The 70,639-nt window shown below is 42.2% G+C and overlaps 6 protein-coding genes across 9 annotated transcripts in view; 4 read left to right on the top strand and 2 right to left on the bottom strand.

Annotated features, from left to right (window-relative positions):
* mapk6 (mitogen-activated protein kinase 6) overlaps nt 1-4,075 on the top strand; it is a 15,079-nt gene extending 11,004 nt beyond the window's left edge. For all 3 annotated transcript variants that reach the window (XM_084930079.1, XM_084930130.1, XM_084930031.1), the window contains exons 4-8: nt 1-94; nt 476-640; nt 777-972; nt 1,150-1,267; nt 1,637-4,075. The exon at nt 1-94 is cut by the window's left edge and continues 51 nt beyond it. In XM_084930079.1, coding sequence (XP_084786205.1) covers nt 1-94; nt 476-640; nt 777-972; nt 1,150-1,267; nt 1,637-2,734 — 1,671 coding nt within the window. In that variant the 3' untranslated portion in view covers nt 2,735-4,075. The remainder of the gene's footprint in view (nt 95-475; nt 641-776; nt 973-1,149; nt 1,268-1,636) is intronic.
* Nucleotides 4,076-15,320: 11,245 nt separating this feature from the next.
* LOC146393979 (uncharacterized) lies at nt 15,321-23,164 on the top strand. The gene is made up of 7 exons (XM_084929950.1): nt 15,321-17,054; nt 17,488-17,703; nt 19,500-19,695; nt 19,808-20,023; nt 20,128-20,270; nt 21,133-21,268; nt 22,327-23,164. The coding sequence occupies exons 1-7, from the start codon at nt 15,841-15,843 to the stop codon at nt 22,513-22,515; spliced, it is 2,310 nt and encodes a 769-aa protein (XP_084786076.1). The 5' UTR covers nt 15,321-15,840; the 3' UTR covers nt 22,516-23,164.
* usp8 (ubiquitin specific peptidase 8) lies at nt 22,789-34,702 on the bottom strand. 2 transcript variants are annotated; one of them, XM_084929806.1, is made up of 19 exons: nt 34,591-34,702; nt 33,755-33,931; nt 33,456-33,600; nt 33,263-33,348; nt 33,007-33,148; nt 32,106-32,148; nt 31,844-32,015; nt 31,499-31,661; nt 31,255-31,396; nt 30,787-31,073; nt 30,214-30,693; nt 29,487-29,561; nt 29,049-29,347; nt 28,248-28,469; nt 27,940-28,153; nt 26,252-26,488; nt 25,899-26,041; nt 25,643-25,775; nt 22,789-24,348 (listed from the first exon to the last, which is right to left on the bottom strand). In XM_084929806.1, exons 2-19 carry the CDS (start codon nt 33,856-33,858, stop codon nt 24,190-24,192), a joined length of 3,246 nt encoding a protein of 1,081 aa, XP_084785932.1. In that variant the 5' UTR covers nt 33,859-33,931; nt 34,591-34,702; the 3' UTR covers nt 22,789-24,189. The 2 variants fall into 2 exon arrangements, with proteins under 2 accessions (XP_084785932.1, XP_084786009.1); XM_084929883.1 differs by having other exon boundaries at nt 27,943-28,153.
* A 2,706-nt stretch (nt 34,703-37,408) lies between these two features.
* Nucleotides 37,409-39,293, top strand: LOC146393977 (uncharacterized). The gene is made up of 3 exons (XM_084929750.1): nt 37,409-37,609; nt 37,771-37,850; nt 38,309-39,293. The coding sequence occupies exons 1-3, from the start codon at nt 37,537-37,539 to the stop codon at nt 38,603-38,605; spliced, it is 450 nt and encodes a 149-aa protein (XP_084785876.1). The 5' UTR covers nt 37,409-37,536; the 3' UTR covers nt 38,606-39,293.
* A 4,165-nt stretch (nt 39,294-43,458) lies between these two features.
* Nucleotides 43,459-48,941, top strand: hdc (histidine decarboxylase). Its single transcript, XM_084929691.1, is given in 13 exon segments — nt 43,459-45,258; nt 45,368-45,540; nt 45,651-45,764; nt 45,842-45,964; nt 46,060-46,197; nt 46,270-46,413; nt 46,935-47,001; nt 47,107-47,269; nt 47,399-47,489; nt 47,573-47,671; nt 47,779-47,879; nt 48,151-48,866; nt 48,869-48,941. Coding segments are annotated over 13 exon segments (2,013 nt in total). The 5' UTR covers nt 43,459-45,230; the 3' UTR covers nt 48,925-48,941.
* Nucleotides 48,942-49,211: 270 nt separating this feature from the next.
* Nucleotides 49,212-57,513, bottom strand: LOC146393975 (long-chain fatty acid transport protein 2-like). Its single transcript, XM_084929577.1, has 10 exons — nt 56,985-57,513; nt 56,471-56,680; nt 52,897-53,055; nt 52,560-52,684; nt 52,205-52,399; nt 51,054-51,144; nt 50,780-50,978; nt 49,859-49,956; nt 49,496-49,626; nt 49,212-49,406 (listed from the first exon to the last, which is right to left on the bottom strand). Exons 1-10 carry the CDS (start codon nt 57,448-57,450, stop codon nt 49,233-49,235), a joined length of 1,848 nt encoding a protein of 615 aa, XP_084785703.1. The 5' UTR covers nt 57,451-57,513; the 3' UTR covers nt 49,212-49,232.
* Nucleotides 57,514-70,639: the final 13,126 nt, after the last annotated feature.

Raw genomic sequence — 70,639 nt, 5'->3', positions numbered from 1 at the left:
CTGCTCTCTCCTAACAACTACACCAAAGCCATCGACATGTGGGCTGCTGGCTGCATCTTTGCTGAGATGCTCACAGGGAAAACCCTGTTTGCAGGTAAATGTTGACTCAGTTTGTTATGTCAGACTCACTCATCACACCTTATGTAAAATCAGCCTTTAAGGTGGCTCAAGTGACAGAGGTAAATGTCAAGTATAGGTGTGATGACACATGCTAATTTTGTTTGTTAAGTCTGTTAAACACATGGTAAACCAGACAGTCTGGTTTGACTTTGCGTATTCGGCCAGTGCAGGGAGAGACTGTTCTTGTTAAAACAGCCTTGAGCTGACCACAAGGCAAATGAAATCTCAATTCCCATGATCTGCTTCAGATCATGGGAATCGAGACTGCCTCACTCAAACTCCCTCAGTCATGCAGAAGTTGAGTCATGGGTTCTCTTCTAAAAAAACTCCATAATATTTCTGTTTGCTGTTTCAGGAGCTCATGAACTGGAACAGATGCAGCTGATCCTGGAGTCAATCCCTGTACTACGAGACGAAGACCGCCAGGAGCTCCATAGCGTAATTCCCGTCTTTATCCGCAATGACATGACCAAGCCTCACACACCATTGGCCAAACTGCTGCCTGATGTCAGTCCGCAGGGTAAGTACCACTTTAATTAATCAGAAGTACTTGGAGCCTTATGAAGTGCTTGTGAACCCAGGGTCATGGTCGTGTACTTCATAGATCACATCTCGTATTTCCAGCTTGATAATCTCATTGTCCTTCTCCTTTACAGCCCTTGATTTCCTGGAGAAGATCCTGACCTTTAACCCCATGGATCGTCTGACTGCGGAAGAGGCCCTGGCACACCCCTATATGGCTGACTACTCCTTCCCCCTGGATGAGCCTGTGTCTCTGCACCCCTTTCACATTGAGGATGAGGTAGATGATATCCTGCTCATGGACCAGAGCCACAGCCACACTTGTGACAGGTGTGCCTTCTCACTTATTTCCCTCTCACATATTCTCTTGGGATTAACTTCAGCGGAATTTGTTTTGCTGTGCTTGCTGCAAGTGAGCAGCTCTCACTGTTTGACTAGAGTTTATTTGCAAACTTAGTCTGTATATGACTGTTGCTAATGAAGTCTTTCTATTTCTTACTCCATTAGGTATCATGAGAGCCAGTTCTCAGAAGCTGACTGGCACTTGCACAGCACCCATGACCCAGACGAAGTTCAGGTTGACCCAAGGGCACTCTCCGATGTAACGGATGAAGAGGTCGTCCAGGTGAGTTACTTTTGACAAACGCTTCAATACTACTATCAAAACTATTTTCACTGCTTTTTCAGAACCTCAATGGTGATTAATTCTGGGCAAGGAAGCAAGTATTGGATTGATCTTAAAGCGGTATACATCAATAAAAGCCTTAAGGCCGGGTTCCCATTCATGGATTGAGCTTTATTGCTAACATAAATAAACATTATTTCAGAGGCGGCCTTCCTTGAATTTTACATGTATTTTTGTTTGGATAGGCTTAATCCATGTCTGAAAAAAGCTAGGTGCAAGAGTGCTCATTCCTTACTAATATAAATTGGATTTAAATCAGCACTGACTTAAATTATCAGATTCTGAAAGGTGGCTGTTGTCTCTTTCTAGGTGGATCCTCGTAAATATGCTGATGGAGATCGAGAGAAGTTCCTGGACGAGCCGTCCTTCGACTACTCAACCCCATTCCCACTAGAGAGATCTTGGCAGGATGACCACCACGAGAACAAATACTGTGACTTGCAGTGTAGCCACACCTGTAACTACAAGGCTGTGTCGCCCTCCTACTTGGACAACCTCATCTGGAGAGACAGTGAAGTCAACCACTACTACGAACCCAAGCTTATCATCGACCTCTCCAACTGGAAGGAGCAGCAGAGCAAGGAGAAGGCAGACCGCAAGTCCAAGAGCAAATGCGAGAAGAACGGGCTGGTAAAGGCTCAGATCGCATTAAAGGAGGCAGAGAAGAGCCCTGTAGAGAAGGACAAAGTGCAAGAGAAACACCAGACGGAAAAGCCTCAGAGCCAGCAGAACCAAGGCTTTGACTTTGACTCTTTCATTGCCAGCACCATCAAGCTGAGCCTGCAGCCGGAGCCCTGTCAGGAGGTGACCCTGCTCAACGATGTGGGGCTCCTGAATGAGGTGGGCCTCCTGAACGAGCTCAACTTTTCTGTCTCCCAGCTCGAGGCTCCTCGCTCAACCTCTATGTCCAAGTCCATAAGTCAGGAGAAGGAGGAGAAGTGCCTGGTAAATCTCGCCCAGCTAGGTGGCGGAGGGCTGGGAGTGGTCGGTGGGGACTGCGTCTGGCCTGCTCGCCCCTGGGAGACCTCTGGGGACACGGTCGGAGAGAACGGCATTTTGATAGACGAAGCGTGCTGGGACATTGGCAAAGAGGACCACCTCCAGAAGGAAAGCCCTTACACCAGCTACCTGGACCACCTGTTCAGCAGGAGGGAAGAAGCCGTCTCCGAGACTGCCAGCCCGCAGATTGGGTCCCCGGTGGTGAGAGAGCTAGACGAGAGCTTCCTTGACAGAAGCACGGAGATTGTGCTCAATATGCAGCTGGACTCTCTGGCCCTTCCTGGCTTTGACAGCACTGATGACTTGCCTCTAAAATCCATCCAGGCGTCCCTCACCCCCTGCGCTGTCAAATGCTCCCCACAAATTGCCCACAAAACGTACAGCAGCATCTTCAAACATCTTAATTAAGGAAATGTATATCTTCCTCACAGTGCAAAATCTAGGCAGTTTTGTTTTTATGTTGCTTTTTTTAAATAATATGGTATACTGTACTTGAATCATTTCATACCTTTTTTGTTATTATTATGGTTGTTTTGTTTTTTTAAAGAGTCGAAAAGGGTGATTTTATTTAAAGAGTTTTGATCATCACTCTGAGCCTTGATCACCAGGCCTTCATGGGTTAATGTCTACACCCTCATTGCTATACTGGCATGTCAGTCGCACATTTAAGTACTGTAGATGAAAGGGGAGCGGGAAAGAAGTATCTAGAGGAGGGAGGATGAGGTAGAGAGGATTTAAGAGATGAAGTTTGGCTGTTTTGGGTGTGACATAAAGAAGGAAGGTAGACGCTAACATTGCTGTGGGGTTTTAAAGTGCTCTCAAACAGCCTTTCCTGGGATGGGGTGTGTTGTTCGTCATGTTTTTTTGTTTTTCCTTCTTTTTAAAATATTCTTTGACCTTCTGACATTTTTTTTTCCCTGAAGAAAGCTTCCTTGAAAACCCTTTCATACTGTAAATCTGACACATGATGCCAGCAGCAACCATTATCGTAGGCGTTAATGTAAATGTGTTATCTACCTCAAGGTAACAGCCGCGAGAGACACTCGAAGCCGCACTAGTGCTTTACACACATGACCATCCTCATACCATGAAATGAAGTGGTCGTGTAGATGAAATCTGTCTCACTTTAGCAATTAACATAGTGAGGTGTTTCAGTAATCATTTATTTATTTCTAGCAAAATGTGCGCTATTTATTTTATCAAAATGTGTTATTTCAATGTGATTATTGAAGATTTGAGGAGTTGGGTAGACTTCCATTTTCATTTTTGGCACTATACGGGCGTGCAAGTGTTCTTTTGTTTTAAGGTAGGATGCATATTCATGTGTTATGTTGAAGTCGAGGCTTTCCATTTTCCATCAATACTGTTCTAATGGATATCTTTTTTTTTCTTTTTTTAAAAAATGGGTGCGTTCTGTCTTTAGTGGGAAAAAAAATATTTTATGGTTTAAAGAAGCGCCTAAAAGTCTTAATTTTTTTTTTATCCAAATGTAAAAAAAATAAAATTAAAGTTGCGTGCATGGAGGCAGGAGAAAGGTACATTTAAAAGTACAGTTAATGGTGAGTATAATGTACGTCAGTTTTAATTGTACTTTTTTTGTTTTTTGTTTGTTAAATTTCTATGTACTTTTTCCAGGCAAGCATGATGAAATTAGGTTAAGGTGTAGCATGTAGAACACTTACGGACTTTTTTTGTAATCATTGGTTCCCCTGTTCTACAAAATATCTCAATAAAAATTATTGGCAGAGAGTTTGGCCTCCTTCTCTTCCTTGTTCTTGATCGGGGATTGGCCCCGTCAAAAACCTGGTCCTTGGAGAAGACGTGCCGCCAAATCTACGTGCCACTTTTAAAGTCCAAGTAAGCAGACTGGATTTCACTGGAAGTGCTGGGGACACGGGATTTGAATCACCAGCTAAATGTAGCTCTGGTTGAGACCACCATATTTCAAAGCTGCCAACTTGGTTTCCACCTGCTTCTCATATAAAATGCTACAGAGAAGCGAGCGGGATTACACGACAAGTACTTTTCCATTCTACAGTCCTGTTCTCTAACACTGACGCAGCATAACTACATTTCCAAACTTCCTGTTAGGGAACAACTTCACGAGATGAAATCGGACTGTGGAGAAATAATAGGTTTTTGTAGGGTGTGGTGACATTGTCAAAGTCACTCTGACAGTTAATTTTCACATCAATCGTGCAGGATAGTAGGGTTGTTTGGATTTTGGGGGGGTGGGTGTACTAAAATGTGCAAAAACAAGCTTGTCTGGCTCACATTAAAGGCAGTGATTCTAAGTGAGGTAGAGCCAGTTTTAATCAACCAGTGGGCTGATTGGGATGCTTTGGTTCATATTCTTGGATGGCATGATTTTGTCTTAAAGCCAAATCTTTCTAAACAAGTTGGTACTTGTGCACGAGAATGGGCATTTCTCTTTTAGCATTGGAAAATGTTTTAGTCGCTAAACACGGTTGTCTACAGTTTGTAGTCATCCATTTTCTTAACTGCTTATGATGTCCAGGATCACAGTGGAGCTGAGGCCTATCCCAGCTACATAGCGCAAAAGGCAGGGTACTTCCAGTTTATCGAAGAGCTGAAAACGGAGACAATTCACATCTTAATTAAACTACCTGGAGAGATTCTGTGTAGGCATGGGGACTGGGAGAAACTCCGGACCCCGCCTGGAGATCCTCTTGCTGTGACAGCGCCTCCCGGTTTTTATTCATTTATTCTCTGGCAGTAGAAACGCTTTGTTCTCCAAAACATGGCAGCATTAATCCACTGTGTATGTCATCACATGCAGAACAGTTTATCTAGTTGTCAAAATCTGCCGATGCCACTCCGTGCCAAGTCATGAACGTGAACATTGTAAAAAACATTTATAGAACTTGAGCGCAACAGTTGGATGAACATATCACAGGGAAACAGCCTGTCTGTGGAAGAGGACGAGGAGTGTGGTGGTGTAGCGAAGGACAGATAACCGACGAGAGGGATGCTGTGTAAACGGCGGTTCTTCCTCCATTACACTGCAGAGGGACAGCACTGGGTGTGAGGCTGATTGAGTGACAGGCTGTCCCGTGATACCCGGCACTGTTACGTTACTGTAATACACTATTGCACACACATAATCCCTGTGGTTTGTTCTCAAAGTGTGTGTTTTTGGTGTTCATGGTCTATATAAGTTGTTCTGTGCAGTGCTTGTGTTGCTAGTTTACAGTACTGAGTCACCCTTAGAGGGTAAAAGAGCCCCTCCCAGGTCACAATACACACCAATGCTCTTTCTCTTTATAAAACTTGAAATCCCCATTTGAACATTTTTAAATGTGATCCACAAAGTGAAGTGAAGCATATAAAGTCTGATCACGCAGAAGCTGTTTTACCCAGTTAAGCACGTCTCTAACCCAGAGCTCATGAGCCTCTGCTGAGGCTAGAATGCGTTTGTTTTGAGTGGCAAGGCTTCTCTTAATATGTTACTGTTTGCCCATTGAGGGCAAACTGCTTTAATACTGCCTTACAGTGTGCACAGTCCTCTGAGCAGACAAGAGTCTGTATTTTAAAGTAATCCAACTATTAGAGAGTGAGGGGGGAATCGTGGTGCAAAGGTTGGAACCGGTTGTCCCTCAGTAATCAGCTACAGCTGGGCTTGGATTTTTCACCGCAGCTACTTCGTGCTGCGAAAAAATTAGGCCAGCTCTGTCTTGTTTTTCTGCCTTCCTAGTAACGACACAAGACGCAGCCACTGTGATTAAACCCTGCTTGAATACTGAGATGAAAACCAACACCTGATTTGCATCAAGTGCAAGAGTAAGAGGCGTGCCCAACAATCAAATGTAGGCCAGACACTCTGAAGAAAGCACTCTTTCCACCACAACAGCACTTATTGCACATCTTCCCTCTGCAGTATTTTTTTCTTTTTACTGCAGCTTCATATTTGCCTAGATTTATGTGTTGATCCTCTCTGTTGTCATTCCCCACCCGAGGTCTTCCTCATGCCCTGGGCCTGTCAGGTGCCACCAGGTTAAAAATAAAATCCAGCAGCACCAGGATAAGCAGCTCAACTCACCACCCATCAGCTGACAGTAGCTTACCACATCGCCTCCTAATTCAAGGTTATGAATGCTATTCTCTTTCCCGGGAAGCCAATTAAAACTCCTAGATGAGGAACTGCTTAAGCTTCCACAGAATTTCCTTCAACGGCGAGCCCTAAAATACCTCGTGTAAAAGCGGTGACCTGCTTGGCACTGGCTGCAGGTTTTGCACTCGGGCTGAACAAACGTGGGGACAAAGCTTCCGGCAGTTATCTGCCACAAATCGAGACTGCTCATTATGGCTGCACGGTGTCAGGATGTGTGTCCATATTCAGACCAGAGCTGTGCTGAGCACCGGTCACTAAAGTTAGAACACAAAGTGCCTTTATAAATATAGACGTCGCCACTTTGAAAGCTTCGACTCTGGCCAAAATTACAGCCTGTCCCGACCACTGATATCAATGTGTCGTTTCTAAGCTTTGACATCACAGTTACAGATTCTCCTCAAACTGGGAGACACTGTATAGTGTAGGGGAACGAATATTTGCAGTACTTCTGACTTGAATCATGCACTTTATATTAATACAATCCAGCTTGGCTGCTTCTCCAGTAATGGAAATTAAAGCAGTCATTGTGTGGCTGGGAGGGCGGAGGGGGAGACACGAACCCTTTTCTGGCCTCCTAAAGGAGAAACGTGCTGGAGAGACTGCTGGATGCACAGCAGCCAGTCTTTCAGTGTTGTTTAAAACTAGAAATCCAAACTGTAGAAAAAGTCACAGTACGCAAAATAAAAGTCGTTTTCATACTCGTCGTTTTAAGAAGAGCACAAAAACGCGCCGGCACTCACTTTAGGACTCGAAGCACTTTTGGGGCCGCTGTGATAAACAACAGCAGCTAACATCATAATAATGTGCCCTCAATCAGAGAAAAACATCCTAAAAACCCGTTGATATTCACAGAGTCCTCATCACAAAATGTTCCCTGTGCCTGCAGAGTAGCAACAGCTGTTCCCAGTGAAGCCCATTTATTACACAGAGACAACCAATTTAGCTGGAGAGGGTCCATAATGAAACAATTTTCTTTTGTGTGCATGTGTGTGTGCATATGCAACGGAAAGGACAAAAATATGACATTTTGTCATCTTATACAATCAACATGTTCCATTTTACTAAATTAGATTGCAGTAATAAAGTGATTTATTAGGACCAAAGTGCTTCTTGAAACTAGTCTGCCACTACTGAAATGCTTCCCAACACTTACTTGGGCAGTTATGCTGAAGCTTGATGTAAATGAACTTTAATTTCAAGCATGTATTCTGAGTAGAAACAGCTTAAACAGGTTTGCAGACTTTGGCCCACAAATAAGGTTTTAAATATATTCGTGTTCTTTTTGGACACCATCTTTGCTGTTGCACAGTTCTCCCATAAATCCCAGTGTTGGATTCTTTAGGTGCCATCATGCTCTCTCCCTCCCTCTCTTTGTTATAATATCTCTGACATGCATTCTGGGGAGAGTTTCCTCACTTCCCTCTCAGCGTGTCTGCAAGGAAAACAAAAAGAGTCCCTGAGAAGGAATCACTGTGTGCAGGACTAAAGGTTCAGGTCTTAGAAAGTCTACAGATTCTCACCGTGTCGACTGTTCGTTCATAATCAATTACAGTCTGAAAAAAAGACGACGGCGATGCTTTAGATGAGGTACGCTGAGTCATAGATGCAAAGTTTGTGTTATATGCACACCCTCTTCTGGCTGGTGCTACTTTAAGGTACCTATGAAATTTAGACCACTGTTATGGAGCAGTGTTAGCACAGCGCTCTTGGTATGTTTTTTCTTTCTTAGAATTGTGTAAAAAATAAACAATTCTGATTAATTACACAGTCACTAATTATAAACTGTTTATGATATTTAATGAAATATTGCACTCCTGTGTTTCAATGGCACATTGTGTTATGCAAGTATATAATGTTAGATGGCTAGTTGATCATTAAACCATTGGGCTGAATGGTTTATGATTACAGTCTCCGAATAGCCGCAAAACTACCTCCTTCTGTTCACACTGCAGGTCTTAATGCTCAATTCCGATTTTCTGATCAAATCCGATTTTTTTGTCTGCTTGTTCACACTACAAATAAAATGTGACAGCAAATGCGCTCTAGTGTGAACGCTCAAAGCGGCCTGCATGCGGAAAAGAAGACGTCACACACAACGCGCTCTGTTTAGACCCAGACCAAACACTATTGTTTGACTGATGGCCCTTAATATGAAACACTTGTTTCAGACTTTACGTTTTCCAATTTTGCTTTAAGTTATAAAGTTATGTTGTTATTTACATTTGGCCTAATAATTATCCTTATTGCTGTTTTAGAGGAGCGGTGCTTCAAAGGATAGTTACAGATTTCTGTCAGAATCTGCAGATTATACAGTACAAATAAAATGTTCACGTTTCCACAACGCTGTCTTTCCAACAGTTTCACTAACATCTACACTGGATGGCCAGGAAGCGTTCGCGATGTCTTCTCAGGCGCTTCTCCGGCGCTGATAATTGGCGTCTGTCTTGTGTCAGTGACGTAAAAGACGGATTTAATGCGACATGACCGTTCAAACAGCAGTCGCTTTCTAAAACATCAGATATGTATCAGATTCAGTACCACATACGAAAGTGACCCAGATCGGATTTGAAAATATCGGATTTGTGCTGTTCACACTGTCACACCATGATCGGATATGGGTCGCATAGGGTCAAAAAAGTCAGATTTGATGCGCTTTTGCCTGCAGTATGAACATAGCCTTAGAGTGTTAAGAACTTTTCCTTTTATTTGTCAGCCTCAGACGTGGCACTGGTTTTTGCAGCTCTGTCTCTGCTGACTCTCTGACTGCCGTTTTGTTGAAAACATAAATATTGTGCAGGCCTCCCTCGTGCTCTCACCCATGTACACATGACCCGTTGGGTTGTTCTGTGGTGTCCAGCTTTGGGGCGTTGTGGTCTGGGGACTCCATGGATTGGGTTTGTTCCAGAGCATCCCACTGATGCTTTGCATTGACATCTGAGATGTTTGGAAGCTGGGTCAACGCTGTCCAGCTGGGCAAGGCCGCTGCCATCGGGGAGCATGATTACCAAAACACTGCGCACTCAGTCAAAGAGACAGGGCCCAAATTTCCCCAGAAGAACATTGCACTGTAAGAGGATAATGACTGTTATTCAAGTCATCTGTCAATGGTTTTAATGTTGTGACTCCATTAGGAATTCATTGTTATTTACACAATTTCTAATCAATATATTGTTCCATTAGACAATAATAAATGTGCTTTTCTATCAAAAAAGGATCTTTTGGAGTGATCCCAAGCCTTTGACCAGTAATGACAGATCTGTATTTATGTGGCTGAGCATGACTGAGAAAAAAAATGAAAGTGAAAGAGTGAGTCAGAGAAAGAGGGAGATAGAGAGTCTTATCAGTCCTCATTTTCCACACAGTGGCCAGTTTTCCAAGCAGGGCTAAAGAAAAAAAAAACCCAAAAACCTGCACACATTCCTGCCACAATAACGAGTCCTTATTTTTTCCAAAACAATGTTGACCTTGTCCAGGAAGTGGACTTTTTTCCACTGCGGTGTCATTACAGACACACAGAGAGCTCAGTTTACAACAGAGGTACACAGCTGATGCGTATCTCGGCAGCAGACTGCCACGCACATTACACTGTATTATCTGACTGAAGCTCAGCATAATGCATTTTCCACCACAGAAGGTACAAAAGAGTACTACTTAAACATGCATACACGCTTACGCGTCCGTGTGTGTGTGTGTCTGTGTGTGTGTGCATGTTATAAAACCTACCAGGGTACACCTGCACTGTACAGAAAAACGTAGCGATGCAGTGTTCTCTGCTGATTCGTCCAGAAAAAAATAAAAAAATGAGGAAGCATCACAAATGATGTTTCACCTCCAGTGTTTACGTAATTTTGCTTCTGGTAAATATTTCCATCCAATCGTGACCTGAGTCGTTCTCACGCCAGTTTTCTTAAATTAGATCGAGGATCATCATCATCAGTTTTACTGCCTTCTTATTGACTGAGGCATAAACCCATCTTCTTTCATAACAATGTCAAAGGACTGTGCCTAACTATTTCTGTAATTATTATTATAATTATTAATAAATCTTTCATTTAAACAGGTATTCTCAATGAAATCAAGATGTCTTTTTTTCCAAAGAGAGCTGTTTACAAAAAACTGAGAAAGTGAGACAAACACATGTTAAAATGACACAACAGCAATTAAGAAAAACACGGGCGAGAGTAGCCACAGATAAATACATGTAATCTTTTAGATTATCTTTAGTCAGTTTGTTACCAACAGCTTGTTGCCAAAACCCCCTCAAAATAACACATATTTTGCTCTCATTCTTCTATTTTAGTCCATGAGGAATGTCAAAGATAACACAGTCTGGCAGACATGAAATTTGCCGAAAACTTGGCAAGTGTTAGCATGGCATCCTAAAAAACATCTGAGGAAGTACTGAGAACTATCTACAGCAGAAGAACTGAAAATCATGTCCTTAATAAATAGAGAAAATGTGGGAAACACCAGATATCTCACCAGGATGTGAGAGATGCATCTGGCTCTTCAGTTGATCCGTCTACTGTTCACTGAAGCCTCGCCAGAAATGGCCTCAGTGGAAGGGTGGCTGTCATTCTTAAAGAAGGGAAACAGGAAGAAAAGTTGGAGTTATGGCAAATTACACATGAACTGACTGAAAATTTGGTGGCAACAGGTCTTATTGGGGGATGTCTGGAGGAGGTCAGGAGAGAGGTATGACAGAAAACTGATGGAATTATGATCACAGAAAACTGCTGTCAGATGATCCCAGGGCCACCATGCAGTAGAAAAACCACACAGTAAACACTATCAGTCGTGGACTGGCCTCCCCAGAACCTGGACCTCAACATTACTGAAGCAGTGTGTGATCATGTTGAGAGAAAGTAGAACAAAAGGCAGTTAAAATCCAAAAAAGATGGAGCCCTACCAAGTATTGACTTTCAAGATTGTACAAACTCTGTTTTTGCAACTTATTTTCCATTTTCCTAGAAAAACACTTAAAAAAAAAATAAAGAATACATTTTCTCTTTTTCTAGTCTAATCTAAAATGAGTCAGGTGCTAGCAGGGATTTGATTCCTACAAATATTTAACTGATGTAACTAGAAATTAAAAGATCTCATCTTAATGAATCTACAGTATAAGTGATGTTGGACATGGGCATGTGTGAAAGAGAACTAGCCTGTCATTTTCAAATGAAGAAACAACTCTGGATCATATTTACTTGGTTTAAAATCTGTGTTCATGTATTTTTGCAGACAACAGAAGAGTTTCCAGAAACACGATGTGCAGGGTAGCCGGTTTTCTGACCTGTCTTCAATCACAAACAGAACAAAGGAGAAGCAGAATGGGGGCAGGAATAATGTCTTCAGAAGATAATTTAAGGATTTGAGTGGTATTACGACGCAAACTATTGCCTATCTTCAAACTCCTACATGAAATAAAATCATCACCTTTTGGGGGAGTATTTTCTACTCGGTGTGTGGGAGAGGACACTTCAGACTGAAACACATTTTGTAAACAGTGGTTATTTGATTATGTTTCTTTGGGTCTAAATGAATAGGTTCTTAAATTAGAAATTAGACAAAGCTCAAAGAGTGTGCTGAAGGAGAGACGATGCCCTTTGATATTAATGGATTAACATATTTTAAGCGTAAAGTGGATGTGATTTATGCAAGAGAGCTTCCCGAGCCCTCGAGGTAATTGTGCGATTCTTCCACCCCCGGTGACAGAAGGCAGGGTATTATCACGACACTCGGCATATACTTTAGATCCGCTGTGGAAAAACACCTTTTAAATTCATCTCATGAGTTAGAATTATGCAGTTTTCCTACAAAAAAAAAAGAAATGTGCCACTTTCTCAGAAAGAATGACGTCATTATAATTTTACAGAGGCTACAGGTAAAAAAATCAGGCGAGCTTTAATCAGAAAGCAGGATTGCCGTGAAATGAATGCGGCCATTCGTGAGGCTCGTTTTTGCAATTTAGATAGAGATGCGACACCCTCTTTGTTTTCGTCCTCTCTGCCAAATTTATCTGCATTTCACAGCCAGATCGCTTGTGATATTATCTGTGATTAGGGTTTCGAGCAGATTATCTGTTCACATATGGCGAATGTTGGATCAGCTCTAACGAAGGCAAATACGTGTTTTGTCAAAACACAAAATGTTGGCTGAGTAATTTGGCTGGAAGTGAGCAGACTTAATTTCTTGAACTGATCTGGTGCTTTTGCGAGTAGCTCTGTGAAACAACAGCACCAGTGTCACTGAGGATGGCGAACTCAAATCCATGACACTGGAACTCACAGGTTCACACCGGTTCACGTCTGCACCTCTGGATCCAACCTCGCACCACCTACTGATAAGAAAAGCAGCAGTAGAGACAGTTTACACAAATGCACAGATGGGTGACAAATTAAAGGAAAAACCTGAACCATTAAATCACTATGGAAAAGGGATCTGGTGGCAAAAAAAAAGAGCAAATCATCTTCATCCTGTGATAAAACCCTTCTATCCTAATGGGAGCTGTTTCTTCTAGGATGGAAATGCCCCCATCTGAGGTGCAGAATCGTCAAAATAAATAATAAGGGAACATCATTTGTAAAAAGGTGTTCCATTCATCAAATACGTTACTAGAAACTCAGTCACAGCATCGTGCCAAGGTGCAGTAAAGTTGTCCTAGTGGCACATTGGAGCACTTCCCAAGAAACTTCACATTGTTCTTTGTTTTGTTTTTCCTTTAATTCACCACCCATGTGGAACTTGTTACATTTTAGATAATTCACCAGGGCAATCACTGCCACTTGTGATGCAGTTAATCTTTTTCTAGTTGCTCTTGAGGGACTTATATGTTAAATATTAAATCTTTGTTTGATCGGGGACATATTCAACAGAAATGCACCTGCCTGCATGTCTGCCGTCCTGGAGACAGTTAGATACACGAGGTCTCCCGCTTGATAGTTTGCTTTTTGGATAATAAAATGAGCAGTCCATTTAATGTTTTACCAAAACTCAATCCTGAAAAACCTTTAAGCTTTTTCAATGACTTACCCAGAATTGGTAACTGTAGACTTTATGGCTGCTTACTATGTGTAGAAAAAAAAAACTATTTGGAGTAACATTTTTCTCTCCCACAAGGGAGGGAGTATACGATCGGTTGTGGTTTCTTTATCTGTTTGTTAGGAGTCTAGCAGCCACAGACTTCAAGATGTCATTTTAAAATTTTGTGGGATGGTAGACACCAGTAACACCTCAAGCTGACTTAATTTGGGTGAAAACTGGGTCAAGGTCACACCCTTTTGTGTGTGTGTGTGTGTGTGCTCCCTCAACAAATGTCACAGTTGAGGGAGCTATATTTGATTTCTTTGCCCGTAAGAAATGCCATCCATCTAATTTAGGGTCACAGAGCGTGGAGTCGATCCTGTCTGTCTTAGGACAAGAGGTGGATACGCACTGGACAGGTCACCGGTCTCTTACAGGGCTAACACAGAGAGATGACCATTCACACTCACGTTCACACCTATGGGCAATTTAGAATCACCAGTTAACCCACTAACTGCATGTCTTTGGACTGTGTGAGGAAACCGAAGCACCCGGAGAGAACCCACACAGGCACAGGGAAAACATGAAAACTCCACACAGGAAGGCACTAACTACATGGTGGATTTGAACCCAAGACCTTCTTGCTCTGAAGCAGCAGTGCTAACCCCCACACTTTTCCTCAATTCCTTCTAATCCAAAGTGGTGTCACCTTTACCCAACTTTCCCAATTCCTGCTGTTATTGATGCAAGTTGTGACCCTTGAGCAAGGCACATGAACTTGAGCTGTTCTGCTTGTTGGGAAACAGATCAAGCTATTTGCAGCTTTCAGGTCTGTTTCTCCAGGCTGCTGTGGGGATAAGAAAAACAAAAACTGAAATCATACGACTAGCTTTCACAGCCATTCACTTTAAATATGTATTTTTTTTCCTATTGCTTGGAGCCACAAAATAACTAATAAAAAAGGTAACCAAACAGAGCTCTGCTACCATTTGTTCTTTTAAGAGCCCAGTAACTGAGTTTTAATCACAGGTAAATTAACACATATTTACACTCATAGTTTGTCTCAGGTTTAAAAAAGCATTTTGGTTGACCACCCCACCCATATGATCCATCAAAACCACAAAGCTTTATCTGCTTCCATCACTGGCCCTTTCACTGTTTTGCAACAGTAATCCAGACCTAAGATCATACCTTTGCAACTCCAACCGCAAAACAAAGCAACAATTACCAGCACACAAAATGAATGGGCCAACTCAATACTTAAAATGGATTCAACTGCACCTTTACTGCAGAGATCTGGGTACAATCCTGGATGCTGATCCATTTGCCTTTGTGCATACAGGTTGACAGTCTTTACTTTTAATATGCTACATGGCTTTGTTCAAAACAGATCTTCAACATTTTTACCTGAAGGAGGGACTCCTGCTCTTTTCTTGCACCTTCTGGGGTCTCTTCCAGACCCCTGCCCCATTATAGACGTTTTACCGGCAGTGTAGGGGTTGTTTCAGGAGGTTATGATATAGGGTGGAGTTAGGGACGTGTTGGATGCCATCACCAGTACGCAGTACCAGTGAGGACACTTCAGCGGAAGAGAAACTGCCACACCTGGTCAGGTGTTTTAAAAAAAATTTATTATTAAAAACAGATTAGAGCAGGGGTGTCAAACACAATGCCCGTGGTCCAGAATCGGCCCATCAAAGACCCCAATCTGGCCCACAGGGCAGCTTTGGAAAATGTAACAGAGGGCATTGAATTTGGACTTTGAACTGTATTTTCAAAGGTCTTACAACATTTCCTACTGATAAAGACCTCAATCACTGCCATTCAAACTACACCAAAGTAATTAAGTAATAGATAAACAATAACAATTACAGAAAAGTTCCTGTTTTGTTTTGAAAACACACAGTTTAACGTCCCTGGTAGGTTCCCAAAAGCCGCACTGGTTCGCCACAGAGCACCATCTAGTGGAGACTCTGAAGAACTGCATGTAGCTCAAACGATACCCGACAGATACACAGTAAACACATTCTCCGTGAGTTAGTTCTTCTTAGTGTTTTGCTAAATGACAAGTTAAATCCTGGAGTCACGCGCACCAGAAGCCAGAAGCGCGTCACGAGCGCTGTGTTTACGTTGCCAGGACACAGTTGTCTGGCTACTGCGAATCCCAGGTGATTTACCTAAAAGTGGATTCTCCTGAGCGCTGGATTCACCTGAGGATCAGATGAACATGAACAGCACACACAGTTTTCCGGATAGCACACAGGATATTAAAAACACCGCCGTCTGAGGCTATCTCCTCCTTTTGCTCCCAAACAAATACATATTTTGAGATGGCTTTTTCTTAGCGCGCACAGGTTGAACGATGAAGGCCAAAGCTCTATCAGTGAAGGAGTGCGCCTGGATGTCCGAGGACTGCCACCTGGTGGACATACCGCGTGAAGCTACCCAGAGGGACACCCTTTGCTTACCGAATATCTTCCAAAAGTCCAAAAAGGTGAAGCCTCTGACAAAGACTCGGACCAGCCCCAATTGCCAGGTTTACTACACAGCCAGGGAGCTTCTGCTGGAGGTGCTGGACAGAGAAGCGATCCGGGAGCTGATCAGGAGAGCTGCCGGTGTTAAGGCAGGACCAAATCGGCAGTCACACTGCCAGAGCAGGGAGCAGAGCACAGATGTGTCTGAGGAGGGGTATGCTGATGCAGTGACGTGGTTTTCTGTGGTCCTGCAGAGCGGCCTGTCTTTGGGGGAGAACTGCAACTTTGGGCATGATTTAAATGTGAAACTAGACGGATGGCAGGGCGTGCTAAAGAGAAACAGCATCCAGGCCGACCTGCTGTCTCTGACCAGACTGGAGGATGGAGAAAAGCTGGAAGTCCTCTCTTCTTTCTGTGGCCACATAACCCAGCGCTACAAGGCCCTCCATACGCCGGGGCCAAACCTGGCTGTAAAGAAATACAGTCTGTCCTCTCAGCAGGAGCGCTACTCTCTTTATCTCGCTCTCCTCTGTGACCCAAGCTCGGGGTTCATCTGTAACATGTATCTGTACTGTCCAGAGCAGCTCCAGAGGCAGAGTAAGAAATCTGTTGTCGAGCAGGTGGTCAGACACCTGCTGAGACCTTTCTGCAGCCACAGGTGTGTGGTTCAGCTGGATAGCTCCGCCTGGATGGAGGAAAGGCTCACACACATCTTGTCTAGATTAGGGTTCACCATTCATTTTGTTCCCGCTGTTAAGAGGCCACCATCTTCAGCACCTGAGGGCTCCATGATGTCTGAACTCATTGCCCACCTGCAGGGTTGGACAGGACCTGCCCTCGTTCCCCTGTCTGATCCAAAAGGAACAGGGGTGGATGTATTCCTCCCAGGCCTTTGGGTGACGCTGCATGTGATCTGCATCAACACATTTGTGCTCCACACTCTGCAGAGCCAGAGCTCAGGAAAGAAGGTCAACCTGACACAGTTCACCAGGACTTTGGCCTCTCAGCTGGCCATGAACAGCAGCACCGCCGTGCCCGTTCTGCCACGACTGAACAGCAGCTCATACCAAGAGAAAAATGTCTCAAATATTTGTAAGCAAAGGTTAGTCCCGCTTTTTGTCACAGATCTTCTGCAACGTCTTATGGCTGTTGCAATGTTTGATGAATGAAATAAGCCAAACAGAAAAAAATGAAATTCTGAAAACTTTATATTTAGCTTAGTATTTAATTTATAAGTGTGTGTTTTAGATCTTTGATCCCCACACTTATCACTGAGCCTTGAGCACCCATAACCCCGATTCTGACTTTCAGTCTTCCTTCCTTGCTCATCACCCCACATAACCTGCCATAGAGCCTTACTGCTACTTGCAGCTGATTTTTAATTTCCTGTGTTATCTATCCCACCACTTGACACACCACATTCTAATGTGATAACCAGGGTTTTTAATATTGTGACCTTTTAATGTGAAGATTTGAACAAATAAATCCTGTCATTGATATATTTGATATTTTTGCTTGACTAAATTCTCCTGCAGGACAAACACCAACATCTGTGGTCAGGTGACGGTGAAAGGAAAACACAGGTGCAGCTCTGCAGTGAGGCTGCAGAACAACTGGAACAGACCAGGAGTGTGTGGGTTAGACAATTCTGGCAACTCTTGCTACTTAAATGCGGTGTTACAGTGCCTGTGCTCCACCGTGCCCCTCGTAGAGCACCTCCTGGATCAGGAAACACGCAGAGAACTGGAAAAGTAAGACTGAGCATGTCTAAGGAGCTTGGAAAGAAAAGCATCTGGACTTCTTTAAGTTGCTTGAAGACGTTTCACCTCTCATCCAAGAAGCTTCTTCAATTCTAAGGTCAAATGGTGGAGAGTCCCAGATTTAAACCCAGTGGGAGTTTCCCCCCAAAGAGGGACAAAGGATCCCCTGATGATCCTCTACCTAATCACATGAGCCAAGGTGTGAAAACGGGTGTGGGTCACAATCAGCCAGGGTTTCGGGTGAGCTCATTGTGAAATCTGGCCCCACCCTATCATGCGATTTCCTGAGGTCAGATGGCCCAGGATGTGAGTGGGCGTTAAGGCATCTGGGAAGGGAACTCAAAACTGGATTATAGATGGCAGAGAGTTGGTGTCGTAAACCACCACCTCTGTTCAAAGATGGTCGCTCACAGTGGACATAAATGGCTTCTTTCACTCCTCTTTCAAACCATCTGTCCTCTCTGTCCAAAATGTGAACATTGGCATCCTCAAAAGAGTGACCTTTGTCCTTTAGATGCAGATGGACTGCTGAGTCTTGTCCCGTGGAGGTGGCTCTTCTATGTTGTGCCATGCGCTTGTGAAGTGGCTGTTTGGTCTCTCCAATGTAGAGGTCTGGGCATTCCTCGCTACGCTGTACAGCATACACCACATTGTTAAGTTTGTGTTTTGGAGTTTTGTCTTTCGGGTGAACCAGTTTTTGTCTGAGTGTGTTGCTGGGTCTGAAGTACACTGGGATGTCGTGCTTGGAGAAAACTCTCCTGAGTTTTTCTGATACACCGGCTACATAAGGGACATACATGTAAAGGAAGCACTCATAACATGCGGTTATCCTATTTGGGCGTTTATAAAGTCAGCAAAGAGACACAGAAAAGAAGATCAGACACCAGCGAGGGAGGATAAGAAAGACAGACGCAACAACATTGTCATCCCTTATGTAGCCGGTGTATCAGAGAAACTCAGGAGAGTTTTCTCCAAGCACGACATCCCGGTGCATTTCAGACCCAGCAACACATTCAGACAAAAACTGGTTCACCCGAAAGACAAAACGCCAAAACACAGACTTAACAATGTGGTGTATGCTGTACAGTGCAGCGAGGAATGCCCAGACCTCTACATTGGAGAGACCAAACAGCCCCTTCACAAGCGCATGGCACAACATAGAAGAGCCACCTCCACGGGACAAGACTCAGCAGTCCATCTGCATCTAAAGGACAAAGGTCACTCTTTTGAGGATGCCAATGTTCACATTTTAGACAGAGAGGACAGATGGTTTGAAAGAGGAGTGAAAGAAGCCATTTATGTCCACTGTGAGCGACCATCTTTGAACAGAGGCGGTGGTTTATGACACCAACTGTCTGCCTTCCCAGATGCCTTAACGCACACTCAGGAAATCGCATGATAGGGTTGGGCCAGATTTCACAATGAGCTCACCCGAAACCCTGGCTGATTGTGACCCACACCCGTTTTCACACCTTGGCTCATGTGATTAGGTAGAGGATCATCAGGGGATCCTTTGTCCCTCTTTGGGGGGAAACTCCCACTGGGTTTAAATCTGGGACTCTCCACCATTTGACCTTAGAATTGAAGAAGCTTCTCAGATGAGAGGTGAAACGTCTGCAACTTAAAGAAGTCCACACGCTTTTCTTTCCAAGCTCCTTAGACTACCATGACCTGGATGACTGAGAACCTTCACAGACTAAGACTGAGCATCTTCGTTTTATTCTCGGACTCACCTGAGGGTTGGCAGTCATGTTTTTTTTCCAGTAGTTTAACCTCTTTTCATGCAGGTCCAAGTGCCTTGTCGCTGAGGTGTTTGTCCGCCTGCTAGAGGAGATGTGGCTGGGGACGAACTCCAGCTGTGCCCCCGTAGAGGCCAGGTCGGTGCTGTGCTCCATCCTTCCCCAGTTCAACAACTACTCCCAGCAGGACGCCCAGGAACTGCTCCTCCTTCTCCTTAACACGCTACACGACGACCTGAAAAAGGTGCAGAGACACCTGCGCATCTGCACCATCACATAGCCTGTTCCTCTCAGTAATATAAACCTACGGAAACCATAACTGAGTGTGTTTTTGTGCGTATGTGATTGTTTACAAGGTTGCAAAGGACCAGATGCACTGTTCAATACGACAGCAAAGGCAAGAACACAATAGGTACTGCACCACTGAAAGCACCATTGTGTCACAGCTGTTTGAGGGCCAGCTGAGCTACATAACCCTCTGCATGCACTGTGATCAGCAGGCGTACAGCACACAAGCTTTTACTGTGCTGTCACTGCCGATTCCTGCCGGCATCCTTAAGTGCTCCATTCAGGCAGGTTTTTTTAAACACCATTCAGACTGTTTGCATTTGATACACTGATGGTCTCATCCCTGCAGTTCTGTGCTTGTCTTTTATTCTCGTTTCATGTTGTGCAGGACTGTCTGTCGCTGTTCTTCGAGCAGACTGTCCTAACTGGGGGAGAGCAGCTGCTGTGTTCAGTGTGCAGGATGAGGAGAGAAACGGCGGTCATCACTAGTTTGGACAAACCTCCAGAGATCCTCATGTTACACCTAAAACGGTGAGAAGGAATGGATCGTCATCTCTTAAGATACTTTATTTACAGAGTATATGTTCAGTCGATAAAATCTTTAAATTTTATGAATGGACGTGTAACATTTAGCAGAGCATAATCTCACTTTAAGGTCCACTCAGGAGTGTAGCTGCTCTGAGGCTTTGATCTTTAGAAGGAGATGAACTTCAGCAGGGTGCTGTTTGAAAGCAATTAAAGGACTTAGTCGATGTTGTCTAGATTCAGTGTTGATCGTGAAAACGGCAGTGCACAAAACTTTCACATTCACGTCACATGATACAATTAATATCATCATGACCAAAATTGAGCAAAACCAAGAAGGCTTTGTAGGCTTGAGGGGGGAAAAAACAGATGCTTAAATAAATCGTTTCTTCCCCATGTACAATTTTCTAGATCCGCCACTGCTCTGGAGACATTCATTTTTTTAGTGACCAATTTCAGTCTGTTTTTGGTCTATTTGAATTACAGCAACAAAGGTCATGACAGTAACAGAGAAGCAACAATATGCATTTGAATAATTCAAGGACTGAGTTTGTTAAATTATTAGACAATAAAGACTCAAAAAATTAATTAACTGATTTCCAATAATGGTCTTTTTCTTGTAAGTACAAAAAAACGAATAGCGCCATTTATCAGTATTGAGTAACCGACCTTTGCTACAAATAACATGTATTCATGCGTGCATTAATTCAGCAGGCATCATGAATACTTAATACTCTTTATGCATTCTATTATGAAGTGTTTCTGCTTCCAAATACCCCGGAGATACAGGAAGGCTAAGATAAATCAATAACCCCCACTGTTTTTTAAGACTCAGTGTTTCAAACTAAACTTATTTCCTCCGCCGCAGGTTTGGCTGCAAGGGGAAGAAGCAGGTGAAACTGAGGACTAATGTCGCGTTCCCCATGAAGCTCGACTTGACCCCATTTCTGTCGAGCTCAGTGCATAATGTCTCAGATTCTTCATACCATCTTTATGCTGTTGTGGTGAGTGAACATGAAGAAAATCTTAATATGAATTTGTGAGGTCATGTTTGTGTTTTGCCGAAAGATATTTGAGGGCACCGCAAACATCCACACTCGTAGATTCAAAGACTTGGGGATGCATGACTGCCGAGACCGCGAAGGCTCAGGGCTGTAAATGAAATGCATGACGCCACTTTGGCAGTCAGGGGTATGTCCAGAAGGGGGGCATGGGGTGGCAACAGCCCCTTCTGAAAGATGACTGCCCTCAGCCCTTGAGGACAGTCATCTTTGGCAGGTTGGACTAGAGTACTGTTAATCTTACAGTCCCCAACACTGTTATATAAGAGCATGAATACTACCAGTAGGAATGTAACTGAGTACATTTACTCCAGTGATTTACTGAGACTTATTTGGACGTGTTGTTGCTTTCTTCTGTTACTCCACTATATTTTGGATGCAATTACTGTATTTATACTATTTATTTTGCAGCTTTTTAAATCTTTAGTTATTAATTTCCTGATAAATTACATTATTATATAATTAAAATAATCAACAGCTGCAATATTAAAGAGACCATTTTAAAATTCCTAGGAACACCCCTGGTGCCAGACTTTTTCTTAGGCAGGGGCACAAAACTCATTTTTCATCCTGGGCCAATTTGATCTTATGTGGGCTGGAGCAGTGAACCAATCCCCCTTCTAACAGTGTAAAGTAGTTTAATAATTTAATGTGAGATAACTCCGTATGAGAAAATGAAGTGCAGCTTCAATAAACTGTCTCAGTTTTAATACGTGATAAAGAAATGCTGCTGCAGTTAATGAAACAAACCCAACTTTTTTTGGGCTTAAATAGTAAAACACAAATCTGTAACATTACAGAAAAACTTTTGGCATTGCCACAAAGTGCTTTACACCATTTTAAGATCACCCAGGCAACACACAGGGTTTAATGTTTAGGACTTGGCACCTGTTATGTAATTGAAACTGTAATATTTACATGAAATGACAAACTGTGTGGAAAACCGTGGAGTTTTCGCCTCATCTGCTTTTTTAATGTATTAATTTCATATTTTTTAATAGAACCACACAGGTCATCTGAACATGGGTCACTATACGGCTCTGTGCCACAACGCCTCAGCCCAGACCTGGCACTTGTTTGACGACTCGCTTGTCAGAGAGGTACAGGACACCCTGGTGCAATCTCCCAACGCCTACATGCTGCTCTACAGCCGCAAGCCTTTCCAGAAGCCAAAGATCCAGGGACTGTGAGCTTTGCAAATAGAAGACCAAAATCAGTTTCCCTCTTGAAAATGTTTCTTATCATCTGCATTTGGTTCAACATCTCTGCTGCTCTTTGTACTGTTAGCATCTCCATAACAATTAGAAATAAATTGTGAGTTCAGTGCTAATGTATAATGTTTAACTATCACACTATCTCCAAACCACAGGAAGACAGGGACATCATGTTGATAAGGGCTTTATGACAGTACTTAATACATGCTGAAAATATCTTGGAACATTTGTTCACAAACACACAGAAACTAATTTGAAGCAGTTTTAATAAATAGACATGAGTTGTTTGAGATTAATATAATCGTTATATCTGAAACACTTTCAGAACATTGAGGGGGGAAAAAGTACAAGTGAAAAGAAAATAGCACATGATCTCATGCCAGGCAATAAAAACAGTCAGGAAGTTCAGAGTCTAATCCTACCCCTTAAGAGCTCTGGTCCATTCTAAAAAAATAATAATCAGCTTACTTTGTGCTTGCCCTTGTCAGTCGGCTGGTTAGTCAGGCAGAGTGTGTTGACCCTATCACACTCGTGTAAGTGGCTAAGGTCAATTTCTCACGTCTTCACATTCTCCAGCTCAATACTAAACATTAAAGTAATTCCTGAAAAAAGAAAAAAAAAAAAATCAATCTAACCAAGCCTCAAACAAATAAAGACCAAAAATCACTAGTATGAACCAAACAGGATGTCAATCTATCCTGATACATTTGCCTCTAAATAGTGTTTGAGTATAATCATGTAAAGAGTAAGTATGTTTAACTGACAATAACCTTTACAGAAGACTGTAGGGTTTCCTTTCATTAGCTGAACCGAGCAAGACAGAGAAGATATCAGCATCAGTTTAAAGCATTCTGAGTAGAGCGCTGAAATCGGCTGTTAAACAAATATGTTCTACATAAACAACTTAATGTGATTGCATAAGTGGATAAGTGCAAGAATGTGGCTAATATGAACAAGCAAAACTCCCTCCTTTACCTCAGGAAGAATGCTAAAAACCAGTCAGTCTCTTCAACACCCCCTCGTTAATAAACAAGAGAAGGCTCTACAGGTAAACCCCTAAAACATATGGTTTGCCTTTATGAATATGGAGATAATATAATGGCTGCTACTTTCACGAAAAAAAATAATAATAATTTGGTCACTTAACAGATAAATATTTTGCCCTAAAGTATTTACATTTTTAATGTGCAACATCAGCGTAGGTAGGTATGTACATGCCACCTAACTGTTAATCCTGTGTATGCACAGTACAAGAAAGCTGAAAATCAGTTCTGCGATAGTGCTGTCCACACCGAGTGTGAAAGAAATGCGAGTGAAGAGCATCTGGACCAGCGGTCAGCCCTACAGCACAACTATGGTAGAGAAGTCAGATTTAAAGGACGATCCATTTAGTCTCTAGATGATCAGTAACGTGAACAGATGGCATATTTTAAACAGCTATGGCTCCTCTAGTAGCTGAAGCGTTGCACAGTGTGCCTGCATCGTTCTCCTTTCTGGGACAGACGAGATCTCATGGCCACTCGCTCGAGTAATTCCCCGACAAGTTAACCGCAGCTTTGTGCACCAGGTCCTCAGAGCTGTGATTCTAAAAAGAAAAAAGCATTGCTGCTCTGGTGTATTAGTGTGCCTCCTTTATGTCCCACAGCACCATCACAGGGTGGAGTAAAACAGGATATAGGCTGCAGAGGACTTGACGGAGGAGGTGGAAATGTCAGACACCTCATGGTCGTCGAACTTGTACCAGCGCTGTTTGGCGGCATTCTTACAGTAGGCTGTGTAATGGCCGCCATCTAAACCCCCATAGTGGTTCTGGTAGTGGAAAAGCAGACGACAATCAACTGTTACTTAAGCATTACAGGCTGCTGTTTTCAATGTTTTAAACCAGGTTTTTTCTTTCCAATCTTGCCTGTATAAATATTTTACTATCCTGTCTTGCTGTTTAGGGACCAAACACATTTATGTACCAAAGCTACTGAACCAGTACAGCTCTTGTGTTGCCTATTTGCCAAAAGACTGGCTGTAGTCCCCAAGTAGATCCAACTCATTTTTTATCATTCAGACAATTGTTGATGTTACTTTAATAAACTGTACATCCACCTTGCTCCCTACATTTGTTATATTTGGGAAACCAAACAACCCATTAAAAAAAAGTGTTCTTAAAAAGCCCAGGTTTTCACAGATTGATCATACAAAACTAAATGGACCATGCTAAATCTATCGATTTAACGTTTACTGAAGCCTGAGTGGGACCAAAGATATTGCACCATGTCAAAATAATTAAAAAAATTCACCAGTTTTGTTCAGTAAACTTTGCATGTAGCAGTTTGTAATCATTGCTCATCTGCTGATCTTACCACAGATGATACCATATACAACTTGAGATTTTGACTATGAAGATATCAGAATTGGCATATATAAATAATTTGGTCATTCAGCCAGACCTTTAACGAATCCTGTGTCTGTCAGTAGAAGCAGCTATACCAAGACCAAACTACATACGAACACTTCTTTCTCACCAAAATAGAGAAATGGTATCATGGTGGTACCTGCTGAATTTACTGCCCAGGACACAGGACCCGCTGGCATTATGCCTCAACTTAATACAGTTCAGGAAATCATATTTATACAGATCGGCTCAGAGGGTTCCTGAGCAGAGTGTTATTTCAGAATAAAATGTTTATGTTAAAATTTTGTTTAGTGCATAAATTTAAAAATATTGGCAAAGGCCAGTGATTTGACCTTGAGGTCAAGGTCACTGAGATTGAAAGTGATCAAAGATTTTTAGTAGACACCCCAATGGTATCAGTTTGAAAACCCTAGGTGACTTACTTCTCAAGTTATTGCAGGTGCAAAGATGTTCAGAATATGTGACCTCTGACATTTAGTTTGAGGTCACTGAGATTAGAAGAGATTTTTTTGTACATGTTCCCATGTTATCAATTTGAAGCTACTGCTCACTATTCACAGCTACATTCTCGAGTTACTGCATTCACAAATTTAGGTGTCCATGAAGCCCGCCCGCCTGGCGGGGTGACAACAATACTTCATCAATCTTTTACACCAGAGCGGTAAAAACAGCAGCAGTCATTTCAGTTTCACTTACAGACACTCCGTAAAGGTTGTATCTCTTCAGGCTCTGTTTGGGTCCAATGACGTACTGGGCCAGGTCCAGACTATCTAAAGGGAAGTCTACAGATGTCTGCAGTTTCTGCTTCCATCTACCCTCATAGGAGAACCTGCAGGAAGAACCCCCACAACAGAAAATAATGTTAATGTCAAAAATAGCACTCCTGTAAAGCTTATAAAGTGAGGAGTGAAAATAGACAGATAAAAACTGTTTTACTGCATTGATTACAGACCGTTTCAAGTGCACCAGGAGGATGGGTGGGACCTTCCAGATCTCCAGTTTCTTGGTGGAGTCTCTGTGGGCTTTGCAGTGTCTGCAGAACACCTTGTTGTTGTCAGTCAGCTTCTCTTCCTTGGAGAATAGCCTCAGACAATCCTACCCGGAAGTAGAAAAATCACTAATTATTAACCATAGTTATATCTGCATTTAATCAAGAGTAATATGATCTACACAACCACAATACATTCAATTGGCTAGTTTGTCAGAATTAATTCAGAGAAACAAATGCTGTTATGATGTGAATATGTTAGATAACAATATGTGTGCTTGACACGAGAGCAAAAACATGCTTTGATATGCTCTGACCTGTAGGGAGCACTTGCTGGTGGAGGCCAGTGGCAGCGACAGGTACATGAAGGTCTCAAATGTCCGTGACTTGCGATGGCAAGTCAGACATTGCACAGTGGACTTGAACTGCCCCTGGAACAGTGCTACGATGATGGACTCATTCAGAAGCTTGTGTTTGCTCCAGGCCAGGTCAGCACCCGTTTGATCATCCAGATGGTCATTTTCTTCTTCCTTGTACCGCTTCCTGTTGTCCGCCTGACCAGAGGTGAAAGAAAATAATTTAAAATGACACAAGCCCAAATTAATGGCTAGAGACACCTGCCTTTATGATTCAATTAAAAATCAATGAATAATGGCAGATGTTCACTATACCACCTATCGATATCACGTTGCAGGGAGAAGTGAAAACTCACTAAAAACGACATGAAGAATTTTCAAGCCATAATCTCTGTATTCATCTCTCGAGTATTGTTCAGCTTATTAGCATGCAGTTCAGCCAGTTCACTCTCAGTATGACAGGCAGGAAGATATGGCAGGTTAACACTTGCTAATTAATACCTTATTAATTAGTATGATTTAAAAAAAAAAAAAAAAAAATCAATTATCCCAGAGAGACAGAGTGGACTGGGACTGGGCCAGCGTGATGGCACACAGGTCAGAAGATCACACAAAAGGGACGTGATGAGATGGCGTGCGTGATGACAAATGCACATCACCAGCTGCTACAATCGAATCGGCATCCTATGCTCAAAAAGAAAATGGGTTGATGTACTTCTGCAACTTAACCCCAGGTGGAGACATTTGTCACTGTATCACTCAGCTGATATTCTAACAGCATAAATAAAAGACCTTCAATAGGAAAAATAACTCAGAAACCCCACTACCTTTGTGGTTATAGTAAGTTTAAAAATATAAAATACTGGTGACCCCTCAGCCTCCTAGTAGACACACCTAGGGTATCAATTTCAAAAAGTCATTGCAGTCACAAGATTTTCAGAAATACAGTTATCAGAAGTACTCTAACCTTGAGGTCAAGGTCATTGAGATTCAAATGTATCCAAGATTATTAGTACATACGTACATACACATACAGTATCATTTTTAAGGTCTTACATCACCTCGTTCTCGATCTATTGCATTCACAAATGTAGGTGACCACAATATCAGCCTCTTACAGCTGAGTTGTAAAAAACATACAATCACACAATTCCTCCCCCCCCCCATCTTAATGCACATGAAGCCAGTAAAAACAAAATAAACGAAAGGAAAGACATCTGTTGATACAGGCAATGAGCATGTCTTGGGTCAACATGCACAGAGGTTCTGACAGAGCATCAGACCAGACAGATGCAGACACGTCACACGCACACTGCTGCAGGAGGACCAAAGACACACAGCTATTTACTTACTCTCTAATTTGCCATCAAAATGAAACCCAGTGAAAAAAAACAGAAAGAAGGAAAATGATAAAAAAGACTAGGACTTCATTGTTAACAGGCATGTGTGTAACAACATACAGGGATACTAAAAGGAAACCTGAGAAAGCTGTGGTTCAACAGAATAAAGGATGCACTGTTAATTTAGTCAATATTTAAATAAGAGTGAGAATATTTAGATGTTAATGGTTCTCTTTTCATGAAACCATTGTAAGACTTTGTTTATGCCTCACTGGTGGCTGTGGAATACCCCTTATTAAGTTTTCACACTACCTTGTTGAGGTCCTCATGAAGCCCATCCATGAGGAACAGCAGCAGCTCCTGGGAGTCTTGCTGGTCATAACCAGAAAACTGCTCATTGATCTTGCCAATGGTGATCTTGAAGTCACGTGGACTGATGCACTTGTACAGACCAGCCCACAAGGCCTTCATGATTACACCAAACTCCTCGGCCACCTCCCCTTTGTGGCCAAGAATATTGTGCCTGGCAGAGAAAGAGAACAGAGGCCCCGGTGTTATACATTCCCCTGCATACAGACCTCATTATGACCAGCAATTCAACTTATCTCGGATCTAACCTGTTTATATCCTCTAGGTAGCAATTGTTGTTGAAGTATTCAGCCAAGGCAGGAGTGTTGCAAAGAGACTGTAAGATTGAGTTCATATAACATGTGTTGCCCAGGTTACGAAGGCCAGTCAGTGATGCGCCCAAACCCCCAAATGTGGGATTGAGGTTGCGAATTTTGGCTGCTGAAGGACGCGCAATCTCCACCTTAGAATAGACTTTGGCAGGTGCAGGTCTGAAAGAGAAAAGAGTAAAATAAGAGAGAGCCAGACTAGTTACTACAGATGAATCATCAAAGGAAGTACCACAGTGTAATATATACAAAGAATACAGGTCATACATACCACTGTTGCTTTAACAGCACAAAAAGCATAATATTTCATTGTAAAACAGGTTCAAACTAAACATGAACAGTCACTGAAATTACTACCTTACCATCCAGGCATCTTTTCACCCTACAGTCTCGAACCTCAAACTGTTTAGAACACGTGAAACAAATCTATATACACGCAGTGACCAGAAGAAAAAGTAACAAGAAAATTGTAACACCCTACAACAAAAACCCTGTAACCACTGTGACCTTTGATTTTAAATCAGCACACATTTTCTGCTCATTTAACTAAACAGCCTGAGGAAATACTGTCAAAAACTACTCTTCTATGCACACAAACACAATCTGAATCATCTTTATGACACTCCAACACATCATCTTCATACCAGAAGAAGTATTTTGCAGGCTTCTATTTGTCCTTTATAATATGCAGCTATTATTTGTTCACTTAAAACATATTTATAGGTGCACAGCGTGTCTTACTTGGTTTCTCTGTTGATTGTGGGTATGACAGCAGTAGCGGTCGGGGCAGTGGCCTTCTTCTGTGCCTCCTCTCTCAGGTCCTGACTGATGTCAGGGGAAGAGTAGGAGCGTTTCAGTTTAGACTGCTCCTGCTCTTGTTCACGGTTTGTGTCTGGCTCAGCTGGTCGTGGTGTTTTCTGTTTGACTGTTGGTGGTGTCGATGGTGGGGTCTGGGGAACAGTGACTTCAGGAGGGTACAGGTGGACACGATTGGTTGGCGAATGGTAGTATCGGTAGGTCCCCGTCACTGTGTCAAGGAACTAGCCAAGAAAATTAAGCAGAGGAAAAGAGAAGCATTTGGTAAAAGTTAACCATAAACCTTTAAACTTTTTTTCCTTTGAACTTTCACACTCAGTTATTTCAAATGAATCACTTATTTCAGGTTTGGTTATCTGGTACCTTCATCCAACCATCAGGAAGGCCCGGTACACTCCTACCCATCTCTTCACTTCTTGCTCGGGTCAGAGGCTCCCTCTGTGAAGACACACACACAAACACACTTTATTTAATAAGGTCATACAAAAAAATTATTGTAAAGGCTTTCACAGTCACAGCAGGGCTGTGAGAGTCAGTCTCTCACAGCCCTGCGGAAATCTAACAAACGCATTAAGTTTGACAGACAACACTAACCCCAAGTGTCCAGGAATTCAAATTTAATAAAGGACAAACTACAATTGTTTAGCAGTGGCTTCACTTCTCTATCAAACTGTTCCTCCATTTTGACAGTGACAGGTTAAACTGAAGGAAGCAATCAGCCTAAACAGGACTAGTTAGTAAAAATGGGGGGTTAGAATCTAAAGTTTCAACCTACACATGCCACCTTTATATGAGGAGCATTACACTATTTGAAGTTTTATCTTTACAAATAATTGTTATTTGGGCTCTAATTGTTATACTTTAGCTCTAGGAGCCAAACCAGGTTCTAATCCTTTAACTCATTAAAACAGTTTAGTGGATTGTGTGTTTAAAAAAAAAAAAAGTACATTGTTTAGGATGTGCAATTATGACGAAGAATTTTTAACATCTTCTTTTAACCAATGATTTAAGACACTAGGACCTTGTGGGATGACCTTAAACTTTCATTTGTTTGTGACAGTAATTATCTCTGACAGAGAAGAGGACTCACCTTAATCTCACTAACAATATGGTTGGGAGCCGGAGAATCCAGAGACATACTCTTAGAGGGTGTGTCAGAGTTCTGCTCTTTTCCTCTCCTGTCTTTTTCATCCCATGCTTTGTTTATTTTATTTTCCTCATCTTCTGCTTTTTGCCTTTCCAGTTTCTTCTTCTCCTGATGTCTTCTCTCCTCCTCTTCCTTCTTTCTCTTCTCACTTTCTTCCTTTTCTAGCCTTTCTTTCGACTCCTTCTCCCGTTTCTCCTCCTCTAAACGACGCTGCTGCATGCGTTTCTCCTGCTCCTGCTTTGCTTTCTCCATCAATGCCACTGCTTCGGAGTGTATCTGACTTTGTTCTTCTTTAGAAAGAGAAGCATTAGGAGCAAAGGGTGGTTTAACTGTACGGTCTGGGACAACTGGGCCATTCTGGGTGGAATCCTTTGCTGACCCGTTTTGGTTGGGCTTAGGTTCAGGTTTCTTGGTACGGTCAAACTGGGACAGGAGAAGAGTCATGTTTAGACACATTTGGAGTCCTTAATGCTTTGCATTCTCTAAAGGTTTAACAGTTATCAGGGTAAACAATACCTGAGGGAATGCTTTGGGTGTTGCAGGTGACTGGCTGGATGTGCTTGCAGCAGGGGCCTTTTTACCCAAGTCCTGACCTGAATTTGTGGAGCCGGTGACAGAGAAATCAACACTGTCGGGCAACCTATCAGCGACTATGGAAGTTTTAGATGTTGGAGGTTCCGCTGGTGTGATCCCATTCACCAGCACAGGAGCTGATGGTTCCTGAGGCTCAAGTGAAACTTCAGGCTCGGGTGGAGGTGGGGTTGGAGGTTTTGGTTCCTCAAGGGATGGGTAGCTAAAGTTCACTGTTGAAAACATCAAAGAAAATGTCTACATGTAAGACAAGAGTCCAGTCACAATTAGGAAGTAAGTGAGTAATACAAAATTATATAAAGTATATTGGGGTTTTTATTTTCTATCTCATAAAATGAGAAAACATGGCATTAAAGGGCCACTTTTTTAATAAACTGTACTACTCATACTCACACTGAGGGAGGGTGTTGGTAATGGTCTGTCGAGGTGGTCGAATTTTAGCATTGGTCGTATACATGGGGTAAAACAACAGCCAGTTCTCATAGCCACCCTCCAGCACCAGCGGCTCACTACGCAGGATGGTGATGCTGTCCCACTGTGCAGTTGTCAAACACAACATTGTAATTTTACATGAAAACACAGGTATTGATATTTACAAGCTACTGCATAAAGTCAACCACCCTCCAGACACAGTTACCTTAAAAAGAGCATCTTTGAGGCTCTGCAAGGTGGTCCCCAGTTTAAGGTCAGTGACAGAACTGAACCAATCCAAGAGGATGACATAATCTACAAATCCCCGCCGTTTCCAGTGCTCTTTGGACTCTTCTGGCAGCTTTGCCTCAATCTGATTCACAGTGATTCTGAAAAGTCAAAACATTTCATTTTCCACAGGCTGACCAAACCCCCCCCCCAAAAAAACACAGACACAAAAACAAACAAACTAAAGGTAGAAAGATCAGTCCATTCATATTATTATTTGATAATGAATCACACATGGTGTGTTAGAACAAACTTCAATCAAGTTTGAAGCTTTGCTTCTCACCCTGGGCTAATGGCCTCCTCAGGCACGCTGATGCAGGTTTGAGCCGGGACCTGAATGTGAGACTCCTCAAAATCTCGATGGCTGCGTGCATCCATAACAATTATTGCGATAGTCTGGTCCTTCATCATGTTGAAAAGTTTCTCAGCCGTGATCCCACCAGCAGGCAGCGCAGCTGTCAGACAAAATTCATAACTCAGCACTAATAAATCAACTAAATTCAAAGATAAAAACAAAGTGACTGCTTTGAGGTTTTCCACTTTACCTTTTGAGGTTGCATTCTTCAGTTCATTCTGTTCAGCTTTCACCTGCGACACACATCCACAAAGACTCATCTCATTAGCATGTTGACATAAACTGGATTTTTCCCCTTATACTAAAGGTACAAAAAAGAATCATTACGATTTCAATACAGGCATTCAAATATTAATTAAGCTACGGGTGTTTGCATTATTATTATTAAAATCCACTGTAATGCCCAGTTGGGCAAAGAAAATAAAACATTTGAAGTCTTATATCTCACTTTATTTTTCAAAGGCACAGAAATGCTGTGTGCAGTAAATATCTCAATACCTGTAACCACCTGCAAAATTCAACTCTTATACTGTGCTTTAGTTTAGATCCTTTTGGGAGGGTTATTGATCGATGCAGTTTTTATGTAAGCGTAAATTTGGTAAACTATCGGAAAGTTACATATAAGACAGTAAAATACTCTTTTTGATTTGCAACATATTTCTAAAAAAAAGTTGGGATAGTGGCAGATTCACCACTTTGTTGCATCACATTTCATGTTTAAAAAACTAATAAGAACTGAGGAGATCAGCTACTGTGGGAAAGTGCTTTCCAGTCACTATCTGAGTTCAGCTTCATACAGTTCAGAGTCTCCTTTGGCCTGTTTAGTTGTCCAAGTGTTTTCAATGGGGGACAGGTCTTGAATGCAAGCAGACCAGTTTGACAAACTCTATTATCTGAGTATTCCTTTTGTGATGTGTGCAGAATGTGCAGAAGGTGACACATCTATGTCATCTGGATGGAAGAATATTCCATTGCAAAGCCTATATATCTTACGTAAATGGAGCCCTCAAAAATAATTCCAAAACCAGCAATATACTTTGCAAAGAGTATACACACTGGCAGCAGTGTGTATACTCATTTCAAACCTTCACCTTTTTGCTGTCCTTCCTGTTTGTGAATGACGTTTTTGGAGAGCCCCGATCGCCATCTTTTTCTGTCATTTCCTCCCTCCTCTTCTTCTCCTCTTGTCTCTCCTTTTCCTCTAGTTTTTTTCTCACCTCTACCTCTTCGTACCTGTTCAAAATAGGTACGAAATAAAGATCAGTTAAGTGAAACAAAATCAATATCCTATTTTACAGTGTCTGAATTAAGAAAGTGAGCATAATCATGACAGCTGAAACCTCTAACCTGAGTTTAAGACTTTCAGACAGCTTTTCAGCTTCTTCAATGGCTTTCTTAAAGCTGTTTGTCCCAAGCATAGTCACGTAATACTCCTGTGCACATCAGAGAACACTTCAAGTAAATAATCTGCCTTCATGTGAAAAAAACATTAGGTTAGCAATACAAAAAGAATGAACAAACTTATAAATATTAGGTATACCGGTTGCTGCTTGAACTCTGGTCTCTTCTTGATGATGTCATATACTGTCAAATACTTCATGTACAGTACATAAGCTTTCTCCTCATCTCTGTCCAGACGGCACTCCTCTGCCGCCTTGAATATTTTGCAGGCACTCTGGACATAACTACAAACACGAAAAAAGTATATGTAAGTTAAAGATTTTCATCTCCACATGACTGCAATGTGCTTCAGTCACAGAAGCCAGAAAATTGAGATCAGTGACAAATGTCTTTTTATTAGGTAATAATTTCTGCCCAAAAAAAATATAGTAACATTACTTTCTAGTGCTTGTCTTGTCTGGCTTAATTTCAGCTTTTTTATTGAGGTCCCCCAGAGAGGTGGACAAATACAGCTCTTTGACCCCGGTGGAAACTGCAGGCATCTTGGCGAATGTGTTGAGTCAGAGGTCACTGGCAGGCAACAGGGTCAGTGGTGTAGACAAGCTCCGAACATCTCTAGATAAATGTTTGTGAAAGAGAAAAACACAAACACACGCCGTTTATACTAGAACAGCTGTTGCTGTTCTAGTTTCATAGAACAGTTCAATCTGCAAAAGAACATTTAAGCCACGGTTAGCAAAAACGTCTCAAAAAGTTTTCCCGTGCCGTCGGCGGTTGTGTAGTATTTAGAAATGTCTAGAATTAGGACAGACTAAGCCGAAACGATGACACTTCGAAGATAAATCACTTATTAGCTATGACACGGCGCTTGGCTGTAGTCAACAGACCCAGGGCATGTCAACACTGACGACAACAACATAGTTTTCTCGCTAATGTTAGCCGCTAACCACTACTCGGCTGGATGCTTTTACGAAGCAGCTAAAGGTCAACTAAACTGACAGCATTCGGTTTAAACCTTAAACCTACTACTTGGCTAATAAAAAACCTATTTAGCCCCTTAAATGTGCACTTGACGTTGTTACCTTCCTCGTTAGCCTGCTAGCTACGTCAGTTAGCAAGCTGCGCTTGGAGCTCACGTAGTTAGGCGTTAAGGTTAGCTTATGAGAGCTATTTCCCTACAACAGAGACAGTCGAGTACATAACACCCCCCATATCACTGAGGTCCATATTACTGTCTGACAGTTTGACAATATACATTTAGTTTTAAAAAATACCTCTTTATGATCCGTTGCTTACACTTTAGCCACTTTTTGACAGCTGATTTCTGATTTCTTGTTCCGCTTCCTCCTTTTTTTCCCCAACCTGTTCTCTTCTTCTTCTTCAGCTAATTCTTAGACGTTGGCATCCTTACTATCACACTACCGCCACCTTCTGGAGTCATTTTTTTTTCTTTCCCGATACCCGTTTCCCACATCTTTGCTGCCAAACCACATATTTTGTGATGACTCCTGTATTTTATCTGTATTGCTCTGTGACTTTTAAGTGCACGCACTTACATTGTTCACTACTATAGTTTATAGCGCTACTCTTCAACTGCTGTAGATATATTCATAGCACTCTGTAGATCTGTTTACCACACATTGGTACATATGTACATATGTAGCACATCTGTATATTAGTTCATATTACATCTGTATATCTGCCCGTCTGTATAGCAATATAGAATATCTGTATTCTATACACCTCATCTGTATATCTGTACATATGTATACATCAGTACATCTATACATTTGTCCGCAGTACATCTGTATATTTGCTCTCTGTATAGTTATATAAACATCTGTATACTTAATTTATTTGTACATAATCTGTACATAACTATTCCCACCTTTCATACTACCCTTATCTGTATATAATCTGCTCTTAATGCACTTAATGCACCTTGCACTTCTGATTAGATGCAAACTGTATTTTGTTACCCTGTATTTATACATGTTTGATGACAATAAAGTTGAATCCTATCCTATCCTACTGCCATAACTCTGTATAGTTAAAACAGTTTTATACTGCCCAGTGATTAATATGTTTATATATAGAGCCGTGTGAAAAAGTGCACTTCAGACCCAGCCACGCCGTCAGACAAAAACTGGTTTGTCCCAATGACAAAACTCCCAAACAGAAACGAAACCACGTAGTATTTGTTTGCAATGCAGCAGGAGTACTCAGACCTCTACATTCTAGAAACTACAGCTACTCCACCTCAGCAGGATGAGACTCAGCTCACTCTTTTGAGGATGCCAGTGTTCACATTTTGGACAGACAGGACAGATGGTTTGAAAGAGGAGTGAAAGAGGCCGTCTATGTCTACTGTGAACCACCATCTTTGACTGGAGGGGGTGGTTTATGATACCAACTGTATGTAACCTACAGTGCAGATTTGAGAACCCTTCCCAGGCACCTTAACACCCACTCAAGCCTTGTGTCAGTTAATCTCAATGAGTCACACTCTCAGAAATAGAGGTACGAGAGAAGAACATTTTTGTACCTATAGGTACATTTTTTTAGATGTTCCCTTAAAAGTACAATACTGGTCTTTAAAAGTCCAGAAATGCCCCTTTAAAGGTTCAATTTGAAATAAAGTACAAATCTGTACCATTTTGACCTGTACTGCAGTGACAGTGGCAGAATGTGGTAATGGGTCAGCATGGGAAAATCTGGATGGGCCTGGTTAATTGTAAAATTCATATGAGATGTGAGTGTGCTCATAAAAGCTACATGTTATAATCAAATCTGTTGGTCCTCTCCTCTGTACGTAAATTATCCTATGATGCAAAGAATATCTGTAACCTACCTTTGTGTAAGTTATGTTAAATTATATTAAAAAAAAAACACACACACACAATGACATGCAGGCACAACCAAATGATGTTAAAAAAACTGGTCCATTTCCATTTTATTAAGTTCCAGTTATAATTTTTAATGTTTTAAATCTTGGTTGTAGCCTTCAAAAACGTGAAATCATTTTACTGTTATGTTTGGCCATTTACTTTTTCGCTTTTACTACATCCTAGAATTGTTCATTAATTGTGAGGTTTTTATGGAATTTGCAACATCAAGTTAAACCGAGGTTCTTTGGAAGTTAAAATGTCAAGCAGATTTTTATGTTACGGTGACTACATTTTGTAAGTTACAAATATAGTTCGTCAAGACAGCATAACGGTTTCTAAACAACTGCGCATTAATACCACAATGTTGTATTTTCATGTGTCAAGTTCGCAACGCGCATTAATCCCAAAGGCTGAAAAGCCAGCGTGCCAGAGTGCTCCGCCTCCGCGCTGACTAGCGTTAACGCAGAAAATGACTCTCAGGGGGTTATCGACAGAGGAGCTCCTTAAAAAGTTGATGGAAGAAGGCATTGATGTGTCAGACGACGAGGCGCAAAGGTTTAGAGGTAAGTCGGGTGTGATTTTGTGTTTTTATAAAAATTACAACGTGTAATTTTACAGTAGAGTTAGCAAAAGTCCGAAGAGCTAGATTTAACATGGGTGAAAGCTAGCAGTTAGCTAAGTTTTAAACAAAGAAAGGTACAAATGTGGACTATTTAGACTGTTGGTGGAATGTTCAACTTCTGTCTGCCCGCCGTATTCGAGTGTTTTATCAATAAATAGTGACTAACCGTGTACAACAATGTAAAAAAATCAATAATTTCTCAAAACATGCTAGTATGTAAATATAGCTATTAAAAAATCGTTTTCTAAGCAAAATTTATTGCATCTAACTTGTTTCCCGCTCAAAGGGATTTTAAACAATGGAAGGTACACATTTGTACCATTCCACCTACTTAGTGGGATTTTCGAATATGAGAGCTGTAAGCTCTGCGCAGGGACACTGTCTGCAACACAAGAATTGTTAAGATGATTGGGGAAACAGCTAATGATTTTGTCTCTAAATCTGATTATTATTTTCTGTACTAACTGATTAATCAGTCTGTTTATTATCTTTAGAATTTTTGTTCAAGGGTTAAAGCACTTTACATTTATCTCCAGTCTGTGTCTTTAAACATGTCAAAAGTTTAAATCCTCAATGTAAAATGTCATTCTTTTGTCTAGTCTGCTCTTTTCATTTCCAGTTGTGTGATGAGGTTGATTTAATGCATCCCTCGCAACATCTGTTGCCGCTTTAGCGAAAACTTCACTGCTGTTCTTCAAAATGTTCTTCAAATGACCAAGGATTTGCCACTGAAGAAGGTCTACATGGAGGCAAGAGAGAATGCACTGGCTGAAGACATTACAGGTGCTAATTTGACCTCATACAAATAGTATATTTTGTGACAATTCATTTGCTCTCTCTTCCAAAGATAATTGATGTACCATAGTGCCATGTCAAGAGCATGTTAATGGGAATTTGCATGATATCAAAATCTAATGAAGTGCATTTGCATCTGTATGACCTAGGAATTGACTTCAAGGGGGCACTTCTCCTCTTGCCATCCATCTTCAAGGAGAAGATAGAAGATTTCATCATCCTTGGAGAGGTAAATGCATGATGCAATGCATAGCCTTTGGCCACAAGTTTCATTCTCGGTGTTTTGTTGGCATGGAGCTGAATTCAGCTGCAGTTCAGCATCACAGCTAAGCTAATGTAGGGGAAACGCTGCTGTGCTCTTGGGTTTTGTCTGGTGTTTATATAGATAGATAGACCTGTATTGTCCCCTTAGGGAAATTCTTCTTCACAGGTACTGTCACTGTCAGGGGTGATTGCTTTTGCCCTTGAATATTATGTCAGACTTTAGCAGCTTATCAAACACTACCACAACAGTCATTGGTCAAGAAGCTTTTTGTTTGGAGTAGGGGCCATGTTTACAGGTTATCAGAATAGACAGTTTTGTTTTGCAGCAAAAAAAGAAGGTAATTTGAGGAATCTATTGAAAATCCACTTGGCACATATTGCTTAAACATACTGTATACTAATGTTTTTCTTCCTCTTCTGCAGAATACTCCCACGAGTCCATACCCAACCATTCGAATGAAGGATAAGAGTTGGACAACTGCCCTCTCAAGACAGTGTCGCTGTGTTGTGACAGTTGAAGGAGTGGATGTTTGCTCGTGCCGCTCGCTGGATGAGGCCTACATCTCAGCATTCTCCACCTTCTTCGTGTTCAACATGACCTACCCTGCATACTTCAAGAAAACACTTGTCTTTCTTCAGAACTGCATTGTCAACATAGGAGACCAGGGAGACAAACCCCTGCCAGTAAGTGTCACCAGGGTACTTAACCAACTCTATTAAATATGCCCCCACCCAAGTGTCACTACCTTATTCACTACCCAAGGCTGATTTTGATGTATGGTCCTCTTCGCCCTTTGTGGTGTATGAGATATGAAAGCAAGCATCAATATTTCAAAAATATAGCGAGTAAATGCAAAAACTTTGTAAACATCACTGCAACTCTTAGCAATCGTCATCAAATGAAACAGTGCTGGAAGTTTTCTTCAGGTAGGTTGCTTGTTGACTTTGAACATTCACTCAGCACAAGTGTCAGTGTGCCATTTTCATCTCTGCCAGGTGACTTACAGAATACTATGGAAATGAACAAAAGTTTTACAGATGTGCATTTTCAGGATAAAGTGCTTCAGCGTGTGTCTGCTATATCTGTCAGCAGTGTCAAATATGAACTTGAGGATGTTTTTGTAGTTGGCCATGTACACACTGAAGCCATACCTATATTCTTTAAAATCAAGTATATTTTGAATGTTGATACTTGTTGGGTATTGTGTGGGAAACTGTTACTTCCTTGCACTTATGAATGTCATTTCCATGCTTACCAAGTGGCAGTTGACAATGACTGGATCCTGTTCAATCCAGGAAATGAATTAGACTTTCAAGCTCTAGACACCTATTTAGTTGATGATAGGCTGTTTGTGTCCTTGAGGTATTCTGTGTGACGTGATTGCAAGCACATTTTCCACTTTGTCTATGTATGTGTGTATATATATATATATATATATATATATATATATATATATATATATATATATATATATATATATATATATATATATATATATATATATATATATATATATATATATATATATATATATATATATGTGTGTGTGTGTATGTGTGTGTATATATATATATATATATATATATGTGTGTGTGTGTGTGTGTGTGTATACGTGTGTATATATGTATATACGTGTATATATATATGTGTATGTGTATGTATATGTTCTGGCTTGTTGAAGTAGAGCAAAACATTTGTGTGGACAGTTTTTTAAATACATGCCATCTCTGATCTGTCAAAACATTGTGTTCAGGTGTTTAATGTCTTTATGTGATTGTTTACTTTTTTAAATGAATGTATTTTTCTTGACATGTCCTATGGCAATATACGAATGTAATCAAGGATGTATTCCTGTGGTTGTTTAAATGCTTTGATGTGATTCTATTATCGAAAATAAATGGTTAAATAACCAAATATTTTGGACTATTGGGGGTACATTTTTGTCTCTTTAGGTACGAAATAGGTTGTCGCTGGGGGGGTACCCTCATAGGTACCCTATTGTACCCTTTTCAAGGGAACATTTCTGTACTATAGTTTGAAGGTACATTTATGTCTTAGGAAAGTACATGATTGTACTTCAGATGGTACAACTTCATAAGGTACAAAAATGTACCAAGCCTAAAGGGTACAGAAATGTCCCTCAAAAAGGAACACCCCCAGCGGCAAGCATTTGTACCCTTTTTGGTACACTTTGGTACCCCTATTTCTGAGAGTGCATGATGGTTTCACCCAAAACCTCTGCTGATAATGATCCACACTCCTTTTCACACTTTGGTTTGTGCGATGAGGCACGTGATCACTAGTGGGTCAACAGCCCTCTTAAGGGACAACTCCCACTAAGGTTTAAATACCTGGGACTCTCCACAGTTTTAGAACTGAAAAAGCTTCTCAGTTGAAAGGCGAAAGGTCTCGAAGAGACTTAATAAAGTCCAGTCTCTTTTCTTTCTAAGATCCTTAGATTACCATTACCTGGATGACTGAGAAGCTACACTGACATATTCTGAGGAGTGCCATCCCAGTAAATTCACTCAAGGTCAGATCATGCAATGCACAGACAAACCAAGGGCTACATGTCAGGCTCCATTGGCTTGTTAAATGTTGAAAGCTGCTTCTCTCTAAAAAAGGACACAGCAGCAAGGATTAGGTTCACAAAGTTGCATCAGGACAAACCACAAGACTTTGGACAGACAAAAACAAAGTTGAGATGTTTGCCCATAATGTACAACACCACAAGCACCTCATACCAACTGTCAGTGTAGCGGTAGAAAGGTGATTATTTGGACTTACTTTCAGCCACAGAACATGGGCACGTTGCATTCACTGATCAATCATGAACTCCTCCGCATGCATATACAAAGTGTTGTGGAGTTAATAATGAGATTATGATGAGTTAACAATCTTTCTAAACAGCTCAAGCTTGGCTGAAACTGGTTCACGGATTAGAAGAATTGCTGGTGTTACAGGGGCTCAGTCAAAGTCCAGACCTCAACTTGATTGAAATACTCTGGAGGAACTTTAAGAGCCCGAAAATAAATATTTGTCCGCAAACATAAATGACCTGAAGCAATGCTGTAAAGAAAAATGGGTCAAAATTCCTGAGAGACCAATAAAGTCATACAGAAAATAGTTATTCCTGCTAAAGGGGGCTCTGCAAGCTGCTGAATCATGGGGTCTAATGAGTTTTCACAAGGCTGCATAGAGACTCTACCTGTTCTTCAAATGGACAGCTGAGATTGATATAGAAGGAAAATGATGAGTTGTTGAAGTCAACACAAAGAAAGCTTGTTTCTAAGTTGGCTCTGACCTTCAGCTTCTTTTCTTTCTTCTACTGTGATGGGCTTCCCATACATACAAAGGAATATATTCACATCTATATACAGTATGTAATTCCCTTTTACATCAAGGACATTGTATATCATGTATTGTACTGTACTGTAGTAATGGTCAGTTTTGAAACTGAAAATGAATCTTTCTTTTTGAAAGCAGAGCGTACTTGTATTTTCTTAGGACTGCCCTATTAACAGTAGCTTACAGCCATGCCAGGCTGGTCTGCAGTTAAACCAGTCTGATCTGTTGTACACACAATGGTTCAAATGGAACGGATAAGTGCTGCTTTTGTCACATTCATACCATGATTTAATAAATCACCTGTTAAGCTGTGAGTTTTACATTAAAGTGATTTTTAAAAAGTGAAACAAAACAATAAAAAAGCAAAGCTGTTATTAGATAAGTGACTTTCTGCATTACATTTTTTATTTGGTTCATTATTTTCTACCTCCAACATTCCTGCTATGCAAGGGGAACACGTTTAAACTGACACTTAGTTGCTTTTCCAATTTTTTTTTAACCTTCATTCACAGCCAGTCTCATCATTAGTCATTAGTTTTTCCTCTCTGCTCTTCATGCTGTTGTTTTGCTTTTTTTGGTTTGCATTATCAAGCTCAAAGTTTTCTTTGTGACGGGCTTATGTTGCACAGCTATTTTCAGCTTATTTGAATAAAAGCAGCAGAATCAGACCAAATAAGAAGCACTCTCACTTTGATGTCACAAGGCAGCTATCAGGCTTCATTGCACAATAATGCTTAAACCCGCTTTCATCAGGCTCAGCCTCTCAAATTTAAAAGCACACAAGGAGCACAATAGTCACAGTGTGCTATGCTCCATATCACATAACACTTATTTCTGTGTATAGTAACACACCCACTCCTGCCATTAGTCATTGCATGCTACCAGTTTTCCTACATAAAATCAAAACTCTTTGTTCTTGATCAAATTTAAATAACCAGTTTGGCTAGTTTAGAGGAATCGTTAACCTATGTGACAGTTTGGAGACCAGATGTCAGATGTAAATATATCTACATAAACTCTTTAACCATTTTAACAGTAATAAACGATACTTACGAAATTGTTAATAAATGGCTTATAAACTGTCCATGAACATTTCTTCGCAACTGAGGTTAAGAAACACTGTAATTCATCTAGTAACACTATATGGATCGTTTTTAAAAATGTATGTTTTAATAAACAGTTACTTAAAGATTAGGCAGATAGTGTTGCAGTGACGTAGATCACAAGGCAGCCAGTCCAGAGACCATGTTTCATGTCCTGTGTCACTCTCAGATTGGTTAGGCTCAGGAAAAGATTTTGGTAAACTAGACCCATTCTCAAAATTAACCCTGCAGACTGGAAAAGGTACGTACCTACAGTGTTGGGGAGTAACGGAATACATGTACCGCCATTACGTATTTAAAATACAAAATATGAGTAACTGTATTCCGTTACATGTAAATATAATAATAACCACTGCAGCCAAAAAAGAGTGCCTGACGAGCCCAGCTCTAAGTAAGCTATTAAGACTCGAGTGTACACTGTGTTCCTGTTTTCCTCCGAAACAATAAGTTCCGCTGGAGCAGCCTTTCAACGCCTCTCTGTCTCTCGCAAGCAAAGCTGAGCCAGATAACAAAGTAAAGCTAGTTTTCGGCTACGAGCCCAACACGGAAACCGACGTGTTAGCCAGAGGTCCCTTTATTACGGTTCGGAGCCGCGGACCTGTTTTATATACACGCGGAATAGTTTTCTATACGAGATCGCTAAAAAGTGCAGCCTTACCTAATGTCCACCCTACTGTTACTCATTTTATATCAAGATTTAAAAATCTAGTTGCTATTGAGTAGCCTGCGAGTAGCCTTCAGTAATAGTAATGAATCACACAGGAACAGGACATTCATTAGTTGTAAAAAAGCATGATAATATATTAAGTAATCCAAAGTATTCAGAATACGTTACTCTCATTGAGTAACGTAACGGAATACGTTACAAAATACATTTTGGGGCATGTATTCTGTAATCTGTAGTGGAATACATTTCAAAAGTAACCTTCCCAACACTGCGTACCTCCTAGTACCTACTTAAATGTGACCCCAAAGGCTCCGTGTTGTGCACAAGGAGCCATGATTTCATGTTGTTTACACCCAGTTCTGACTCTACCATCTGAATGTGGCAGGAGAAATCTACTCATCAGACCAGGCAACACTTTTCATATTTTCTGCTGTCTAGTTTTGGTGATCTGGTACAAACTGTAGCCTCAATTTCCTGTTCTTAGCTGACAGGAGTGGGTATCAGTGTGGTCTTCTGCTGCTGTAGTCCATCTGCTTCAAGTGTTTGATGTGAAGAAATTTTTCCCAGAGAAGTGCTGCTCACTGGATATTTTCCTCTTTCATACCATTTCTCTGTCAACCCTCACACAGTCATTTAAATCACTTTCCTTTCCCATTAGATGCTGTCATGCTCATGTCAAATGAAGTTGTTGCTGTGTGACTGGCTCATTAGATACTTGCATTCACAAGCAGACAGTTGTATGTAAGAATTAGGAAGATCCACCTCACCTTTGCCACTAAAAGTGTGTCACAGTACCTGCAGCAAAGAACAGCCTGTGTGTATCTCTGGAACCACGCTGGGAATGTGGAGAAGTTCAGTGATGAAGCCTTTTCTTGCTCTCAAACCAGGCACATTTGATTAGAAGCTTCAATGCGAAGTTGCTTGTTCGCAGCTTTAATGAAGGAAATGATAGAATAAACACTCATGCAAGTGCATTTATGGATTTCTTTAACTTTGTGTGGTTCTTTTCATCTTATGTGACAAAACTAATGACATTTTAAGTGAAAGAATTATACTATTATTAGAGAGCAGTAAATGGTTAATGGTAAAGTTTAATCAAGTACAAGTGTGCACAGTGTGTTACAAAAAATAACTACAAATGAATTAAAATAAATGAAAGAGTAAAAAAAATAAATCTTCCGTTGTTGCTTGCCAGTTATTCATTTTTGATTCATGAATTCATTGATTGATTAGATATGTTTACATATGTTTACATATGTCTTAGATAAACATGTTCCGTTGCTTTATTAATTTCAGTGAGCTTGCTCTCTCTCGGTGACTTACCAATAATGCGTGCTTTGTAGGTTTGAATTGTGGCTCGATTGTCATCCAGCGACTGGTTTCCCCAGAGCACCACATGAGAGCTATCACATGCTGAGCACAATGCATAGTAAACAGTGCAGTGTGCGAACAGTCCAGGTGCTGCTCAGGCTTTTGTCAGGGTTTAAAAGGCTGCAATAAGCTAATGACATAAATGGTTTTCCCTCATCATCCCAGTACCTTTTACTGTGTTTACGTTTATTGTTTGTTTATTTTTTTTACCTATTACTTTGTGAAGAGTCATCATACATTGAAAATATCGCTCATCATGATCCATCATCATTCATAACCTGTTGGAGTGAGAAGAGGGGAGGAAATGAGACTGAAGGTTAATTGTATCAAACTGTGTTTCCCTAAAGATTAAGGGTCAGAGAGATGTCACCAAATATATAATTTACACACACACACACGCACAACAAAAAAGGCAGAAACCTTGTGAGGGGGCCTGAACACCAGTTTGAAAATATAACGATCTCTGTATAATCTGATTTGACACATAAATTATTTTTTCTGCATTACAGAGGGATTCAGGTGTAATGGTGAAAAAGAATGCTTCATAACTTTTATATAACCTATTACACTATTGATTATATTGTTCTAATCCTGTATCATGTCACGTGGATATGAAAAAAATTCAATCCCCGGCTGCAAGAGGAAAGTAAATATTTAGTGCAAATGTGAAGCCAGTGATGGAAAAAATACATGAAAGACATTTGCCTTGTGGTTCAAATGCGTCACCAATTTGGGGCGTGTTCTTCACAACAGGATCTATATAGTGGTGTAATCTCTGCTCCCAAATACACAAAGCCTCACTGCAGTCACCTGTTACACACGACAAAGTAACTCGAAGAGGTCTCATCTCCGAAAATGCAAGCTGAGGAATACAATCGCAGAGGTAATCATGGACTCATTTTGGATGATGTTGATATTTAACTTCAAATGCCAACAAGCACATAATAAAGAAAATGAATATGAATAACTTGCCGTGATCTCTTACTGATCAGGTAAGGAGATGGTGGACTACATCACAAAGTACCTGGGCTCCATCAGGGAGAGGAGGGTCATTCCTGATGTGAAACCTGGCTACATGAGGCAGCTTCTTCCTGAGGCTGCACCTACGGAGCCGGAGGACTGGGAGAATATCTTCAATGACATTGAGAAGGTCATCATGCCAGGGGTAAGTGTCACAGCAAAACCCAATTTGAATTCACCTTGCTTGCTCAGTTCACTGAAATGATCATGAAATACATTTATGGCAAGCGAGTGTTTTCCTATCTCTCTGCCCAGGTGGTTCACTGGCAGAGCCCTCACATGCACGCTTACTATCCCAGTCTGACTTCATGGCCCTCTATGCTCGGGGATATGCTGGCAGATGCAATCAACTGTGTTGGGTTCACTTGGGTACGCAATGACCAAAAAGATAATCAATCACATGCTACCATCTGCTTCAGTGATGTCTTATTTGCTTGTTTTTTCAGGCCTCAAGCCCAGCATGCACAGAGCTGGAAATGAATGTGATGGACTGGCTGTGTAAAGCACTAGAGCTCCCCTCTTTCTTTCTTCACTACCATCCTGACAGCAGAGGTGGAGGCATCCTGCAGGTGTGCAACATCCTAATCTGTTTGCTCTAAAGCCACGAAGTTTACAGTCTTTCGGGGCCTCATTGTGTTTCTGACCTACTTGGCTCTCTCGTCAGAGTACAGTCAGTGAGAGCACACTGGTTGCTCTGCTGGCAGCCAGGAAAGACAAAATCCTGCAGCTGCGGGCCGAGCTTGACCAGGACGTGGACAACTCGGTCATAAACTCAAGACTAGTGGCCTACGCTTCAGATCAGGTAAGCTGCACAGGAGCTTCCTATCAGCCTGATAAACTGAACCGTAAAGCTGATCAGATGTTGCTTTTATAGGCTCATTCGTCAGTTGAAAAGGCAGGACTGATCTCACTGGTGAAGATCAGGTTTCTGCCCACCGATGACGAGTTGTCTCTGAGAGGAGACACTTTGAAACAAGCCATACAAGAAGACAGGGCAAGAGGACTTGTCCCCTTCCTGGTATGTGTGTTTGAAACCTCAATGGGACATTTCTGCAGAGAATTTAAGAATCCCCATATTGTTTTGAATCTAGTAGCTTACACCGAATACCTAACATGTGCTACAATACCCATCACATTTTTAAAAGTATATACTAACGCTGCAGTATATAAAAGTCAGAATCGGCAGACTGTAGCATCAGCCAATCAGTGCCTTTATTTGATTTTCTGCTGCATGGCAAACACAGATGCATGCAGAAACTGTTTTACGATCTATTTTTTTGATGGTGCATTTAAAGAAAATCAAATGTCTGGAAGTTGAAGTTCAGCTTCATTTCTTTTAAAACTGAAAAATTGTCCAAATAATTTATTTTTAAACTTGGAAAAAAATATGAAAATAAGTAGCAAAACGTTGTACATCATTAATCGAGACACTTGTATATCATCTCATATCATGAGGAAACTGTGATTTTTAGCTTCAAAAGTACACAACAAACGCGTGTTGCATGTTGGATCTCATCTGACCCATTCTGTCATTTTCAGCTGTGTTCAACTCTGGGAACTACTGGAGCGTGTGCCTTCGATAAGCTATCGGAACTGGGACCAGTCTGTGTGTCTTTTAATTTTACTTCCAAATCATACTGCAGAGGCAGACTTTTTTTTTTCTTTGCATACATAAGATGAAGTTAGAAGTGAAATTGAAATCTTTTTGCAGGTGAGGAAGAGGGACTCTGGCTCCATGTTGATGCCGCGTATGCTGGCTCTGCCTACTTTTGTCCGGAGCTCCGCTGGTCAATGAAGGGCATTGAATTTGCGCACTCTTTTGTTTTCAACCCTTCTAAGTGGATGATGGTCCATTTTGACTGCACAGCATTCTGGTGAGTAGAGACATTTAAGCCATACCTCAACTCTGTCTCTATAATATCTGCAAAATTACATCTGACAAAGTGCAAATGTAAACAGAAGAATGCTTTTAAGCTGGTGATTTAATTAACTGTTGATCTCAGGGTAAAAGATAAATACAAGCTCCAGCAGACCTTCAGTGTTGATCCTGTTTACCTCAGACATGAAAACTCACAGGCAGCCACCGACTTTATGGTTCGTCATCATCACTTATTCACCAGTTCAAAATGTTACAGTCTCATCTGAAGCGATTACACTACTTTTTTTCTTTGGTTCAGCACTGGCAAATACCTCTCAGTCGACGCTTCCGTGCTCTGAAGCTCTGGTTTGTTCTGCGCTCCTTTGGATTGAAAAACCTCCAGGCTCATATCAGACATGTAAGTGGCATTCTTCTAAAATAGATATCAATATTAGACTTCCATTATAGAAAGTGTATTTAATGTGAAGTTTTTTTTGTTTGTTTGCTTTGGGTTTTTTTTTTTAGGGGATTGAGATGGCAAAACTCTTGGATTCTCATATTAGGAGCAACACAGATTTTGAGGTTCCTGCCAAGAGGCACCTCGGCCTGGTGGTCTTCTGCCTGAAAGTATGCAACTTGTCCTTGTACCTGAATTGTGCAGTAAACTATAAATATGTTGACCTTATAGTTTTTACCAGAAAATCATTACTGACATGTGCTAAGAAGTCTCTATTACGCCTTGTTCAATGGTGGTTTGTTATATACCTGAATGTGGTCAGCTAGTTCCCAGGTGAAATGGCAAAAATATTAGGAAAAGGGTAAACACAGATGTGTTAGTAAGGGTTTTGTGGCTTTACACAAAGACTTATGAACATTTTATTGTATCTTCTTTTTGTTGGGAGGGAACGCTTTGACCCAGGAGCTGCTGAGGAGACTGACCCGGTCAGGCACCATGTACCTCATTCCTGCGGATATTTATACCAAACGCATCATCCGGTTTACGGTGACCTCACAGTACACTACTGCCGATGACATCCTCAGGGACTGGGGCATTATCTGTAAAACAGCTTCCACTCTCCTGGCTGAGACACAGGCTTTGAATTATGCAGACCAGTCACAATCAGGGGAAGATGATGTAATAGGTGATGAAGAATACCAAGACCCGGTCTTAGACACCGGGTCTGATGAGAAAGAGGATGCTGTTGCCAGGCTGGAAAAAGCTCAAGTGGAGTTGTGGATTGACAAAGCTTGGAATCGGTCTAGAAGACCAATGCGATCTCTTAGCTGCAACAGCGAGCCCCTGCCTTACACTTATATCAGGCCCCTGTGTGGCTATGATTTTGAAACGAGGCCTATAGTCGAAGATGCTGCTGGTGGCCTTCCTGTGCCTTCAACAACAGGATCTGGTACGACAATAAATATTGAGGAGATGCCTTCAAATGATCTGGGAAAACAGGTCCTGAAAAAGCTGACAAAGTTCTACAGCGTTCCCAGCTTCTGTAACCAGTGGGTGCAGTGTGGTCAGCACCAGCTCTGCTGCCCTCTGAAGGTTTCTCCAGCAGCTCAAAAGCACTTATCCTCCACCTGCAGAAGAGTGAACTGTATGTCTTCCTCTGCTGTAACAAACACAGCCCCCCCTCCTACACCACTGGAAACTTCCACTGCTCCTAAACTCCTCTGATGAGCCAAAAACCAGCACAAAGTGTACCTCACATCCACACAATAATTCACCTATTGATTGATAAGCAGTTTGCTTCAGCACACAGTCAACCAACACAGTCACCAAATAACAGTGTCAGCGATATGGGATTTATTCATATAAAAATCATTAAAAAACAAAGTATTTCAGACTAAAATGAGTTGAAATATAAAAAAAATTAAATGCATGCCATTGTATGTTTGCATATCCACAATGTAAAGATTAATGTAAACACTAATCTTTTTGAGACTGACAATAAAAAAATCAGCGCTGAACTCGTTTAAAGCCTGAGTCTTCCTTCTGCAATGCAGTTGAATAACTCCTGAGTCATGGGTATGTAGCCCTTATTGTCTTCCAGGTAAAACAGAGGATCCTTGATGAGAGCAGGGTTAAAACCTTCCTCTGCCAGCTTCACCTTCATCTGCTTAAAAGTGCTCGTCACTACCAATGCATCCTGCCAGAGAAAAATAAAATGGTTACTGGATTATTGCTAAAATATATGCAGATATATCTTAATGTGATCATTCTTTGAACTTTATTTACCTGTATGCGAACGAAGCGTGGTCTTGCGTAGCTGGGCAAGTAGTTTTTGACATGCTGATATAAAGCTTTGCCATCAAAGTCCATATTTTCTTTCAGTTTCAGTGCTGCCATTCCAATTCTTCCCTCATGTCCTATTCAGTGAAGGTCAAAGTAAAAAGAAGAAAAAATACCCTCAGAATCCTGACATTAATCCAAACATTCAGAGTTTTTCCTCAGTATGTCAGAAATATGCGATTAATCTCAGAATTCCAAGAAAAAACTTCTGAATTCTGAGTTTTTTTTTCTTAGAATTCTGGAAAAAAGATGTTTGTAATATTTATGAGACATACATCACAATAATCTTGCTTTTAGTGTCATTATTACCTGGCACCTTCACACCATAGACATTAGCCTCTTCAACAAAGTCAACTGCGAGCAGGTGGTCAGCCACCTCCGTGGTTGCCACATTTTCTCCTTTCCACCTGTAACAGATATAATACAGAGTATTTGCAGAACTCAGCTGCAGTGTATCTTTTTTCAGCAGGGACACACAAAAGTAACAAACTTCCCTAAAACACTGAGATAATAGTTCATCAAAGATGTTTAGGTTTAACTATAAAGAATAAAATACTGAAAGCAATTAGATTAGACTCACCACAGTGTCCGTAATTCTGAAATTATATATGATATATCCTAAACTTGAGGGTTTTACTGTTTTTTCCATAGCTTAAATTCTATTTCAAGTGAAGAAGTAAACTTTCTGGCCTTATTTTACAACTATAACCCCAGCCTGGGTTAAAGGGTTTGTAAGCAATCTGTTAAACATTCATCCAGCTGTTCCAGGACAGAAGGACCGTAGTGATCCCGTATGTGTCAGGAGTATTGGATCAGTAGAGACGCATTTTTTCTAAACACTGAGTCTCTGTGGCTTTTAAACCCCAAAACACTTTGCACCAAAAATTGGTCCACCCCAAGGATCGGGTTCCCCAACACAAACAGAGTAATATAGTGTATGCTGTAAAGTGCCAGGAGGATTGCCAGGATTTATTCATTTACAGGGCAGTGGACACTCTTTCAATGATGACGATGTACACATCCTGGACGGGGAGGAACGCTGGTTTGAGTGCAGTCACTTGGATGAGTGACATAACGTTTCTCCCACTGAAAACGCTACGTCCAGATTAACAGAATCAACTTTTTGGGGGTCACACTAAGTTGTGCTTTTAAGACAAAAAACACTCTCTGGTACTCCTTGTCCTGACCTTTCACCCAGATTGTCAAATTCATTTATTATGTTTCACAGACCTGAAAGTGTCTCCAATGCGGTCTTGGAAGAAGATGAATCCCTCGTCGTCAATCTTTAGAAGGTCGCCACTGTTAAAGTACATGTCGCCCTTCTCGAACACATCTCTTAGCTTCTTTTTGTCTGTCTGCTGCTTGTCCTTGGCATAGCCACTGAAGGGTGTTCTTTTTCCAATCTTTGCCACAAGCAGACCAGTTTCTCCTGCAAGTAAAAGTAACAGCATACGTTTAAATAGCAGCTTAAAAGGCAAGACGGCACTTTAGGAAACAGGCTCACCTCTTGGGACTTCAACACAAAATCCTCTGGAGTCTCTGACTGGCTCCTCTTTTTCTGTGTCAAACCTTATGAGGGCATATTTGCATGCCATCTGAAACAGTTTACAGATACATTGAAGAGAATAAGCAGTTAGTCATATAAATCATGCCACATCTCCATATACAGAGGTCCAGTTAACCTCTGAAAAAAGGCTCACTGACCTCACAGTCAATTGTCCACCAGTGGCACTAGTTTCAGCCATTATGCAAATGTACTCTTTATAAGGTTGTTGCATTCAGCTGAGACTGAAGTTACTTGAGTGACAAAACGTTTCTCTAAAAAAGCTATGACTTAAGCCATGGTTCTTCTAAGCATGGCTTAGGTTTGCAAAATTCATCTGAACAAACCACAAGACCTTTGGGAAAATGGACTGTACACAGTGGCATATTTTGTGAAAAGCAAGCACAGCATAAAAACTGTGAAGCAGGATGGTGAAGAGGAGATGGTCTGGACTAGTTTTGCAGCCAAAGGACCTGATCATCTTGCAGTCATTAAGTTGACCATGACCTCTGTATACCAAAGTATTCTAGAGTCAAATGTGAGACCATCTGTCTGACAACTGAAGCAACCTGAAGTGACATTATAAAGAAAGGTGGACTAATGTTATAGTTTTATAATTATGTAACTTTAGAATTGAAAGAGGGTGTGCTTTTCTTTTTCACATGGCTGTATCTACCCAGCTTCACAACCTTGCTCCTCCACATTTATCCGATCTTTCCATACATACTCATCCCCTCGTACACTCCGCTCTTCTTCAGCTTCCCTTCGGTCTCTTCCACCTGCTCGCCTGACTACCATGGGACTCAGAGTCTTTAGTTATTCTGCCCCGAGACTTTGGAATGCACTTCTGGACTACAAACGCTCTCATTAATTAGAAATCACTTCTCAAAACCCATCTATTCAGAATTGCATACCCTTGATTCCGTCTTAGTCTATTTTTACCTTGCTTACCTTTCATACTTTCATACTTGCATGTTTTTCCTCATTTACCTTATGTTTAAAGTTTATTTTGCAATATTTTATTATATTGTATTGTTGCTACTTTTTTGTGACCTTGAGGGTCTTAAAGGTGCCTATAAATATAATGTATTATTATTATTATTACATCTTACTTTGTAGAGAAAATGTTCTCTGCCAACAGCTCCAACTTTCCCACCATAGTTGATAAAGCCAACATTCCCTTCAGTTGCTCCGTAGCATTCACGGATACAAATGTTCCCAAATCGCTCCAGGAACTCAACCCAGGTGTCTTCCCTTATTCCGTTCCCTACGGCCAGTCGGACCTTATGATCCTTGTCATTGTCTCTCTAAAAGAAGGCCAAAGGAGAGGTGCGAACATAAACAATGACCATAAGAAACAATGCTCCTGACTGAAGCAGGTTGGTAGAAATCATTAAAACAGTTTGAGCTTCTAATGCATATCCCAATATTGTCATTAGTAAATTATGACCTTAAACTTGTGTTTACCTTCGGTGTGTTGCAGAGGTAGCGCATAACCTCGCCTATGTACTGGATGACAGTCACATTGTACTTTCTACAGTCATTCCAAAAGTTGGAGGCAGAGAACTTGCTTCTCAAAACAACAGTGGTGCCTAAAAATGGAAAGATACAGAGTTCAGCAAATATGCCGCTTCATGCTAAGAGTTCAGTGTTGTAAACTCTGCAAGGTGAACTTTAGGACTTCAAAGTACAAACTATAGAAACGGGTGTAGTTGGGGTCATGTATATGTTGGTTTAACCTGCAATAAATCCAGGTGAAATCTTGATTTGTGGTTTTATTTTTAGGTAATGTTTCATGTATTACCTCTTTCTATAGCTCCACAAAGTCCCATAAGAAAAGCAGCACTGTGATACAGAGGGAGATTTATGTAGATGACATCATCTGAGCGCACACCAACAAAAGTCAGGAGAAAACTTCCCTTCCAAACCCTCTCGTGTTTAAGCACAGCTGCTTTTGGAAGCCCTGTAAAAACAGATGTAGCAGTTAGTCCTCATTCTCAGGTGTCCCACCAATTTAATACTGTGAACTGTGAAAACTCCTAAACTATAACACTGTGCAGACATGGGTCAATATTCTGCTTAGATAAATAGATTTTTTATTTTTAATATTTTTCATTATAGGATTATTTCATTAATTTATTTTTATTTAGTTTGGGTTTTTGTTTTTTTACACTAACTGGTACCTTACACCAGCGGTCCCCAACCTTTTTTGTGCCACGGACGGGTTTATGCCCGACAATATTTTCACGGACCGGCCTTTAAGTTGTCGCGGATAAATACAACAAAATAAAACTAGTACCGGTACTGAAAAAAAGAAGATTTATTCATAACACACGTGAAAAGACCCAGGAAAACCGAGTTAACGATAAAAACGATAACAAAATAACGCTGAAAACCGATAAAAACCCTGAGAACCATACATTTCACACCTGAGCCTCAACTCTCGCGGCCGGTACCAAACGACTCACGGACCGGTACCGGTCCGAGGCCCGGGGGTTGGGGACCGCTGCCTTACACCCAATACAAATAAAATATATGTTACCTTTTTGGATATACATGAATTTCACTTCTTATCTATACCGTATACACAGTGTTGGGGAGTAACGGAATACATGTACCGCTGTTACGTATTTAAAATACAAAATATGAGTAACTGTATTCCGTTACAGTTACCGTTTAAAAGGGTGGTATTTAGAATACAGTTACTTTGTTGAAATAAAGGGATTACGCGGAGGTCTTTTCCTGTTTCATATGTTTCTCTATTTTTTGTAATTCCACACTGGTAAAAACCAAACAAAACACGCATTAAGAGGCTCAAATGCCCGTGTCTCAATCTCGAGTCTCATAATGACGTGAAGAAATATTTTTTTAAAATGATTTAATATGAAGGCAATAGCAGAGTGTTATAGGCATAGCCCTAAAGAATGTAGCCTCATGGGCAGTGTAGTCCGTGCTGCAGGGAGAATGGACTGCCATACACATTATGTATCTATGAGCGAGGGAGGGAGAAAAAGGCCAGTGGAAAAGTACGAGTTGTCATCGAGCAGAAACGGCAGCTGGAAGCATGTAAATATAATAATAACCACTGCAGCCAAAAAAGAGTGTCTGACGAGCCCAGTTGTAAACAAGCTATTAAGACTGGAGTGTACACTGTGTTCCTGTTTTCCTCCGAAACAATAAGTTCCGCTGGAGCAGCCTTTCAACGCCTCTCTGTCTCTCGCCAGCAAAGCTGACCAAGACAACAAAGTAAAGCTAGTTTTCGGCTACGAGCCCGACTCGGAAACCGACGTGTTAGCCAGAGGTCCCTTTACTATGGTTCGGAGCCGCGGACCTATTTTATATACGCGCGGAATAGTTTTCTATACGAGATCGCTGCAAAAAGTGCAGCCTTACCTAATGTCCACCCTACTGTTACTCATTTTATATCAAGATTTAAAAATCTAGTTGCTATTGAGTAGCCTGCGAGTAGCCTTCAGTAATAGTAATGAATCACACAGGAACAGGACATTCATTAGTTGTAAAAAAGTGTGATAATATATTAAGTAATCCAAAGTATTCAGAATACGTTACTCTCATTGAGTAACGTAACGGAATACATTACAAAATACATTTTGGTATTTGTATTCTGTAATCTGTAGTGGAATACATTTCAAAAGTAACCTTCCCAACACTGCCTATACCTATGTACAAGGAGTCTGGTTGTATCCTTACATGTTGGCTAAAATAACTCAAACATATTATTTACTCTTATAAATGAAGTAAGCTAACTAAAACAAGGAAAGTCAGACAGTTTCTTTCATGTGAGCGTCGCTTTGAGTTTAATTTCCTGCTGTCTCTCTTTTCTTTTTAAAATCCCAGACATCCCTCTTAACGGATCCACCCTACATCCCGCTCTGGAGCTCTGCGTCAGTTAGGAGCGCGTGCACCTGGACCAAACCAAATGATGAAATAATGAGGGGGGGTAACTTTTTATGGTGATTGTAACTGCTCCTGAAGGTTTTTCATGTTCGAAGTAGAATAAAGGGCTATGCTCCAACTGATGTTCAGCCAGTATTTTAATCTTCTTTTCACCAGCAAACACCGTGAAAAACTATGGTGAAATGATCAATGAAAATACGGATATTACATCAGCAGAACAAAAATTACAACTCAAAGAAAACATACACACAAAGTAAATGCACCAACATACCGTGTGCGCCTTTCTACTGAACATTCATGAGCAATTGTAGTCCATATCTTCTATATTTCCACCTTTTACACAAGCCAGCATTCTCTTTCTGGCTCGAGCCTTCAGTCTCTGGTGACATGTGCGCTTAATTGAGCATCACCCCAAAGCATGCGCACCACAAAGCGCCACACTCAGGCCCACCAGTAGGTGGCGACAACACAACTTGAATCCAGATTAAACACCAAATTTTGAACATTGCAATCACATAATAATTACATTTCAATGCGACGGCTACACTGCCACCAACATTACAAAGGATTTCTATTTACATGTGTTAAACAAAATTAAATCCTGTAATTTTTAATAAATTGACAATCAAACATCAACTTATGTTACAAAAAAAACACTTCTTAAATAAACTTATAGATCACATATTATGTTTGTGTTCTTAATCCTTGTACTACTTCACTGTAGTTTAGACCCTTTAACTAGTACCACTAGTTTCTGAACTGGTCTCTCAAGAAAAGAGACTTGTTTCAAACGTTCACCTTTCTTTCCCAGATCCTTTTGCCCTATTTGGATCTTAACCTTCCGCACTAAACCATCATCATCTTCATTGGCTTCAACCACCCTTGCCAATTTCCACTCATTTCTTGGAATATTGTCCTCCTTTAAAATCACTACATCTCCAACCTGTACATTTTGTTTAGGAGTATGCCATCGTTGTCTTAAACTAATGCTGGTTAGGTATTCCTTGCGCCACCTGCTCCAGAACAACTCTGTTAAATATTGCACCCTCTGCCACCTCTTCCTGGCGTACAAATCTTTTCTTACAAATCTACCAGGAGGCGGAAGTGGCACAGACTCTTTCATTGTGAGCAAATGATTAGGCGTCAAAGGCTCAGCACTGTTGGGGTCGTTGAAGCGCCACACTCAGGCCCACCAGTAGGTGGCGACAACACAACATGAATCCAGATTAAACACCAAATTTTGAACATTGCAATCACATAATAATTACATTTCAATGCGACGGCTACAGTGATAGGTTAATCATTTTCATGAAAAAAGCTAAATGACTGTTGTGCTGTTTTCATGGGATCCTGTCAGTCATTAGAATCGTCATCACTTTTCTCCCCACTGCTCCTTCAATTACTCAACCTCTGCATGATAGTTGTATATAAGTCGGGGCCAGATAAGCCCTCGAGGTTACCTGTGGTTCCTGATGTGTAGATGTACACCGCAGGACTCTTGATGTTAATGCTGGCCCTGAGCTGAGGGGACAGGGGCTCGTCTGACTCCATCTGAATTTTGTCAGAGAGGCTTTCGATGCCGTCCACATGGCAGTGCTCAAGGAGGATAAACACAAGGATACCCTGCTGCTTCAAAGTGGGCAGCACCTCCTTTGTTGCTCGTTGAAGGTCTGAAAGAAAGGGAGGTAAAAAGAAAAGAGGTGCTGATCAGTCATTACAGGGTTACATAAATGTGTGTTTAATAAACAGTCTATCTATTTGATGGTGAAATTAATAAGATATACACATGCAACTTTAGTGCAGTCCAAACCTCCCAGATTAAAAAAAATAGTCAGAAATACAAAAAGATATTTTTAAATTAATTAGACAATATGATCACGTGATATTAAAAACAACGAAAGATATGCAGCACGTTTAAAGTTAATTTCATTAAAACAAACGCCAACAGCTTACTGCAGTATTTACGCAGCTTACCAGCGCCAGCGATCAGGACTTTGGCATCACAGCAGGAGAAACAGTGCAGCAGGGATTTGGATCTTATGTTGACGTTGAGAAAGGAAGCTGTGCATCCCAGCTTGGACAGTGCGAGCCAGATCCATACAAACCACGGCTCGTTGCCCAAGAAGAGGGCTACCGTGTCCCCCTGCTTGAGGTGGGCATGCGTTAACAAAGCCCTGGCCACTTTGTTGCTTTCTCTGTCGGCTTGGCTGTACGTGTAGGAGCTTTCCTCGTAAACTATGAACTTCTTATGCGGATGCTCCGCCACTTTGTCTAGAAAACGATCTAAAATACTGTAAAACCTTTTCTTGATTCGGCTCAAGCGTATACCGACATAAATGGAAAGAAATGTGCAATGTAAATCTTTCAAAAAATAAGGATTCCGAAAGTAAATTAGTAAGGGTAAAACCGCCAACGCGGTGCACAAAATATATGCAAGCATTTCTTTAATCAAGAGGAATATGTCAGACCTGCTGCTGGATCCAAACGATCGACTTACAGGATCCTCCAGCACCTGTTGGATCATTTCCGTTTACTCCTCCTTAACTTTCTCTCCCTTTTCCTCTTTTCTTTACTGGGGAGGAGTCATGGGAATTTGATGAAGTAGTAATCATTTAAAAACCGACGAATTATATTTTTTAAACATATATATCGCCCGATTTTTTTTTTCTTTAATGTTATTCACCTGGTTACTCCTAACAACAACTTCACATTAGGGCATTCAGGGGCCATTCTGAGGTATTAATAGCTTATGTCTCATATGACCCATAGTTACTGCAAACCAAGACTGGATTTTGTTGCCACACTACACACGGCACAAACTCGTAGATATTTAGTTTTATTTTATTTACACTTTCTATTCACACAAAGATTTGCCTCAACTTAAAGCACATGTCATAGAAAAACTTTGTATGCAGAAAACAGATTCCTTTCTTGGTCTATTTTTTTTTAATATATATATTAAACCATCTTCCACCATCACTGGACCTGTTGAAGAGAAAAACAAATTATCAATTTATAGAGGGTTTATCTTTTTCATTGGATAGTACTGCCACAGATACTAAAAACAAACATATGTGACCAAGTGGTCGGTGCAGTTAGATAAAAGGAAATAATAAAATGACAACGCCACCTAGGGGAATTTCACCCCCAGGAAATATATTTAAGAAAAATAGACAAAAGGAATAAAAAGAGGCCGCACAGATTCAAGGATGCACACTGAGGCAGGTTGGCTCCAATATTAAAACAGTTTTATTTATAGTAAAAATAAATAAAATATTAGAAACCAAGATGTAGCGTCATTGTTGACAGTGTCCTAAAGTGAAAATAAAACAATCATGGAACTTGGACTTGCCAGCAGCCGTGGACCCAAAAGAAAATCACACAAAAAGAAAATCACTGCAGCCCACCCGGTGCTGTACAAAAGAAAGTGTGAAAACGACCCACCACCTGAGGTCCCAGGGCCACTGGCACGTCCTCCTTTCACTGAAATAAAACACAGAAAAATATGTTAAAAGAATAAAAGGACACTGAGCGTCAGGCTCGCTACAGATCATAAAAAACTAAAACCCACTTTAATAACTTTAATAAAAGAAATCACACACACACACACACACACACACACACACACACACACCACACTGGAAGACTTATACCCCACGGGTCAAACTACAACTCGTGCTGGTGGTAATTGTCCAAGCCTCAATCGCAAGCCGGTCTGGCTCCCCACAGGCTGAGACCTGCAACTGAGGCGATTTAAAGTTCCCAGCAGGACACTCGGGCAGAGGATCGCTCCAGCCCGACCACAGAAGCGTGGGTACAAGCAACAGTCCAGGATAAAATAGAATAAAACCAGGCGAACCAGGAAAAGGTACGCCTACTTAATAAAAACAGTCTCACGACAAGCTAAAACAGGACAAGACAAGACAGCAGGCTCCACCGAGGAGGAGCCCTCACAACAGTGGCTAGGCAGGCGTCTTGATTCTCCAATTAAGGCTGGGCAAGTTGCCACGGAGAGGTGAAGGCAGCGATCAAACCCTAAAACAGATAAATGTACCCTTAGCCTCTTGTAGCTGTGAATGCTAATAAGAGTAGTTTTAACGGCTTACCCCAGGACCGGAGGCGCTATACTCTCACTGGTGGAGATAACTCGAGCACCCCTCTCCGCAACGCCGGAATAAATCAGAAAACTGCCGCGCTACAACAGGCCGCAAAACTATATTACTGCACATTCTAATACTTGGAGGGAATCTGAGGTTAAGCGAGAGCATACCTGTGGCTGTCATATGATCTACTCGCTTGCTGATCAATCCGTCGCAGTGTGCCAGCATTTACTGCTGCTTTGTGCCGAATGCACGGGAGGAATGATCCAGAAAAACACCGGCTTAGCTTTATACGGGCTGACGCCACCCTGCAATCAATATGCAGGTGGGTTCCCAATTAACCTAGTTGCGCAGCCGAGAGCGAGCGCAGGAGAGAGCGAGAGTAGTAGAGCGAGCGAGGGAGAGAGAGAGAAAAGGAAAGGCGAGTAGCCTATCCGGCTACATCTACCCCCCCTTTTTGTATTGGCGCCCCGACAATAACTCAAGAAACCTAACACCATGGCCTGAATACGGCAAGCTGAGCATTAGCAACTGGTGCATATTCAACAGGACGTGGCAAGTGATGGACGTTTGAGTGCTGACCAGCTGTTGAACGTGCTGTCCTCCGCAATTGTGGCCCATTCACCTCAGACTGTCCGACAGAGCTTGAGGAGGAATCTGGGGGAGCATAGGTTAGGGGTGCTTGTAGCACGCTGGGAATAGACCTGAGCTCCACCGATGGAACTCCAGAGGCATCAGAAGGTGACGCCACGGGTGCCGCAGGTTGTGAAGGTACCTCAGGGACAAGGAGCCACAACTCATCGTCACTCAGAGAGGTCCGCTCTGAGTCAGCAGTCACAGGCGGGGGTGGAGCCTGTGGACCAGGTGCAGGAGGCCCTGGGCTAACCTGTGCCTTCAACATGTCGCGATGGACATGTCGAACCTTCTCCAAGTCTCCCACGGGGGCAATGGTATAAACAGCCCCGTTCCCTTGAGGTGCCCTCAACACCTGATAGACCACAGAGCTCCATAGGTCCTGGATCTTGTGCCGGCCCCGGGCGCTGTGATCTCAAAGATACACCAGCTGACCGACCTTTAAAGGCACAGGGTCGACTCTCTGATCATGCCGCTCCTTGCGACGGTCAGCGGCCAGTGACAACCGTGTCCGAGCTCCCTCAAAAGCCACCATTAACCTGGCTGGATGCTCGGCCACCCAGTCCTGAACTGGGTCCTGAACCCGGCCTAGAAGGAAATCAATAGGCAGCCTAGGATCCCTGCCGAACATCAGGAAAAACGGTGACTCTCCAGTGCCCTGATGGGGTGTGCTATTATAGCAAAAGAGCACGTGTGGTAAGCACGCAGCCCAGTCGCGTTTCCGAGATGATGGCAGAGTCTGTAGGAGGTTGTGGAGGGTTCGGTTAAAGCGTTCGCACTGCCCATTACCCGCTGGATGGTAAGGGGTTGTACAAGACTTGGCTACCCGATACAACTCGCATAGCTGTTGCATCACCAAACTCTCAAAGTTTCTACCCTGGTCAGAGTGGAGGCGGCTAGGAACGCCAAACTTAAAAAACCACTCAGTTAACAAGGCCTGGGCCACAGTAGAGGCCCGCTGGTCCCGGGTAGGGACTGCAACCGTGTATTTGCTAAAAACGTCAGTCATAACCAAGATGTTTTCAACTCCACTATGGGAAGGTTCCAACACCGTGAAGTCTATGGCCAGGATTTCATTTGGCCTAGACGCCAACAGGTGACCCATATAACTATGAGATCCCAACTCTGAGTCTTTTCCGACCTGACAGCGTTCACAACGCTGGACCCATTGCTTGATGTCAGAGGACATCCCGGGCCAATAGCAACGCTGCCTGACCAATTCCGTGGTACGCTTAATACCTTGGTGCCCATGGTCCTGATCTAGCTGCCTCAAGGTTTCAGGCTTCAGAACCTCTGGAAGAACAAGTTGAAGGGCTTCCTCACCTCCGCCCGGACGCAAAATACGGCGATAGAGGATGCCATCCTTCTCCAACAGACGACCCACTGACGCAGCAGAACCATGACTGGTTTGGGGACCTGACTCCTTTCCCCTGGGGAGGGCGAGGACTGCCTCCTCCAGTATACCAAGAAACCTTTCAGGAGGGGGTCAGCCTCCTGCAAAGCACGGATATCCACCGGAGAATGAGACAGAAAGGCCCCAATCTCCAACTGAGTAACAGCAGGCAGCACTGCTGGACACGGAGCCTGTTGAAGCGAAGTTGGGACGGGAGTCCCAGGCAACACGCCCTCGGCCAGGCTGGAGCTCGTCTCATACTGTCGGGAGAGAGCATCAGCATTCCTATTACTGCGGCGATACTTAATCTCAAAATCGAATGCCGCCAGCTGGGATGCCCACCTCTGCTCGGTGGCACCCAGCTTAGCTGAAGAGAGGTAACTGAGGGGATTGTTGTCAGTGTAAACCACACACTTCTGCCCCAGCAGGTACTCCCGGAACTTCTCGGCCATGGCCCACTTGAGCACAAGAAACTTCAGCTTCATGGAGCTGTAATTGTCCATGTTGCGCTCATGTGGCCGAAGACCTCGACTAGCATAAGCCACTGGCCTAACAACACCTTCTACATCTTGGGAGAGAACTGCACCCAAACCACTGTGGCTGGCGTCAATCTCCAAGATAAATGGGCGCGTAAAGTCAGCATATGCCAGCACAGGTGCAGACACAAGCTTTGCTTTCAGGGCCTCAAAGCTTTCCTCACACTGAGGGGTCCAAATAGCACTCAAACTCTGTCCCGAGCCCTTCTTTGTCTTGGTGCCAGCCAATTTAGCCACCACTTGATGCAGGGGAGCCGCCAACGTGCCAAACCCCTCCACAAAGCGCCGGTAATAGCTGGCGAAACCCAAAAAGGATCTGAACTCTGACACGGAGCGAGGACATTGCCATTTGGCTACTGCATCAACCTTGGCTGGATCGGTGGAGACACCCTCGCAAGAGATTACATGGCCCAAGTAGTTAACCTTCTGCTGGAAAAAGGCACACTTTTCTAGCTTAGCCTTGAGCCCCTCTTGCTGCAGCCTTGCCATCACCATCTCTAGCCGTTGCAGGTGCTGAGAGACAGACGAGGAGAACACAATGATGTCGTCTAGGTACAGCAGTAGCGACTGGCACTGCTGATCCCCGAACATCCTCTGCATTAGGCGCTGGAAGGTACCAGGAGCATTGCACAGCCCGAACGGCATACGATTCCACTCGAACAGGCCAAACGGCGTGCAAAAAGCGATCTTGGGCTTATCCTGCTCAGAAACTGGCACCTGGTTGTACCCGCTGGCCAGGTCAATGGTAGAAAACCAGCGTGCGCCAGCAAGGGCATCCAGACTTTCCTCGATGCGAGGTAAAGGGAAGGCGTCCTTCCTCGTTTTGCTATTCAGCAAACGGTAGTCAACGCACTGTCACGGTCTGGCTGGCAGACCGTGGGGATATGGGGGAATGAGGACCCAAAACGCATGGTTCTGCGATGCAAACAGTGCACTTTATTTACAGTGAAGGTAACAGATGCACAATAAATCCCCTTTGCTCCCTAGACTCCCATGTGTGTGTTCCCCTCCGACGTCCGTGCTCGTGCTCCCGGCAGTTGTGTTTCTGCACACCCTGTGCGTGCTGCCCTTCTGGTCCCTCGTTCCACCTGCAGGACAATACAGAAGCAGCCGTTAAACACTGAACCCGCGCGCGCACACACACACACACACACGATCCGCACTTCCTAGTACTACACACTGACTTGGAGTCTTAGCTTAATGATCCCGCGCCGGTGGGAGCTCCAACACTCTCCTAAGTAGCTCCCCCGACGAGCCCTGATCACCAACAGGTGTGTGGCAGGAACTTCAGGTGTGGCCAGTCCTCCTGCAGGGCCACACCCATCAGGCCTGCATGTGGCTGTTCTCCAGCCACACATGTACACACCCTGCCTATACATATGAGGGGAACACCGAACACAGCATAGTGCAGAAAAACACATCCCCAAATAACAACAACAACACTAATAATAATAATAATAATAATAATAATAATAATAATCCATCCTGCTCACGGACCCCCGAGTCCTCCAGAGCCGGGTCCGTGACACGCACAGACGGAGACTTCCATCCTTCTTGCGGACCAACACAATGGGAGAGGCATTAGGACTGCTACTCTCCCGAATTACCTGGGCCTCCAATAGCTGATTGATATGGGCCCTGACAGCCTCATAATCAGAAGGAGGAATTCGCCTGTACCTCTGCCGGACGGGTACGTCATCAAGCAGAGGTATGTCGTGTGAAATGAGGTTTGTGCAGCCCAAGTCTCCCTCATGAGTGGAGAAAACGGAGCGGTACTTCTGCAAAAGTAACCGTACCTCATGTTGCTCCGACTCAGCGAGAGCAGACAGGTCAATCGCATCCACCATGTCTTGAGCAGGGCTGCTGGTTCTATGGGAGGAAACTGTAACGGGAAAAGAGTGTTCCTCGCTAACACCAGCAGGGAGGCTAACAACAGTAGCTTGGCATATCACTCCTAAACGGGTCCGTGGGTGGAGGACAGCTTCAGCTGTTCCCACATTAGTGACTGGGATGTAGGCAACGCCCTTATCCACCTGGACCTAACATGGAGAGGCCAGCAACCCAACTGGCAGCCCAGACTCAGGAGGCTCAAAAAGCACAGACTGACCTGACAACTGCTGAGAACAGGTGGTGGCCACCAGCTGCATGACACCACCAGGTATCCGCACGGCCCGCGGGCCCTGTACCTTGACGGTACCAACACGGTCCTCTGGGGCTTGGGCTGCAGACTGGTGCCACTGATGTAAGGCATCCAAAACTGGTCTCGGTGCCTGTGACACAGAAGGTGAATTAAACAAAGAGCCGCCAAAAGCCCCAAACAGCTCTTGATAACAGCGGCGGATTACATTCATTCCTAAAATACCAGGGACAGAGGGCGTGGCACCAGGAGGGTCCTTCACTATAAGGATCCCACAAGAGGGCATTTCCTTGCCACACAGGAGTACACTGAGCTCCAAATAGCCAATGTAAGGAATGGCAAGCCCATTGGCAGCCCGAAGCTGTAACCAATGGCATGACTGAAGGCGTTCTTGTCCCCAAGGGGCAAAATGTGCCAAAAAGAAGCTTTCTGTGATGGTGGAAACCATGGACCCAGTATCCACCAAACAAGGGACAGTCACCCCACTAATCAGCACATCTATCTTTGGACACGATGAAATTAGCCTGCCAATCCTATCTTTCTGTGAGCCAGTGAACTCCCCACCTGAACTGTGGCTCTGCAGCTCAGAGGGTTTTAGTTTTCCGACTGGGTAGCGGGAAGGTGATTGCCAACTGAGCGCTAAGGAAAACTCCTGCAAAGTCTCTCCCTCCCGCTGTCTCCTGCTGCCAAAGCCTGCTGCAGAGTGACATAGGACTGCGCATTACCATACAGTTCCTTTAAAATGGTCAACACCCGAGCAGGATCCCCTCGCTCTAAATTAGGGCGGAATTTGATCTCCTCCCTTGCTTCTCCCTCTAAATGGTCAAAAATAAAGAGCGCTTGATCAGCAACAGACAGGTGCCGGGCACGCATGCACGCTTGAACCTCTTCAACCCATTCAGCTATATTGATGCCCGTTCTGCCATTGAACATGGGACATTTACGGTCCCTAGGCACCACCACCAAACGCTCTGTAACTGCGGCCTGGCTACCAACATTTGGTATGCAACCAGCTGGTGCGAAGGAGGCCGACGCGGCACCACCACCAGACTCCAGCACAGAGCCCTGATCCCGGCGCAATTGCTTATTATCTGCTTTTAACTGCGCTACCAAGCAATGTTCCCTCTAAGATGCGCGCGTGCACAATTGCGCACTGCTGGCATGGTCTCTGCGCACAGAAAATCTGTTGCGCACAGAAAAAAAAATCTAACCTGACTTGAAATTAAAATTAAAACTTTAACAATTCTGTTTTGCAGTGTTAGTCAGTAAGTGACTGGCTGCTCCTGTTTGAGATTAGAACGATACCACCTTATCCCATAGTCCAGTCTATAATGAGATTCACATTCGTATATACGCAGCTAATCAACGTCATTGACAGGCTATGACAGCGTCCTTATGTGCCAACACCGGTGTTTTAGCTAGCAAAGCAGCGTGGCTGATGTGGAGTGAAGTCACGTTAATGACAACGTGTACAACCATTGGAGATGTGAGCAGGACAGACGGAACAATTGACGGAAAAAGTGTGGACTTTATACCAGTTTTTAAATTTTAGGCCACGTAAAACCAGAGTTATGATAAAAATATATGCAATGTTTGGTTTTCTTCCTGAATACTATCGTTGTTTATATTTACTGCGGGAAGAAACGGTAAAAACAGCGTTTTATAAGGAAAACGCTCGAAAGCACTTTCCGCCTGTGAGCAAACCCCTGCCCCCAGCCTTTCCTACTGGTGGAAAAATGTACCATGTCGACCAATCAAAAAATGATATGGCAACATGGCATTTAGTTGTTTAGGAATGGGGAAGTTTTAGGAGTGACGGCGGTGTTTTGAGCTGTGACAGATTTGTGACGTTTAGCGCAAATCTTGTGTAGTTAGTGTGTAGTGTAGTCAGTAGTTTTGTTGTGTGTGTCAGAACAATGAGGCGACTGCTGAATGTTACAGGTGTTACAGCAGTGATACATCTCCTGTTGTCAGGCCTGCAGGTATCAGGCTGTTGTTCTCCTTTATCTCATAGTGGACATAAATTATTTTTTGGAGTGGCACAAATAATTTGTGTGGCATCAGATTTGATGCCACACAAATTATTTTGTGTGGCATCAAGGCGTTTTTTCTTTAAAAAAACGCCTTGGCTGCATTTTTAGGTAAACAGCTGCAAAAAACTTTGTTGTTTGCATAACTTTTTTGAAGAAGTAACTATATAATTAATTGCCCAACATTGGTCATTATTTACTGTATTTTGCAGACAGAGAGTTACAGACTCATACTCATAATACAAGTCAGAGCTTTATAAAAAAAAAAAAAAAAAAAAAAAAGAACGTTTTGTTTTCAAAATTTTCATTTTTTTTACATTTTCATTGTAAGTGGGCTAATATAAGACTATATATATAAGACTGCCTGCAGCCTCTCTATACATCCTCACATCTTCCATCTTAGTAGCACCTTCTGTGTAGCACAACCTCTGATCACAGGGAGTTTCTCTGGGTTTACAGTTCTGCATGTTAAACCTCATCAGTATCTTGTTGACAAATGTTTCTTGTGACATTGTTACACATCCATCAGAATGAGTGAAATCAATACCCTGAAAATGCTTAAGTCTACCCAAGTCCTTCACCTTAAATCTGGCTGAAAACATTTCTTTCACATCCTTCATTACCTTTTCATTACCAGCTGCAATTCATCCACCCAGATGATCATAATCCTGTTTTGTCTCCATGGTATAAACACTAGTCTGCTGTGTTTTACTTGAAACTGTTCTTAGTTAGGAAATAATGCAAAATCATCTTCCAGTTACAACCAGATTAACTCATACAAGGATTTTTACCTCACCCCTCTTCATAACCTTCTGGCTGATCAATGTAGATTTCATAATCGATGGAAGCGTGTAAACATGCTGTCTTCACATCCATTTGATGGAGTAACAGTCCTGCGCTGCTTTCTGTAACAGAACTCTTATGCTTGTTAAGTTAGCTGCTGGTGAGAATGTCTCTCCATAATCTATCCCCATCTTCTGGCTGTAGCCCTTGGCTATGAATCTCGCTTTGTATTAGTCATTTCTTTCAATGTCACTCTTAACGGAATAAACCCACTTTCCCCCCACTGTTTTCTTCTTCTTTGGTGAAGTGGTTAGGGTGAAAGTGTCGTTTCCCTTAATGATTGGATTTCTTCATCCATAGTTTTAATCCAGTTCTTTGAGTTAGATGATTCTAAATGTGTGTGGGACAGCACACACTACCCTGTTATCAGTAGTCTATGGTAGTGTATGGATCTCGTTGCTACCACTGTTGTCAGTTACAAAGTCATTTAGATGACTAAGTTTTCTTCTCTCGCTTTTTGATAAATCCATAACTGTTCGCTTATTAAAGCATCTGTTCTGTGTTACAGCTGCTGTTTGGATAGGAATAGTTCCACAGGCATTTTGGTAGTGACTCTCAATTAACATGCACTTGCCCATTTCAAAAAGAGTACACTACCCCCTCGCGGCTGTACCATTTTGATGGGGTAAGTACAGCGCTGATGTCTCATGCTTAATGCCATTTTTCCTTAGCAGGGTTTGGAAATCTCTGCAGGTGAACTCTGTACCATTGTCCGATCTGATGCATTTTACATTGCCATATGGGGCAACATCTGCTAGAAATTTCTCTGTTTCTTGCAGTGTATCAGTTTTTTGTCTTCAGGAAATATACAAACACTGAGTTTGAATAATCATCAGTGAATGACTGCACATATTTGTACCCATGAATAGATTTAGTGGCCATCAGACCTGCTAAATCTGTGTGTACCATTTGTGAAGGAGCTTTTGCTCTTGTATTGGGATTTCTGTTCCGGGTTTGTGATTTCCCTGGATACACACTTCACATTCCTGGTCAGGTCTGTCAGTTTTTCATGTAATTTGCATACCGTTAACACTCTGAAATCTTAGTATATCTTCATAGTTGCAATGACCTAATATCTCATGCCATCCCTGTTCGTCATGACAAGCGTTACATTTATCATTACTCTCAACTTCAGTTTGCAAATAGTATAATTTGCCATACAACTGAATGTTTGAATGTTTTGTCCTTGTGGGTCAACATGTCCTGCCCTTGTTTAAAGTTGACTGTTGCTAATATAGTGGCTGACTTTACTAAGAAAATGTCTTGGGGGTATGATGGAATAAACAGCGCATCTTTCAGCATTGCTTTGCATCACTGGCCTGTATCGTCAATCAGTAACATCTCTGCGTCCCCCTCTCTGTTGGGCGATGCCTCTGTACTGGGTACCATCTTCCAGCTCCAGTGTGTCTCTGGTTTGAGCTCTTGAACTTGGCTATGTCGTTAATGATGTGTGAGGTATCCCAGGTGCCCACCAGCAGGCCTTTTGCCTTAATGCTGTATGCTGACTGCTGCTGCTGGACTTCGATGTCTGCACCCTTGATCCTGAAGGCATAATCCGACACTTCTGCTTTGGATCCATTGCCGCTCTCATCTGCAACCTTCCTCAAGCCATCTTATTTGTATTTATGTCTAGATGTGATATCATTGTGTGTGTTGCTCTTGCAATTACATTTTTTGCAGGTGGTAGCCTTTAAGTCATTGTTATTCATCCTTCTGTTAGTGAGGAAACTTTTCCTTCCGGGTCCTGCTGGTGCCACTGAGAAGAGCAAGCAGCATCTGCTAAGTGTACTTTTGGACCACTGAGTATTTGGACTACTTTGAAGTACTCACAGACACATTTCATATACAGCTCTATATTTATACACAATGTTGTTGTTTTTTTGCCAGCTTCTACATTGTTATTTGAATGACTATTTAAAGATATTCTCTTAACTTTTGCTGAAGACATTACAGTTTTGCTTTTATGGTTTGAGAGATGAGTCAATAACTTAAAGGAGGGGTTCTCGTTTTTGGGGGAGACCAGGGAATCTTACACTGGGTAAAATTTTTCCGAGGAGCCCCTTGTAAACTTCATGTTGATAAAACTCTGGGTGTTTTGTAATGAGATGCAACTTTAGCTTTGCTGGCTTCATTACTTCATTTGCTAGCACTTAAGGGCACACAGCACATTTTGGTTTTCCTTCATCATTCTCAATAAACACAAACTCCAGGTAACTGTCATACCAGAATCAGAATCAGAATCAGAATCGTGTTTATTGGCCAAGTATATATGCAGACACATACAAGGAATTTGGTTCCGGTAGATGATGACTCTCAAGCACAGCAATGTAATAATCAAAGTGTTTTTATTGAGTTTTCAGAAAGCATATCATTCATACAGAAAAACTATACCCAGACAGAGAAAAAAAAAAAAAAAAAAAAAAGGGGGGGGGGGGAGTTGCCAGTTATGGAGTAGACGGAAACTCATCTTCAAAATAGGAAATGAAAGGCTGCCAGACCTTAAAGAATTTCTTGGTGTTGCCCTGTATAGTAAATCTGAGGTGTTCTAATTTGAGGTGTGCCATCACCTCCTCCACCCAGCGTTTATGGGATGGCGGTGTTGCCTTTATCCAGTTGAATAGAATCAATCTCCTAGCCAACAATGAGGTGAATGCTATTGCCTTCCTCTGAGAGGCTGTTAGTTGAATTTCCCTCGGTGCCACACCAAAGATGGCTGTCAGAGGCATTGGTTCCATATCTTTATTATAAATGAATGAGAAGACGGTATCTGAAAAAATGGCGGCGCGTTAGCTAGACGCACACTTCCCTCCTCCGTGAATCTTTGCCAAGACACCTAACGTAATATCAACTTTTGAAGTTAAACTCTTACGGTATCCGCGCTTAGGACTCTTTTATGTCGTCTGCACCAGGTAAATCGGGCAGGGGTCGTGGTAAACCCTCACAACCTAAAATTGATTTCGGACCAACTAAACAAAGTGGAAAAGCTAAAGCTAGCACCATGTCGGAAGAGTCAATTAGCGCTGAAGAGGAAGGACCAAGTCACGCTCCGATTCTTGAAGCTATCAAAGACTTGAAAACCGACTTCTCCAACAGGTTTGACGGAATAATGGCTGCAATTGAGGGAGTGAGAAACGAGGTCGGAGAGTGCAAGGAGCGTATTGTAAATGTCGAGACACGCATTTCCGACACTGAGGACACGGTCGATAGCCTTCAGAGAAAAGTCCAGAGTCTCGAAAAGAAAACCAGAGATATGGAGGACAAAGTAATGGACTTGGAAACAAGGGCCAGGAGGGCTAACCTGAGACTGGTGAATTTACCGGAGAAGGTGGAGGGAATGGATGCTTGCGCATTTCTGGAAACCTGGATCCCGGAGACGCTGGACATCCCTCTGCTGAAATCAAAGCCATTCCTGGAAAGGGCGCATCGAATCGGCCCGAGAAACGACCCAAACGCCCCCCCAAGAACACTGATCATGAAATTCCTGAGCGATAGGGATAAGGCAATGGTGCTGAAAGCGACCAAAATCAAAAAGCAAATACTCTACGAGGACAAACCGGTGCGTTTCTACCCGGACATGGCAGCCGGCATACATAAGATGCAGAAAGAGTTCGACTCCGTGAGACGACAGCTCCGCAGCATGGGGATAAGACACGGGATGCTTCTCCCCGCCAGGCTCCTGGTGACCTACAAGGATAAAACACTGACTTTTGGCAAACCGGAGGACGCAGAGACTTTCGTTACGCGGATCCAAGCAGAGCGGGATGAATAGCGATAAGGATAGAGTTGGTAAAATAATTGAACGTTTTTCTTGGCAGCTAATTCCTGGGGCTACTGTGAACTGATCATTGAAATATATTCACACTGAACATCTGTACATGCCTCCGTTATATCTGTACGGGGGTTAAAGACGCTGGTGATTACCTGCTTTGTGAGTATACCCCCCCCCCCTTTTTTGGG

The sequence above is a fragment of the Perissodus microlepis genome, chromosome 1, assembly GCF_051167445.1.
Source record: "Perissodus microlepis isolate ML-2025 ecotype Zambia chromosome 1, ASM5116744v1, whole genome shotgun sequence".
Classification (NCBI taxonomy): domain Eukaryota; kingdom Metazoa; phylum Chordata; class Actinopteri; order Cichliformes; family Cichlidae; genus Perissodus; species Perissodus microlepis.
The sequence above is the reverse complement of the archived record's forward strand: the minus strand, read 5'-3'. Positions and strand labels throughout refer to the sequence as shown.

Coding starts and splice junctions, on each gene's coding strand:
- LOC146393979 (XM_084929950.1), top strand. CDS start 15,841: ATGAAGGCCAAAGCTCTATCAGTGAAGGAGTGCGCCTGGATGTCCGAG. Junction 19,696..19,807: donor TACACGACGACCTGAAAAAG/GTGCAGAGACAC, acceptor ATTGTTTACAAG/GTTGCAAAGGACCAGATGCA. Junction 20,271..21,132: donor CTCATGTTACACCTAAAACG/GTGAGAAGGAAT, acceptor CCTCCGCCGCAG/GTTTGGCTGCAAGGGGAAGA.
- usp8 (XM_084929806.1), bottom strand. CDS start 33,858: ATGCCTGCAGTTTCCACCGGGGTCAAAGAGCTGTATTTGTCCACCTCT. Junction 31,662..31,843: donor GAGGAGGCCATTAGCCCAGG/GTGAGAAGCAAA, acceptor TTGACTTTTCAG/AATCACTGTGAATCAGATTG. Junction 25,776..25,898: donor CTCCTGGTGCACTTGAAACG/GTCTGTAATCAA, acceptor TTCTTCCTGCAG/GTTCTCCTATGAGGGTAGAT.
- LOC146393977 (XM_084929750.1), top strand. CDS start 37,537: ATGACCAAGGATTTGCCACTGAAGAAGGTCTACATGGAGGCAAGAGAG. Junction 37,610..37,770: donor ACTGGCTGAAGACATTACAG/GTGCTAATTTGA, acceptor TGTATGACCTAG/GAATTGACTTCAAGGGGGCA. Junction 37,851..38,308: donor ATTTCATCATCCTTGGAGAG/GTAAATGCATGA, acceptor CCTCTTCTGCAG/AATACTCCCACGAGTCCATA.
- LOC146393975 (XM_084929577.1), bottom strand. CDS start 57,450: ATGCTTGCATATATTTTGTGCACCGCGTTGGCGGTTTTACCCTTACTA. Junction 52,685..52,896: donor TTGTGGAGCTATAGAAAGAG/GTAATACATGAA, acceptor TTCCATTTTTAG/GCACCACTGTTGTTTTGAGA. Junction 51,145..52,204: donor GAGAACATTTTCTCTACAAA/GTAAGATGTAAT, acceptor AAACTGTTTCAG/ATGGCATGCAAATATGCCCT.